Source organism: Sciurus carolinensis, chromosome 5 (assembly GCF_902686445.1).
Source record: "Sciurus carolinensis chromosome 5, mSciCar1.2, whole genome shotgun sequence".
Taxonomy (NCBI): Eukaryota; Metazoa; Chordata; class Mammalia; order Rodentia; family Sciuridae; genus Sciurus; species Sciurus carolinensis.
The window spans coordinates 142615192-142687280 of record NC_062217.1 but is presented as its reverse complement, the minus strand read 5'-3'; the positions used below and the strand labels follow the sequence as shown (position 1 = coordinate 142687280).

Sequence of the window (72089 nt, the reverse complement as noted above, 5' to 3'; positions counted from 1 at the left end):
GGGTTATATGGTGGTCCAGTCCTAGTATTTGAGGAACCTTCATAATGATTTCCATAGTTATTGTACTTATTTTCAACCCCACCAACAGTGTAAAAGTATTATTTTTTCCTCTATATCATCTCCAGCATTAATTACTGCTTGTGTTCTTGATGACTACCATTCTAATTTGAGACAGATGAAATCTCAGTGTTGTTTTCATTTGGATTTCCCTACTTACTAATACTGTTGACTAATTTTTCATATACTTGTTGACAATTTTTATTCCTTTTGAGAGTGTGTGTTCTGTTCATTTGTTCACTTATTAGTTGGGTTATTTGTGGGTTTTGGTGTTAAGGTCTTTGAGTTCTTTGTGGGTTCTGGATATTAATCCTCTGCCACAAGAGTAGTTAGCAAAATTTTCTCTCCAATTCTGTAGGTTGTCTCTTCATATTCTGAAATATTTCCTTTTATGCTATCCCATTTATTAAATTTTTATATTATTTCTTGAGTTTTAGAAGTCTTATTGTTGAAGTCAATGCCTATTCTTATTAGTTAATAGTTGACTTTCCGTTACTCTCCAGCAATTTCAGTGTTTCTGATCTAATTCTTAGGTCTATGGTCCATTTTGACTTGACCCATGAGGTGAATGAAAGAGAAGAATCTAGTTTCATTCATTGACATACGAATATCCAGTTTTCTCAGCACACTTGTTAAAACAAAACAAAACAAAATGCTTTTTTATCTAATGTATGTGTCTGGCACCTTTGTCAAGGAATCGCTGTATCCACTTGGGGTTATCTTTATTTATTTATTTATTTTTCTTAGTCTACATGACAGAACCATGCAGTTATTTTTGCCAGAGCACTGTAGTATAATTTGAGCTTAGGTACTATGATGCCTCTGGTATTGCTCTTATTGCTCCATATTGCTTAAGCTATTTTGGGTCTTTTATTTGTCCAAATGAATTTTAGGACCTTTTCATCCATTTCAGTGAAGAATGGCATAGTTATCTTGTTTGGGATTTCATTCAATCCATAGCTTGCTTTGGTAATATGGTCATTTGATAATATTAATTCTGCCTATTTCAGAACATGGGGAGTCTTCCTTTCTTCTAAATTCTTCTTCACTTTCTTATTCAGTTCTATTGTTTTAATTATAGAGATTTTTCTCCTCCTTAGTTAGATTCATTCCAAGGATATTTGAATTTGAATTTTTTGTTTGTTTGTTTTTAGGCTGTTCTGAATGAAATTGTATTCCTGATTTGTTTTTCAGTGGACTCATTATTGATGTACATAAAAGGTATTGATTTTTATATTTTGATTTTTACTCTGTTACTTTTCTGAACTTGTTTTCTGAAAATCCTGAAAATCATCTGTGGAAGTTTTTTGGGTCTTTCAAATACAGAATCTTGTCATTTGCAAACAGTGGTAATTTGGCTTCTTTCTTTCCTATTTGTATCACATTTGTTTCCTTCTCTTGCCTAATTGCTCTGACTAAAATATCAAATACTTTTTTGAGTTAAAGTAGTGACAATAGACATCAATGTCATTTTCCTGAATGCACAGAAAAAAGGCTTTCAGTTCTTTCCTACTCTCTATATTTTGACTTGGTGTTTGTTATATACAACACTTAAGATGTTTAGGAAAGTTCTTTCTAGCCTTGCTTTCTTTGGCATTTTGAGCATGAATAGGTGCTAGATTTTGCCTCAGACTTCTTGATGCATCTATTGAGATTACCATGTCCTTAATTCTTTTTATGTGATTAATTATGTTTATTGATTTGTGGATTTGGAACCATCTATACAGGCACCCTTGGAATGAAACAATCTTGATCATCATGTACAATTTTTTTTGTTTGTACTTTTTAGATGTACAATCTTACTGTGCTTACAAACATGATCTTCCAACACTTTTAAGAATTTTTGACATTATGTTCATCACGGTTATTGGTTTCTAGTTTTCTTTCCAGGCGATGTCCTAATCTGTTTTGATGTTCAGGGTGACTGGCTTCATGAAATGAATTGGGAGGTACCCCTTGGCACATGCACACTTTGTATTTCATGGAATAATATGAAATAAAGCTGCACAAGTTCTTACTTAAAGATCTGATTGAATTCACCTGGGAACATATTTGGTCCTGGCTTTTTGTTTTTTTGGGGTTTTTTCTTTTGGAAGTCTTTTTATCACTGCTTCAGTCTTATTGTTTACAATTGCTATGATTAAGTTTTCTATGACCTCTTGGTTCAAGTTTTGTAGGGAGTATCTAGATAAATTTGCCCATTTCTTCTAGATTTTTCTTATTTGTTGGAATAGTAGGTGTTTTTGTTTTTGTTTGTGTTTTGTTGTTGTTGATGTTGTTTTGATACAAGGGATTGAACTCAGGAGGCACTTGGTCACATTCCCCAGCCCTATTTTTTTATTTTATTTAGAGACAGGGTCTCACCCAGTTGCTTAGCACATGACTTTTACAGAGACTGACTTTGAATTCTATCCTTTTACCTCAGCTTCTGAGCCTCTGGGTTTACAGTTATAGGAGTTTTCAAGGTAGTCCATAATAATTCTCTGGATTTCAGAGATGTCTCCAGTAACTCCTTTTTTCATTTCTAATTTTATTAATTTGTGTCTTTTCTGTTTTGCTCTGTTTGGCTAATTTTTATCAGTCTTGTTTAATCTTTTCAAAGAAAGAAGTCTTTGTTTTATTGATCTCTTGTACTTTTTAATTCTCTCATTGATTTCAGCTTGCATCTTATTTCATGTTTTCTACACTGTTTGGGATTGTGTTGTTCTGAATTGTCTAAGCCCTGGAAATACATTCTTATGTTATTTGGGATCTTTCTGATTTTTTAATGTATTCATTCAGAGTTTATAAAATCTTGTCTTAGAACTGCCTTCCTAGTGTTTCGGAGATTCTGGTATGTTGCATCTCTAATATTTTTTGAATCTAGGAATTTTAAATTTCTCTCCTAATTCTCTCAATGTTCTACTCATCATTCAAAAGTGTATCATATAATTAGGTAATAATTATATACTCTCTAGGTCCTTATGTAGTTTCTATGGTTATTTTCTTGCTGCTGATTTCTAATTTCTTTCCATTATGACCTGATAGGATGGACGCAAGGGATTATAGGGACTCAGAAGAATATTTTCTAAGACTTAGTACTTTGTGTCTTAAAATATGGTCAATTTAGAGAGAGATCCATGGTCAACTGAGAAATTGAATTTAGCTGCTGTTAGGTGAAATATTCTATACATGTCTGCTAAGCCCACTTAATTAATAATACTTTTAGGTCTGAAGAGTCCTTAGTGATTTTATGTCTAGATGATGTATTTCATGGGGAGGTAGGTATGTTGAAATTACCCAGTATTGTAATGTGGCCTATTTGAATCTTTAAGTTGAGTTTTATCTGCCTTGTGTAATTAGATCCACTTATATTTGGGGTATAAATGCTATCCCATTACCATATTATTACTACCTTTTTGTGAATTATTTCCTATTACTATGACTTCACTGTTTTTTCCCTCCTCTTGAAGCCAGTTTTGTTTATTTTTAGAATAGCTACTCCTGCTCATTTGGATCTCTATTTTCATGAAATATCTTTTTCCATCCATTCATTTTTAACCTATGTATGTCTTTGCATATAAGATGAAACTTTTGAAAGTAGTATATAGTTGGGTCCTATTTTTAAATCCATTCTGCCAGTCTATGACTTTGAATGTAAGAGTTGAGACCATTTACACTCATCACTTTTAGTCAGCTTTTTTGTTTCTGTGATCAAAAGTCCTGACAAAAACAAGATAGAAGAGGAAATGCTTATGTTGGCTCAAGGTTTTAGAGGGTCATTCCATGGTTGGTTGACTGAATAGCTCAGGTGTTACATGTGGCAGACCATCTTGGCAGAAGAGCATAGTGGAGGAAACCAGCTCAGAACATGGAAACCAGAAAGGAAAGCTCTGCTCACCAAGGACAAATATAAATCCCAAAGGAACTCCCAATGACCTACTTCTCCAGCCACACCTAACTGGCCTACAGTTACTGTCCAGTTAATCCATACTCAATTCCTATAGCTTTTCTTGGCAGATGTTTCATGTTACTAGCATTTCTTAAGCACAGGGGTTTCCACAATAGCTTCAGCTTCCTGCTCATGTTTTCATGCATTGCCCTTTCAGGGGCTGTCTACACAGAATCTGACCTTGTCCACTTTACCTGGCCTCCCAGATCTCCTTTGAAATCAGGGTGAAAGCCTCCATGTTCCCCTAATTCTCCCATCTTGCATTATTGCAGTACCAGCACCACTTGGTTGACGCCAAGATTTTCCACCATCTGGAGCAATAACCAGGCCTCCAGGGACCATGGCTGCAGCAGTCCCTCTGCCTGCATCACTCTGCACATAGAAATAACTTCCTAGCCCCTTGTGAAGGCAGGGTACTCCCAAGGTGGCTTCTCAAAGAATTTTTACTTTAAAAATTTTTGAAAGTAAATTTTTGAAAAATTTTTGAAAATTCTTTCAAAAGAATATTTACTTTAAACCTGAGATGGGTATGACATTGCCAGTTCCTTTGAGGTCCTCAAGGCATCTTTCCTACTTTTAAAAGTACTTAGCACCTATTCTATAATCTTTTTAACAACCACAAATTCTATAGCTCTAGGTTTTTTTTTTTTTTTTTTTTTTTTGGACGTTTCAGGCTAAACTACAATTTTTCAAATCTTTTTGTTTTTATTTCTGCTTTTGATTAGCACAGAAAACTTGGCTAAAAGTCACTCACAATATGAATGACACAGCAGGCTGTATATTGCCTTGAAATTTCTTCTGCCAGATTAATTGGTTCCTTTTTTTTTTTTTTTTTTTTTTCTTTTTTCCTGCAGTGCTAGGGATTGAACCCAGGGCTTTGTGCTTGCGAGGCAAGCACTCTACCAACTGAAATATGTCCCGAGTCCCCAATTTCTCTTTTAGCAAAGTTTTTGTTGTTGTGCCCATAGACCTGGCAAGAACAGCAAAGAGGAGGAAATGTTTATTTTGGCTCATGGTTTCAGAAGTTCAGTCTATGGTTAGTTGACCACAGCTCTGGGCCCGAGGTGACGGGAAACATTATGGCAGAAGGGCATAGTGGAGGAAAGCAGTTCAGGACATGATAATCAGGAAACAGAGAGAGAACTCCACTCACCAAGGACAAAATGTAAACCCAAAGGCTCGCCCCCTAGTGACCGACTTCATCCAGCCACACCCTACTTGCAAACCTTTACTGCCCACGAAAACCATATCAATGGGTTTATTTAGAGATTAGTCTACAAATCTCATAATCTAGTCATTTTGTCTCTGAGAATTCTTGCCCTTTCTCACATGTAAACTTTTGTGGAGGACACCTCATTTTAAAACCATAACAGTTATTAAGAAAGGCATTTAATAGTTGCTTTCATTTTGATTTGTTTTCAATGTTTAAATGCTTCCTGTTTCTCATTTGCTGGTCTCATCTTTTCATAAGATTTATTTACTGTATTTAAAATTTATTTTTAACTTCTGTGTATAGCATTTCTTTTATTTATTCATTTATTTACTATTTATTTGGTAGTGATGACTTATTATCGATGAATTCTTTTAGTTTCTTCTCACCTGGAAAATTTTTTATTCCTCTTCAATTACGAAGGTTAGTTTTGCCTGATATGGTCATCTGGATTGGGAATTATTTTCTTTCAAGACTTGGAATACACCATTCCAATTCCTCCTCTTAGAGTCTCAGTTAAGAAATCAGAAGTAATTCTGCCTGGAATACTTCTAAATATGACATAATATTATCTCTTGAGACTTTTAAAATTCTTCTTTCCAGTAAGATAGGTGTTTAAGTGTGATGTGTCCTGGAGAGGTTCTTTTTTGATCTTGTTTGTTTGGAGTTCTGAATGTGTCCTATCCGGAGCCCCTCTCACTCCATAGGTGTGGAATATTCTTTTTCCAAATCCCTCTCTTTTTTGAAATGTTTTTTCGCTTTTCATATTTTCTCTCCTCCTTCATCACTGACCTTTGTCTGGTTCATTGTTCATTTTAATCATTAAATTTTTAATTCTTTGACACTTCATCTGCATCTAAATCTGTGGATTCAGTTATTGCTAAGTTACATATTGCCGTAGATGTCCTCTTGGCCTCTTTGCTCACGTTATCATTGAGATGTATTCCTCTTCCTGTTTTATACTAGGGCCCATTGTAAATAGGTATCTTCTAATAAGACCTTATACATTAGCTTCGGCACATCCAATTAGCATTTAAAATTTGTAATTCAACTATCGGGTACCCCTTTGAAAGGAGAGAGTAACCACTCATACAGTGGTAATCAAGGAGCAAACCATAAATAACATAATGATTAGAGAAGTTATTATTACTAATCACCACCACTCTATTAACCAAAGAATATTGGTTTATAATAGGTTGAGAAGAATAAGTATTGATAGTAGTATAATAAATTTTATTGGAAATAGGGATAAAGTGAGTAAATTAAAAATGAAGTAAAATGAAAAAGGAAAAGTGAAAGAAAGAGTGTGATGCAGGAAATGAAGATTTAAGTTAAAATGAGGTTAATATAAAGGATGAAAGACTGGAGAAAGAAATGGATAGCAAAGGAAAGAAAATATAAATTGAGATGATTCAATTAATTGACAAAATATATAAAATTAGAAATAATTCTCACAAAATACCAAATTTAGGCAGACACTAGGAAACAGTATAAAGAAGTTGATGCAGTATCTACCTTAATGAAATTTTTCTTTTCCTTTCTCAGGGTTTTGAAATAGAGGCTTTTTCCCCCCGCAAGTGTTCAGTTTCAGAATCTCCTAAGAGTAAGATTGTTTTTCCCCATTCTGCTTTACTGACCTCTATGTGCCCAAATTTATCACAGTGTAGACACTCACCAGTCAAATGAATAAAGCCTAAGAGGCTAATTGGTCTTCGTTATTCTAAAAGCAAGTGTAAAAAGAACCAGTAAAAAAGTGTAAAGCAAAGAAAGTAGGAAAAAGAGAAAAAAAATAGTGCAATATGAAACACTAAGTTAAATTGCAGGAATTTGTAGTTTAACACTTAAGAAGTTCAAACTGATTTTTTTAGGCTGTCATGGTTTTCCTATTGTAACTATTTCCACTGAGGATGATGGATATATAAATATATATCCATGTATATGTATATACATACATATAAATATGCATGTATTTACACATACATATATATAACTATGTCCATGTGTGAACATACCACAATGAGTCCTGCATGTATGCTTAATTTGGTAGATTTTGTGCTCCACACCCACCCTTCTTTCTCCCTCTTGATCCCCTTCCTCTACTTGACATGTAAGCAAAAACATTGAACTTTTGCATTTCTCAGTCTGGACATTTTTTACCTTGATGTTCTCCAGCTTCATCCATTGACCAGCAAGTGAAATAATTTCATTCTTCTTTATGATAGAATAAAACTTTATTGTGTATATTTATCACCTTTTTTTTTAATCCACTTTTCCATTGAGGGCCATTGAGACTGTTTCCATCACTTAGTAATTGTGAACTGCACTGCTATAAACACAGGTGAGCATGGATCACTACAGTGTAGTAATTTTAGTTCTTTTGGGGTAAATGCCAAAGAGTGAAAGAGCTGGGTCATGTGATTTTTCCATTCCTGGTATTTGCAGATCTCTGCACTGCTTTCAAAGTGGTTGTACCAATTTTCAGTCCCACCAAGAATGTATGAGTGTACCTTTTTCCTAATATCCTCCAAAGCAATTATTGTTCTTTGTATTCTTGATGGTTGACATACTAACAGGGTGGTGATATTTCAGTATAACTTTGATTTGCATTTCCTTGATGACCAGGAATGATGAACTTTTTTTATATATTTGTGAATTTACATTTCTTCTTTTGAGAAATGTCTGTTTATTTATTTGTTCATTTCCTGATTGTGTTATGTTTGTTTGGTGTTAAGGATTTTTTTTTAGATCTTTATAAAATCTGAATATTAATCCACTGTCAGAACAATACCTAAAATAGATTTTCTCCAAAACTGTAGGCTCTTCATGCTCTTGTTTTCTTCGCTATGTAGAAAATTTGAAGCCATCCCACTTATTGATTCTTGGTGTTGTTTCTTGAGCTTTACATATCTTATTCAGGAAGTTGGTACGTGTGCCAATGTTAGAATCCTGACCCTGTATTCTTCCAGGAGTTAAAGAGTTCTTGATATAATGCCTATGTCATGGATTCACTTTGAGTTTAATTTGTGGAGAGTGAAACACAGCAATCAAGTTCCATTCTTCTGCATATGAATATCCAGTGTTCTCAGCATCCCTTTTTTAAAATAGCATTTTTTCCAACATAAGTTTTTGGCGGCTTGGTCAAGTGCCAGATGACTGCATCTGCATGAATTTGTCTGTGTTTTTTATTCTGTATGATTGGTTTTCATGTTTCTTTCTCTGCCAGTATTATGCTTTTTTCATTACTATCACTCTACACTATAGTTTTAAGTCAGATATTGTGATGCTTACAGAATTATTCTAATCACTCAATATGCTTAGGATATTCTGGGTCTTTTATTTCTCCATATAATTTTTTTTCCTTCCCCCTCTCCCACCCCTCTTTTCCCACTATAGAGTCTCTCCTATCTCCAGTCCTGCCCCCCTCCCACCCCCCATTAAGTGTCATCATTCACTTATCAGTGAGATAATTCATGCTTTGGTTTTTTGAGATTGGTTTAACTCACTTAGCATGATATTCTCCAGTTTCATCCATTTGCGTGCAAATGCCATGATTTTATTATTCTTTATAGCTGAGTAATATTCCATTGTATATATATACCACAGTTTCTTTATGCATTCATCATTGAAGGACATCTAGGTTGCTTCCACAGTCTGGCTATTGTGAATTGAGCAGCTATGAACATTGATGTGGCTGTATCTCTGTAGTATGCTGATTTTAAGTCCTTTGGGTATAGTCCAAGGAGTGGGATAGCTGGGTCAAATGGTGGGTCATTCCAAGTTTTCTAAGGAATCTCCACACTGCTTTCCAGAGTGGCTGCACTAATTTGCAACCCCACCAGCAATATATGAGTGTACATTTTTCCCCACATCCTCTCCAACACCTATTGTTGCTTGTGTTCTTGATAATCGCCATTCAAATTGGGGTGAGATGGAATCTTAGTGTAGTTTTGATTTTCATTTCTCTTATTACTAAAGATGTTGACCATTTTTTCATATATCTGTTGATTGTTTGTAGATCTTCTGTGAAGTGTCTGTTCATTTCCTTAGCCCATTTGTCGATTGGGTTATATGTATTCTTTGTGTAGAGTTATTTGAGTTCTTTATAGATTCTGGAAATTAGTGCTGTATCTGAAGTATGAGTGACAAAGATTTTCTCCCACTTTTTAGGCTCTCTCATTGCATTGCTGATAGTTTCTTTTGCTGAGAGAAAGCTATTTAGTTTGAATCTATCCCAGTGGTTGATACTTGCTTTTATTTCTTGTGCTATGGGAGTCCTGTTAAGGAAGTCTGATCCTAAGCCAATAAGGTGAAGATTTGCACCTACTTTTTCTTCTATAAGATGCAGGGTCTCTGGTCTGATTTCAAGGTCCTTGATCCACTGTGAGTTGATTTTTCTGCAGGGTGAGAGATAGGAGTTTAGTTTCATTCTGTTGCATGTGTATTTCCAGTTTCCCCAGCACCGTTTGTTGAAGAGGCTATCATTTCTCCATTCCATATTTTTGGCATCTTTGTCTAGTATGAGAAAATTGTATTTATTTGGGTTTGTGTCCGTGTTCTCTATTCTGTACCATTGATTGACCTGTCTATTTTGGTGCCAATACCATGCCGTTTTTGTTACTATTGCTTTGTAGTATAGTTGAAGTTCTGGTATCGTGATACCCCCTGTTTCATTCTTCCTGCTAAGGATTGCTTTAGCTATTCTGGGTTTCTTATTCTTCCAGATCAATTTCATGATTGTTTGATCTATTTCTGTAAGGTACATCTTTGGAATTTTAATTGTAATTGCATTGAATCAGTATAGCACTTTTGGTAGTATGGCCATTTAGACAATATTAATTCTGCCTATCCAAGAACATGGGAGATCTTTCCATCTTCTAATGTCTTCCTCAATTTCTTTCTTCAATGTTTTGTAGTTTTGTAGTTTTCTTTGTAGAGATCTTTTACCTCTTTGGTTAGATTGATTCCCAAGTATTTATTACTAATATTACAGTTCAAAACCCTAGAAAAAGAAGAACAGAATAACAGCAAAAGTGGTACAAGACAGGAAATAATTAAAATCAGAGCTGAAATCAATGAAATTGAAACAAAAGAAACAATTCAAAAAATTGACAGAAGAAAAAGTTGGTTCTTTGAAAAAGTAAACAAAATAGGCCAACCCTTAGCCACACTAACAAAGAGAAGGAGAGAGAAAACTCACATTACTAAAATTCTTGATGAAAAAGGAAATACCACGATAGACACCACTGAGATACAGAACGTAATGAGACACTACTTTGAAAATCTGTATTCCAACAAAATAGAAACTACTGAAGACATTGACAAATTTCTGGAGACTTATGCTCTTCCCAATCTGAACCAGGAGAACATACACAATTTAAACAGATCAGTATCAAGCAATGAATTAGCAGAAGTCATTAAAAATCTACCATCCAAGAAAATCCCAGGACCAGACGGATTCTCAGCCGAGTTCTACAAGACCTTCAAAGAAGAACTCATTCCAATACTTCTCAAAGTATTCCAGGAAATACAAAAGGAGGGTACCCTACCAAACTCATTCTATGAAGCTAATATCACCCTCATACCCAAACCAGGCAAAGACACATCAAGGAAAGAAAATTTTAGACCAATATATGTGATGAATATAGATGCAAAGATCCTTAACAAAATATTGGCAAACCATTTCCAAAAACATATTAAGAAAACCATGCACCATGATCAAGTGAGGTTCATCCCTGGAGTGCAAGGATGGTTTAACATCCGTAATGTCAATAGACTTAAGGATAAGAATCATATGGTTATTTCAATTGACGCAGAAAAAGTGTTTGACAAAATCCAACAACACTTCATGCTCCAAACACTAGAAAAAAAGTAGGGATAATAGGAACATACCTGAACATTGTAAAGGCTATTTATGCTAAGTGCATGGCCAACATCATTCTTAATGGAGAAAAACTGAAACCATTCCCTTTAAAAATGGGAACAAGACAGGAATGTCCTCTTTCAACACTTCTATTCAACATTGTCCTCGAAACTTTAGCCAGAGCAATTAGACAGACTAAAGAAATTAAAGGGATACGAATAGGAAAAGAGGAACTGAAGATGTCACTATTTGCTGATGACATGATTCTATATTTAGAGGATACAAAAACCTCCTCCAGAAAACTTCTAGACCTCATCAATGAATTCAGCAAAATAGCAGGCTATAAAATCAACACGCATAAATCTAAAGCATTTTTATATGCAAGCGATGAAACATCTGAAAGGGAAAGGAGGAAAACAACTCCATTTGCAATAGTCTCCATATAAATTTTAAGACTGATTTCCCTAATTCTGTGAAGAATGTAATGTGTATCTTGATCAGGATTGCATTAAACTGTAGGCCATTTTTGGTAATATCATCATTTTAATAATATTTATTCTGTGTGTCCAAAAACATGGGTGGTTTTTCCATCTTCCATGGTTGTCTTCATTTTCTTTCTTTAGCATTTTATGATTTTCAGTGTAGGGATCTGCACTTACTTGGTTAGATTTATTCTTAGTCATTTTGAGGTTATGAGGCTATATTGAATAGAATTTTTTTCTGAATTCTTTCTCAGAAGATTTATTTTTTAGAATACAGAATATCTACTGATTTTTGTATATTGATCTTGTATCCTGGTATAGTCATGATTTTTAAAATCAATTCTACCAGTCTTGTTTTGTTTTGTTCCATTTTGTTTTGGTTAGGGGGGTGGGTACTTATGAGATTAGGATCATGTCATCTGACTTCTGTTCACAATGTGACTGTGTTGGACAATGATGTCTCCTTTTGTTAAACTTGGTAGGACAGATTCATGTGTCTCATGGAAGGGAAGCTTCCCCTTCCCCACTGAGCCAGCACTCACTGGAGGCTACTCTTACCTGTTGCTTTTATTAATTCCTTTCTGCTGCAGAACCTGATGTTTCTGGTATTCACCTGTCTGCTAGTTCTATGAAAATCTCTCACAGTCTTTCTATCTGAGTTTATTCTGTAGAACTGATATTTTAATTCATTATCAAGAAACTGCCTCAATATTGTGGGTTCCTCTGGTCTTCCATTTTCCTTATTTTCAGTACTTGCATTTTAACTATACTAAATGCTTTACTCCATGTTGTGGAATATGCTCCTATTTGGGTCTTCTTTGAAATTCATATTATTGAACATCCTCTCGTCCACCTGGATATGACATAAGCAGTGAAAAATGAATTGTCCTTTGGATTGGTTATGAAATTTATGTGTTAGGGTTATTCTATGTTTTCTTATCTCCCATATTCATTATTTAAAATTAACCCTTGTTGGTCACCCAAGCAGGACCCGAAGCCAAAATTCCATTAGGGTGAGTAAGTACCGTGCTTTCATGGGCCTCTCCTTTATGAAGCAAATTGCCATAAAGGACAAATAAGTGAAATACTTTATACATTACAGTGGTTGGAATAAAAATTGGGATGAATGGGTTCCAGAGAGCAGAGTACTCAAGTACGTGGACACCAACTGCAGAAACAGGGAGAACTCCAAAAAGCCAATCAGGAGCAGTATGCAGAGGGGAAGATGAGAGGGGCTGCTCCAGGAAAGAAGACATCGGGTCTGCAACAGAAAAACATTGAAGTGAAAACAAAAAAGAACAAACAGAAATCACCTGGAAATGGAGATGGTGGCAGTACCAGTGAGACACCTCAGTCTCCCCTGAAGAAAAGGGCCCAGGTAGATCCTACAGTTGAAAATGAAGAAACATTTATCAACAGAGTTGAAGTTAAAGTAAAGATTCCTGAAGAACTAAAACCATGATTTGTTGATGACTGGGACTTAATTACCAGACAAAAACAACGGTTTTATCTTCCTGCCAAGAAGAATGTGGATTCTATTCTAGAAGATTATGCAAATTACAAGAAATCTCCAGGAAACACAGATAATAAGGAGTATGCCATTAATGAAGTTGTGGCAGGAATAAAAGAGTACTTCAAATTAATGTTGGGCACTCAACTGCTCTACAAATTTGAGAGACCACAGTAGAGGAAACAAAATACAAAAACAAATACCCCCACCCAACCCAACCAACCAACCAACAAACAAACAAACCCAAAACAACAAAACTAAAAAAATCAACAAAATGGAACATGTTTTTAGATCCATGTCTGCTATAAATTTATTTAACTTTATTTATTAACTTACATAGAAAGTTACTAGAGGATATGCTCCATCCGAATATTTGAAATCAAGGCAGAAGCAGTGACAAGCCCCAGGAATCAGTAGACCTATGTATAAGGAGAGGAGTTTAAGGAAAGGTCCTTCCCCAGGTCTAGGAAACAACCAATTGTCCATAGTAAGTAGATAAATCAGGTGTAATGAAAGATAAGAAAAATAGAAGAGATAATTAGAAGTTTAAAATTTAGAATATTATTACTAGGAGTTTGAAACACCAACCTAAGAATTTGTATACAATATAAAACAAGCAACTAGAAAATTAGGAACTGGTATAAGGTGTTCAAATGTAGGTTAAACAGATGCAATGAATGAAACATACACTTACAGAGTAAACATTAGGTATGTGGTCATAATCGTGTAAACAGAGTACATTGATACAATCAAAAATTGTGATCCAAATATATAGCAGTAGACAGGATAAGTATGTGAGGGATGTGTGTGCATATTTCTTTGAGTTTGTATTTTAGACGGAGAGAGATCAATCTTAATCTTCCTTACCTGGAAGTCATTAGAAATTTTCTACAATTGTATAAATCAAAAAACCAAAATAGAGCATTATTTAGAAATATGAGTAATTCATAAGACTTCTGGAATGATTCTAAAGGCTACTTTTAAGGAATGAGAGATTGAAAAGTGTACCACTAAAAACCACACACACACACTCATACACAAAGACCACACACATACGAACACAGACTTGCATGTATAAAAACCCAGTAGAAGTTAATTTTATAATGTCATATTATTTCAGTATAAATAATGTTTATTACTGTTTTTCTTTCTGCAATGATAATTCTTTAATTTTGTGTTAACATGATATTTTAAAACATTTGTCATTTCTAATTATATTTGATACATATGCTGGTATGTTAGGCTTATATAAGTTTACACATATATTTTAATACCTAGATTATAGGAGAGTCATAAGTGGATATGACTCACAATATATGTATGTATTTATATATGTCTATCAATATTTGTTGATAAATATTGATAAAAGGATATAGATAGATATAGATAGTATCATGGTGATCTGGTTATATGTCCAAAAGTATTTGTTGCATTTCTAATACCTTTTGGATACACCCACAATGCTTCATAAACCCACAATTATTTTAAGAAATGTATTATTTTTATATTTTCCATTAGTTGTCTACATCTTATGAGATAAAGTCCAGGAAGAGATCGACCTTGTGATTTGCTGACACCAAAGCCCCTGCATGCAGGACAAGAGCAGTATGCCTTATACAGAGGCTGTCCTGCACGAGATCCAGAGATACATAGACTCCTCCCAAGTAGTCTGCCCAGTGCAGTGACCTGTGACATTAAATTCAGAAACTACTTCATCCCCAAGTAAGATTGTTTTTCCCACAGTGAAGTCCCCAAATTAGCAGAATGGGTCCAATCCTCTGCCAACACTAAATGAGAGAAGTACAATACTCATCCATGTAGCACCTTGATGGACTCATGCTGGACCACTCTAGGTCATGAAGCTTCCAACTATTCCTCATATCCAGCAGTGTGAATGTTATATATTTCTTCTACTCCTTTGAGATTGTTTTTTCTACCCTCTCCAAATTTTGGAATCAGATTGTTAATTTCCTAAAACATTCTCCTGGGATATTTTTCAGTATAATATTAAATCTATGAATCAGTTTAGAAAGAATTGACATCTTAACAAGTTGACTGTTTCAGTTAATGAACATCATATATGTTCTTATTATTTTGGGGTTTTCTTTATTTTTTCCAGTAATGTTTTGTTTTCAATGGAGTGGTTTCCACACTTTGTGGAATATTTTTTAATTAAGTGTTTAATATTTTTAAAGCTAATATGTGAGGGATATGAGGGATGTGAGGGATGTGAGTGCACTTTTCTTTGGGGTTTGTATTTTATATGGAGAAGAGATCTATCTTAATCTTCCTTACCAGGAAGAAATTTTCTATAATTGTATAAATCAAGAAACCAAAATAGATCTTTATTTAGAAATATGAATAACTCAGAAGGCATTTTGTTGTTCTAGGCATATCGACATATAGTCACAGTTTTATTTATGATTTTATATCTAGAGTTCTTATTAACTTTATTAATCATTGATAATTTGTGTTTAGATTCATTTGGAATTTCTTATGTACATTACCCTGCTATCTGGTTAGTATTGGTTTTATTTATTATTTTCCAACTCTAGTGACCTTACTTTCTGTTTCTTACATTATTGCATTGGTTGGGAAATTCAGCACAATGTTGAATACAAGTGGTGTGTTGAGCATTCTTTTATTTTGTTTTACTCTAGCAGAAGGTGAAAGTTTTACATCACACTACTGAGGATAATGTTTTATGTACCTTTTGGAAGATATTCTTGATCAGGTGAGGGAAGTTTTCTTTTTTCTTATTTCTGTTTGATGTTTTCTTATTATGTATCATTCTGTTTGCCACTAAGGTACATTTTTATCAAATGGATTCTCTGCATCCATTGATCATGCATTGATGGTGATATAGTTTGGTCTCTTTCTCCACTAAATATGCATATTGTAAGAACTTGATCTTCTGCAACTTGTTAAAGACTTTTTTTCCTCTTCCTACATTTTTTATTGGTGCATTACTCTTGTACATATTAATGAGATTTGTTGTCACATATAAGTGCCTGTACACAATGTAACACTAACTTGGTCAATATCACTCCCCAGCAATTTTATTCATATTTTAATAGATTATTCTCCAATTTTTCTTCTTGAACTTTGTCATATTTCTGTCAATGTAATGCTGGCCTCATAAAATTAAAGAGAGTGTATTTCCTACTTTGTGACTATTTTTATTGCTTTCCTCTCTTCCCACTCTTCTTTTTGTGGCCTCTCAGATTTGTATTTGGAATGCCTAATAATATTTGCCTAAGTACAGTTATATAGAAAAACTACAGTTTCAAATGATATTCATCTTCTTCCAGAAAGAATTCTTCCCTCCCCTACTAGATAGTCAGAATGCCATAACACTTTCTACCCTGACTCAGAGTTATTGACTAACACCATTGAAAATTGACCACAGTCAACCTCTTAGGTTCCACCAGCTGTGAACTGATTTTTATCTCAGCAACTTTCCAATGAGTCTAACTGACATTAAGTTCCTATATTTATTTAGACTTTCAGGTCAGTATGCTCCTAGTTCCTCCATTTCATGTAAAGTAGAAATTATTATTAATGAAATTCACAAATGATAGTACTAAAAGTTGTGTTTTCAAGGTAGAGAAAGAACTATAATTTTACTATGGCTAGAAGTACTATTTTCGTTTTCTGGAGAAGAAGAAATTGAGGAATTTCCTGAGAGGTGTTAGGCATTTACCTGATGATAAGAGATTTCATACTACGGTTAGATGTTCCACTTCATTCTGTTTTCAGTAAAGAAAACAAGCAAGAATCATGTTATGCCTGGTTTTATGTTGAGTATAGAAGACCCACAGCCCAATGTAATGAGCTTTTTTCTGCATGGTACAATCCAATGAAGGAAGTTGCAATGCTGCATAGCATATTCTAATGATCCCCATATAAATTATGAAAAGAAGTTCTGCTCTCAAAGATTGAGTCAGTCAGTGACATGAACATAATTGTCTAAGATAAAGTTGGCAAACTTCTTCTGAAATGAGTCAGATAGTAAATATTTTAGTTTTTTAGGCAATAGATTCTCTCTTGTTACTTCTTGTCTCTGCCATAGTTACACAAAATCTCTCATAGATCATATATAAATGAGTGAAAAAGGTGTGTTCCAATATATATGGACAGTGATTTTTCTAATCTCTGTCATAGAATACATGTATTTTTTTCATTTAAAAATTACTAGATAAAAGAATGTATGTGAACAGATTATAGACTGGATTTGGATGGGTTGTGATTTACTAATTACTAGTCTTAGTTCTGTCCATAGAACTTTCTGAATGATAGAAATGTTCTATATCTCTGCTGCCCAATACAGTGGTTACTTTTAAATTTATTAAAAGTTTTTAATTTGATTTTTTTTCCAATTGAAATTTAAATGTGTAGCATGAGTCTTTGTTTTGGATGGCACATATCTTGGGTTATTTCCAAATAGGATTCAGTATCTTTCATCATTTTGGGATGAGGTGCAGCAAAATATAGTTAGATAGTGGTAATAATTCCTGATGGTCTACAGCATACTCTGATAACTTTAGTTATTATATATATTATCTATCATATAAGTGACTGAAAGAGAGCAGTTCAAAGAAAAAACTAAGGTGATGAAAATGCTACTTACACTGGTTTGATCATTACACCTTGTATACATGCAGTACATTATCAAACCATGAATACATTTTTAAAAAAGACATCTTCCACCACCAAAACCTCTGAAAACAAAAAATGGATTTTGGGGCTGTCTCATTGAGTGGCCAAAACTGAATTGAATTGGAGTGAATCATTGATATTCTTTTTTATTCCACTTTCTATGCATTATTCATTAATTTTTCTAAAAATATCCATGCATTCTATGTTCTTATCCTCCATTACCAAATTGAGAGTATTATAAATATCCACAGTGTATACATCATAAAGCCTTTCTAAAACATTAAACAGTCTGACAATGTAGCAATTTCACCTGTGAGACCAATAGTCACACTAAAGGAATGAATCAAAAAGGTAGAACACAAAAAAACTGCCCTCTCCTGATACACACAAACACACACACACACACACACACACACACACACACACACAATCTTGAAATGATTTATGAAACATTTTGAGAAGGATAGCTTTGTCTGAGACATGGAAGGATTGGTGGTAATTACTGCAGTAAGAGCATTCACCTTTTGTGCTGGGAGTTCTGATTTCTCAGTCAGGGAAATGAAGCATCAGGATCACAGTCACATACATAGGGAAGAGGGTGAAAGAAGTGTCACTTGTGTGAAAGAGTACTTTCCCTTTTTCTATTCTAAATAAATAAGGTACTGCTTTCTCTAACTGTATCCAGAAAAGAAAAATTCAAGCAGCCACTTAGAAATGTTTACCTTATTCTAAAAATTTATCTTATCCAGGGGTCCGGAGGTCTTCAGTGTCAACTCTGGCTCTGAAACTCTTGTCATATTGGGTAGATTTGTGATCCCTTTGAGCCTTGGCTTTCTCATTTGAACACTGTTGATAATACATTATTTATATTATGATGCTGTAAGAATTTGACCAGGTAATATTTGCAAAATAAAAGCTAATACTTGGAGATATCATTTTGCCCACATCATTGATACAGTCAAGGCTGAGAAAACATTTTGTTGGTGAGGATATATATAAATTAGCACTTTTGCATGCTGCTGACAGGATTCTAAACTGGTACAAGCAATGTGAAGAACAATTTGGCAGAATCTTTTAAAATAAAAATGTAAGCTAGGTGGAGTAGCACATACCTATAATTGCAGCAGTTTGGGAAACTGAGGGAGGAGGATTGCAAGTTCAAAGCCAACCTTAATGGCTTAGTGATGCCCTAGCAACTTAACAAGTCTCTGTTACAAATAATAAGAAATAAAAAATAGCTGGGACTGGGGATGTGGTTCAGTGGTTAAGCACGCTCAATTCAATTCAATTCCTGGTGTTTAAAATAGAAAGAAAAAGAAAGAAAGAAAGATACGAAAAGAAAAATAGAAAATGTATATTCTATGATGTGAAAATTCTAATTTTTGGTATATGCCCCATGTGCAAACAGAAATTTCCACTATATTCTCATTTCATAGTTGCTTTTCACCAAGAAATTGTGCAAATTGCCTAAAATTTATCAGCAGTGTAATAATGCATTCATATTATTAAGCATGAATAGTGTGGATATATGTTTCAACAAAGAGCAATATCTGCATTGTTTTATTAGATACAAAATCAAAATGTTGTAGAATACCTTTAATTTGGGTGAACAAAAAGAGCAAAGTAACAAATTGCATAAACCTGCTGCACTCAGGTTTGTTTGCCTTATGTGCGCGTAGAGTAATTATGAAGGATTATATTCCATGGAGAGATATATTACTAATTGATGTTGGCAGATGTGTCTGAAAAGTCCAAACTGGGTTCTGTGCTATCCCGAGTCCCTCTCACTCTGCTTCTTGGAGCAGGCCTTCCCAGTGAGACCTTTTCCACACAGAGCCAACCCCAAGCCCTGAATCCAGAGGCGGTCTCTGGCCCGCAGGGAGCTTCTGGGACCAAGGCATAACAGGGAAAGGCTTTCCCCAAGCAGTCCAGCTCCATCAGGCAGGGACAGGCCCTGTCTATAGCCAGCTTCTAGGAGCAGGACTGCCCAGTGAGAGGATTTCCAAGTAGAACCAGCCCCCAGCCCTGGACCCAGTAGTGGTCTAGGGACAGCTTTCTTCAGAAGCACTGCATAATCATGTTCCTCCAAGACTTCAGGCTACTGAAGGCTGGGAGGCGATATACTGGAAATCTACAGGGACACTATAAGCTAATAGAAGAAATCTGCAATATATCAGAGTCCCACTGATATCTGAAAAATATGAGAAAAAACTGGAAGAAAATGTCCCAAACAAACCTAGATAATATATTAATGAAACCCAATGACAGCACAGCAGAAGAAATGTCAGAAAGGGAGTTCAGAGTGTACATAATTAAAACAATCAGGGAAGCAAATGAGGAGATGAGAGAGCAAATGCAGGCATTGAATGATTGCACCAATCAACAGTTAAAAGAGCAAATATGGGAAGCAAAAGATCATTTCACTGAAGAATTACAGATATTGAAAAAAAAAACACAGAAATCCTTGAAATGAAAGAAACAATAAACCAAGTTAAAAACTCCATAGAAAGCATAACCAATAGGATAGAACACCTAGAAGACAGAACCTCAGACATTGAAGACAAAATATTTAATCTTGAAAACAAAATTTACCAAACAGAAAAGATGGTAAGAAATCATGAACAGAATCTACAAGAATTATGGGATATCATGAAAAGGGCAATTTAATAATTATTGGGACTGAGGAAGGCTTAGAGAAACAAACCAAAGGAATGAACAATCTATTCAATGAAATAATATCTGAAAATTTCCCAAATCTGAAGAATGAAATGGAAAACCAGGTACAAGAGTCTTAGAGGACTCCAAATACACAAAATTACAACAGACCCACACCAAGGCACATTACTATGAAAACACCTAACATACAAAATAAAGACAAAATTTTTAAGTCTGCGAGAGAAAAGTATCAAATTATATTCAGGGAGAAACCAATAAGAATATCAGCAGATTTTTCAATCCAGACCCTAAAAGCTAGAAGGGCCTGGAACAACATTTACCAAGCCCTGAAAGAAAACAGATGCCAACCAAGAATCTTATACCCAGCAAAACTTACTTTCAGATTTGAAAATGAAATAAAGTTCTTCCATGATAAACAAAAGCTAAAAGAATTTACAAAAGACAGCTGGCATTACAGAACATTCTCAGCAAAATATTCCATGAGGAAGAGATAAAAAACAATGATGCAAATCAGCAACAGGAGGAACTACCTAAAGGAATAGCCAAATAATAGAAAACCAAATCATGTCAAAAAACAAAAATGAGTCAAATGACTGGGAATACAAATCATATCATAATAATAACCCTGAATGTTAATGGCCTGAACTCATCAATAAAAAGACATAGACTGGCAGACTAGATTAAAAAGTAAAATCCAACAATATGCAGCCTGCAAAAGACTCATCTCATAGAAAGAGATACCCACAGACTAAAGGTGGAAGGATGGGAAAAAACATACCATGCACACGGACACAGCAAAAAAGCTGGAGTATCCATCCTCATTTCAGATAATGCGGACTTCAAGCCAAAACTAGTTAGAAGGGATAAAGAAGGACATTTCATACTGCTTAAGGGAAGCATAAATCAGCAAGAAATAACAATCATAAATATCTATGTCCCAAACATTGGCTCATCCATGCACGTCAAACAAATCCTTCTCAATTCCAGGAATCAATATGACCACAACACAATAAAACTAGGCAATTTTAACACACCTCTCTCACCACAGGATAGATCTTCCAAACAAAAATTGAATAAAGAAACCATGGATCTCAATAACATAATCAATAATTTAGACTTAACGGACATATATAGAATATATCATCCAGCAAAGAACGAATACATTTCTTCTCAGCAGCACATGGATACTTCTCTAAAATAAAACATATTTTATGCCACAAAATTACTGTTATCAAATACAAGAAGATAGAGATACTACCTTGTACTCTATCAGATCATAATGGATTGAAATTAGAAATAAATGCAGAATAAAAAACAGAAACTTCTCCAATACCTGGAGATTAAATAATATGTTATTATATGATGAATGGATAGCAGAAGACATCAGGAGGGAAATAAAAAATTCTTAGCAGTAAACGAGAACAAGGACATAACGTATCAAAATCTTTGGGACACTATGAAAGCTATACTTAGAGGAAGATTTATTTCATGGAGTGCATTCAACAAAAGAAGAAAAAATCAATAAATAAATGTCCAAACACTATAACTCAAAGCCCTAGAAAAAGAAGAGCAGACCACCACCAAAAGTAGTAGAAGACAGGAAATAGTTAAAATCAGAGCTAAAATCAACGAAATTGAAACAAAAGAAATGATCAAAAAATTAATGAAATAAAGAGTTGGTTCTTTGAAAAAATAAACAAAATTGATAAACCCTTAGCCACACTAACAAAGAGAGAGAGAGAAAAAGCAAATTATTAAAATTCAGAATGAACAAGGAAATATCACTACAGACACGAGTGAAGTACAAAACATAATTAGAAGTTATTTTGAAAATCTATAATCCAACAAAACAGAAAACCTCAAAGACATCAACAAGTTTCTAGAGACATATAAATTATATAAACTTAACCAGGAGGACATACACAACTTAAATAAATCAAATTTAAGCAATGAAATAGAAGAGGTCATCAAAGCCTATCAAAAAGGAAAAGTCCGGGATCAGATGGGTTCTCAGCCAAGTTCTACAAAACCTTTAAAGAAGAGCTCATTCCAATATTCCTCAAAGTATTCCATGAAATAAAAGAGGAGGGAACCCTCCCAAACTCATTCTATAAAGCCAATATCACCATGATACCTATCCACACAGAGACACATCGAGGAAAGAAAATTTCAGACTAATATTCTTAATGAACATCGATGCAAAAATTCTCAACAAAATCTAAGCAAATTGCATACAAAAATATGTTAAAAAGATAGTGAATGATCAAGTGGGTTTTATCCCAGGGATGCAAGGTTGGTTCAACATTCGGAATTCAATAAATGTCATTCACCATAACAACAGACTTAAAGTTAAGAATCACATGATTATTGTGATAGATGTAGAAAAAGCATTTGATAAAACACAGCATCCCTTCATGCTCAAAACACTGGAAAAAATAGGGATAGTGGGAACATTCCTTAACATTGTAAAGGCCATCTATGCTAAGCCCATGGCCAATATCATTCTAAATGGTGAAATGCTGAAAGCGTTCCCCCTAAAAACTGCAACAAGGCAGGGATGACCTCTTTCACCACTTCTATTCTACATCATCCTTGAAACTGTAGCCAGAGCTAATAGAGAAACCAAGGAAATTAAAGGGGTACATATAGGAAAAGAAGAACTCAAACTATCCCTATTTCCTGAGGACATGATTATATATTTAGAGGAACCAGGAAATTCCATCAGAAAACTTTTAGAACTCATAAGTGAATTCAGTAAAGTAGCAGGTTACAAGATCAATGCTCATCAATCCAATGCATTTTTATACATAAGCAATGAATCTTCAGAAAGAGAAGTTAGGAAAACCACACCATTCACAACAGACTCCAAAAAAATAAAACACTTTAAATCAATCTAACAAAAGAGTTGAAAGACCTCTACAATGAGAACAACAGAACACTAAAGAAAGAAATTAAAGAAAATCTTACAAGATGGAAAGATCTCCCATGTTCATGAATAGGCAGAACAAATATTGTCAAAATGGCCATACTACCAAAAGTGCTATACTGATTCATTGCAATTCCAATTAAAATCCCAATGATGTACCTTACAGAAATAGAGCAAGCAATTATGAAATTCATCTGGAAGAATAAGAAACCCAAAATAGCAAAAGCAATCCTTAGCAGGAAGAGTGAAACAGGGGGTATCGTACTACCAGATCTTCAACACTACTACAAAGCAATAGCAACAAAAACAGCAATGGTATTGGTAGCAAAATAGACAGGTAGATCAATGGTACAGAATAGAGGACATGGACACACCCAAATAAATACAATTTTCTCATACTAGACAAAGGTTCCAAAAATATGCAATGGAGAAAAAATAGCCTCTTCAACAAATGGTGCTGGGAAAACTAGAAATCCATATGCAACAGAATGGAATTAAACCTCTATCTCTCACCCTGCACAAAACTCAACTCAAAATGGATCAAGGACCTCAGAGTCAGACCAGAGACTTCATGGTACAGAAGAAAAATTAGGTCCAAATATTCAACATGTCGGCATAGGATCAGACTTCCTTAACAGGACTCCAGTAGCATAAGAAATAAAAGCAAGAATCAACCACTGCGATAGATTCAAACTAAAAAGCTTTCTCTCAGCAAAGAAAATGATCAGTAATGTGAAGAGAGACCTACAGAGTGGGAGAAAATCTTTGCTACTCATCCTTCAGATAGAGCACTAATTTCCAGAATACATAAAAACTCAAAAAACTCTACACAAAGAATACAATAATCCAATCAACAAATGGGCTAAGGAAATGAACAGACACTTCACAGAGAAACTCTACATGCAATCAACAGGTATATGAAAAAATGTTCACCATCTCTAGTAATAAGAGAAATGCAAATCAAACTACACTAAGATTCCATCTCACCTCAATTAGAATGGCGATTATCAGGAACACAAGCAACAATAGGTGTTGGCGAGGATGTAGGGAAAAAGGTACTCTCATACATTGGTGGTGGGGTTGCAAATAAGTGTAGACACCCTGGAAAGCAGTATGGAGATTCAGAAAGCTTAGAATGGAGCTACCATTTGACCCAGCTATCCTACTCCTTGGCCTATACCCAAAGGACTTAAAATCAGCATACTACAGAGATACAGCCATATCAATGCTCATAGCTGCTCAATTCACAATAGCCAGATTGTGGAACCAACCTAGATGTACTTCAATTGATGAATGGATAAAGAAACTGTGGTATATATATATATACAATGGAATATTACCCAGCCATAAAGAATGTTAAAATTGTGGCATTTGCAGGCAAATGGATGAAATTGGAAAATAAAATGCTAAGTGAGATAAGCCAATCTCAAAAAACCAAAGGATGAATGATCTCACTGATTAGCTGATGATGGCACATAATGGGGGGGGGGGGGAGGGGTTAGTGTTAGGGTTAGGTTTAGGGTTAGTGTTAGGGAGCGGGGTAAGAATGGAGGAAGGAAGGACTGTATAGAGGGAAAAGAGGGCTGTGAGGGGTGGGGGGAAGGGAAAAATAACAGAATGAATCAAACAACATTACCCTATGTAAATTTATGATTACAGAAATGGTATGCCTTACTCCATGTACAAACAGAGAAACAACATGTATTCCATTTGTTTAAAAAAAAAATACTAACAACCAAAAACTGAAAGTGTTGAAAGTAGAAAGACAGAAGTGGCTCATCACATTCAGTATCTTCCATAATAGTGAAAACTGATATTTCCTCAGAAACTATGAAAGACATTCATCTGTGGCAATATGGATTCAAAGTGCTGACAGGAAATATGTCAATGAAGACTTTTCTGCCTGCCAACACTATCCATTCACAATATATTGGAAATTAAGACATTTCAAGATAAGACAAAAGGTAAAGTAGTTCATCATGTGTACATCTTTTCTACAAGAAATGTTAAGACAACTCAGCTTTGTAGCTGAAACAACAGGAATCTGACATAATTTTCCTGTGTCATATAGGAATACACCACAGCAAATCCACCGTTTTGTAAATCCAAGAGTATGGATCCTATTTAGAATAAAATACATTCAATGTTCATATAATTATATTAAAATGGATTCTACTCTCATGTATAACTAAAAAGAACCAATAAAAAGAATAAAAGCAAAGAATTGATATAGGAAATAAATCACTGCAAATTTAATAGTCCTGATGAACTGTAGCTCTATGAATCAATTTAAATATCAAGAACATTCTATTTTTTATTTAACCATTTTTAATTTTCATATTATTTCAATGAATTTCATAAAAAGAAATTATAAATATAGGTTATGCATACAAAATGTAGAAAGGTGTAATTTATAACCAAAAGAAGACAAAGACAGAGTAATAAGTTGGATCAGAGCAGAATAAATATATGTGTTTGAAAAACTGAGAATCATTTTAAATTAGATATTTGTAACAGTATTCCCCATGGTAACTACTAAAAAATAACTTCAAAAAATATACAGATAAAAACCAAGAGGGAATCAAAAAGTGCAATATAAACAAAGGTGATCAAATAAAACTTAAGTCAACAGAAGAATGAGGAAAAATGTATAAAAAGGCATACAAAATAAGATAGCATTACAGGAGAACAAAATTATCAACATCATTAAGCTCTTCATTTGAAAAGTATTAGGCACTCCATTAAAAAAAGATATAGAAGTAATAGGCAAAGTAAAAGAGACTCACTCATACCAAACATAATTTTGTTGAAAGTTAAAAAATGAATGATTTCCCATGCAATTAGTAACCAAATAGGGAGATGGTATAGCAATATCAAAAAATCCATATTAATGAAAATGTGTTTAGAGGTCAAATGGTTTTCTTTCTTTTTTTTTAAGTGTATGTGGTTATATATTTTTAATTAATTAATTTATTTATTAATTCATTTTTATTGTAAATAAATGGGATACATCGTGTTTCTCTGTACATAAAGTAGAGGCATACAGTCTTTGTAATCACATGTTTACCCAGGGTAATAGTGTTTAATTCATTCTGTTATTTTTTTTCCTTCCAACCACCCTCCCACCCCTCTTATCCCTCTATATAGTCCCTCATTCCACCATTCTTGCCCCCCCCCACCCCTCATTATGTGTCATCATCCGCTTATCAGCAAGATCATTCTTCCTTTGGTTTTTTGAGATTGGCTTATCTCACTTAGCATGTTGTTCTCCAGTTTCATCCATTTGCCTGCAAATGCCTTCATTTTATTATTCTTTATGGCTGAGTAATATTTATTGTATTTATATACTACAGTTCCTTTATCCATTCATCTAGGGCATCTAGGTTGGTTCCACAATCTGGTTATTGTGAATTGAGCAGCTATGAACATTGATGTGGCTGCATCTTTGTAGTATTCTGCTTTTAAGTCCTTTGGGTATAGGCTGAGGAGTGGGAAAACTGGGTCAAGTGGTGGTTCCACTCCAAGTTTTCTAAGGAATCTCCACACTGCTTTCCAGACCAGCGCACTAATTTGCAGCCTCACCAGCAATGTATGAGTGTATCTTTTTCCCATACATCCTCGCCAATACCTATTGTTGCTAGTATTCTTGATAATCCCATTTTAATTTGAGTGAGATGGAATCTTAGGGTAGTTTTGATTTGCATTTCTCTTATTACTAAAGATGTTGAATATTTTTTCATATGTCTGTTGATTGCTTGTAGATCTTTTTCTGTGAAGTGTCTGTTCATTTCCTTAGCCCATTTGTTGATTGGTTATTTGTATTCTTGCTGTAGTTTTTTGAGTTCTTTATATATTCTGGAAATTTATTCTCTATCTGAAGTATGTGTGGCAAATTTTTTCTCCCACTCTGTAGGTTCTCTCTTCACATTGTTGATAGTTTTCTTTGCTGAGAGAAATCTATTTAGTGTAAATCTATCCCAGTTATTTATTCTTGCTTTTATTTCTTGTGCTACGGGAATCCTGTTAAGGAAGTCTGATCATAAGCCACCATGTTGAAGATTTGAACCTACTTTTTCCTTCTATAAGATGCAGGGTCTCTGGTCTGATTTCAAAGTCCTTGATTCATTTTGAGTTGAGTTTTCTGCAGGGTGAGAGACAGGGTTTTAATTTCATTCTGTTGCATATAGATTTCCAGTTTTCCCAGCACCATTTCTTGAGGAGGCTATCTTTTCTCCACTGCATATTTTTGGCCCATTTGTCTCGTATGAGAAAACTGTATTTATTTGGGTTTGTGTCCATATCCTCTAATCTGACCATTGATCTACCTGTCTGTTTTGGTGCCAATTCAATGCAATTTTGTTTTTATTGCTATGTAGTATAGTTGAAGTTCTGGTATTGTGATACCCCCTGTTTCATTTTTCCTGCTAAGGATTGCTTTAGCTATTCTGGGTTTCTTATTCTTCCAGATGAATTTCATAATTGCTTGCTCTATTTCTGTAAGGTACAAAAATGGCATTTTAATTGGAATTGCAATGAATCAGTATAGCACTTTTGGTAGTATGGCCATTTTGACAATATTAGTTCCGCCTATCCAAGATATGGGAGATCTTTCCATCTTCTAAGGTTTTCTTTAATTTCTTTCTTTAGTGTCCTGTAGTTCACACTGTAGAGGTCTTTCAACTCTTTTGTTAGATTGATTTAAAGTATTTTTTTTTTTTAAGCAATTGTGAATGGTGTGGTTTTCCTAACTTCTCTTTCTGAAGATTCATCGCTTATGTATAAAAATGCATTGGATTGATGAGCATTGATCTTGTAACCTGCTACTTTACTGAATTCACTTATGAGTTATAAAAGTTTTCTGGTGGAATTTCCTTGTTCCTCTAAATAAATCATGATCTCAAGAAATAGGGATAGTTTGAGTTCTTCTTTTCCTATACGTACCTCTTTAATTTCCTTGGTCTGTCTATTAGCTCTGGCTAGAATTTCAAGGACGATGTAGAATAGAAGTGGTGAAAGAGGTCATCCCTGCCTTGTTCCATTTTTTAGGGGGAATGCTTTCAGGTTTTCACCATTTAGAATGATATTGGCCATGGGCTTAGCATAGATGGTCTTTACAATGTTAAGGAATGTTCTCACTATTTCTATTTTTTCCAGTGTTTTGAGCATGAAGGGATGCTGTATTTTATTGAATGCTTTTTCTGCATCTATCGCAATAATCATGTGAGTTGTCGGGGTACCGCGGACCCCACCCTAGTCTGGCACTGAGCCGGGGCGGCCCAGTTTGCAACATCAAGGACCCCACCCTAGTCTGGCACTGAGCCGGGGCGGCCCAGTTTGCAACATCGAGGACCCCACCCTAGTCTGGCACTGAGCCGGGGCCCCTGGTTTGCAACAAACAGCTAACATTGCTTAAGGAAGTTGGCCCGGCACTAAGCCAGTGCCAGAATGTACTGCTCTGATTGGACAAGGTGACTCATGCTCGCTGCGTGCCCTCTTGTTGCCCTTATTGTATTACATTGTTATCATGCTCTCCCCACATGCTCTGTAACCTGATTGGCTCATGATTCATATATAATGGCCATGACTTCCTTGTAAAGGAGGGAGGAGAAAGGAGGAGAGAGGAGAAAGGAGAAAGAGAAAGAAGAGGAACAATAAAGAGCTCTTACGAACAACCAGTGTGTCGTGTCTCTCTCTGCGGGCAGAAGGGAACGGGACGGTGAGTCTTAACTTTAAGTCTGTTGATATGGTGAATGACATTTATTGAATTCCGAATGTTGAACCAACCTTGCATCCCTGGGATGAAACCCACATGATCATGGTTCACTATCTTTTTAATATATTTTTGTATGCAATTTGCTCAGATTTTGTTGAGAATTTCTGTGTCGATGTTCATTAAGAATATTGGTCTGAAATTTACTTTCCTCGATGTGTCTCTGTCTGGTTTAGGTATCAGGGTGATATTGGCTACATAGAATGAGTTTGGGAGGGTTCACTCCTCTTCTATTTCATGGAATATTCTGAGAAGTATTGGAATGAGCTCTTCTTTAAAGGTTTTGTAGAACTTGGCTGAGAACCCATCTGGTCCCAAACTTTTCTTTGTTGGTAGCCTTTTGATGACCTCTTCTATTTCATTACTTGAAATTGATCTTTTTATATTGTGTATGTCCTCCTAGTTCAGTTTAGGTAATTCATATGTCTCTAGAAACCTGTTGATGTCTTCGAGATTTTCTATTTTGTTGGAGTATACATTTTCAAAATAACTTCTAATTATGTTTTGTATTTCAATAGTGTCTGTTGTGATATTTTCCTTGTTCATTCCAAATTTTAGTAATTTGGGCTTTCTCTCTCCTCTTTGTTAGTGTGGCAAAGGGTTTATCAATTTTGTTTTTTCAAAGAACCAACTATTTTCTCAATTTTTTGATCATTTCTTTTGTTTCAATTTTGTTGATTTCAGCTCTGATTTTAACTATTTCCTGTCTTCTACTACTTTTGGTGTTGCTCTGTTCTTTTTCTAGGGCTTTGAGCTGTAGTGTTAGGTTGTTTATTTATTGATTTTTTTCTTCTTTTACTGAATGCACTCCATGAAATAAATCTTCCTCTAAGAACTGCTTTCATGTGTCCCAGAGATTTTGATATGATGTTTCTTGTTTCTCATTTACCTCTAAGAATTTTTTAAATTTCCCTCCTGATGTCTTCTGTTATCCATTCATCATACAATAGCATAGTATTTAATCTCCAGGTGATGGAGTAGTTTCTGATTTTTACTCTGTTGTTGTTTTTTTTTTTTTTTTCTAATTTCAATCCATTATGATCTATTAGAATACAAGGTAGTGTCTCTATCTTCTTGTACTTGCTAACATTAGCTTTGTGGCATAAAATAAGGTCTATTTTAGAGAAGGATCCATGTGCTGCTGAGAAGAAGGTGTATCCGCTCTTTTTTGTATTGTATATTCTATAAATTTTCATTAAGTCTAAATTAATGATTGTGTTATTGAAATCTATGGTTTCTTTGTTCAATTTTTGTTTGGAGGATCTGTCCAGTGGTGAGAGACATGTGTTAAAATCACCTAGTATTATTGTGTTGTGGTCAATTTGATTTCTGAAATTGAGAAGGATTTGTTTGATGAGACACTTTTTGGGGCATAGATATTTATGATTGTTATTTCTTGCTGATTTATGTTTCCCTTAAGCAGTATGAAATGTCCTTCTTTATCCCTTCTGACTAACATTGGCTTGAAGTCCACATTATCTGATATGAGGATGCATACTCTGGCTTTTCTGCTGTGTCCATGTGCATGGTATATTTTTTCCCATCCTTTCATCTTTAGTCTGTTTATCTCTTTTTATGAGATGAGTCTCTTGGAGGCAGCAAATTGTTGGATCTTTGGATCTTTCTTTTTAATCCAATCTGCCAGTCTATGTCTTTTTATGCATGAGTTCAGATGAGTTCAGGCTTTTAACATTCAGGGTTATTATTGAGATATGATTTGTATTCCCTGTCATGTGGCTCATTTTTCTTTTTTTATCTTTTTTTTTTTTTTGGCATAATTGGTTTCTCCTTTATTTGGCTGTTCTTTTAGGATACTTCCTCCATTTGCTGATTTACTTCATTGTTTTTCATCTCTTCTTCATGGAATATTTTGTTGAGAATGTTCTCTAATTCCAGCTTTATTTTTGTAAATTGTTTTAGCTTTTGTTTATCATGGAGGAATTTTTTTTCATCATCAAATCTGAACGTATTTTTGCTGGGTATAAGATTCTTGGTTGGCATCCATTTTCTTTCAGGGCTTGATATATGTTGTTCCAGGCCCTTCTACTTTTAGGGTCCGGATTGAAAAATCTGCTGATATCCGTATTGATTTCCTCCTGAACGTAATTTGATTCTTTTCTCTCGTAGCCTTTAAAATTCTGTCTTTATTTTGTATGTTAGGTGTTTTCATAATAACGTGCCTTGGTGTGGGTCTGTTGTAATTTTGTGTATTTGGAGTCCTGTAAGCCTCTTGTACTTGATTTTCCATTTCATTCTTCAGATTTGGGAAATTTTCAGATATTATTTCATTGAATAGATTGTTCATTCTTTCATTTGTTTCTCTGTGCCTTCCTCAATCCCAATAGCTCCCATATTTGCCCTTTTCATGATATCCCATAATTCTTGTAGATTCTGTTCGTGATTTCTTACCATCTTTTCTGTTTGGTCAATTTTGTTTTCAAGATTAAATATTTTGTCTTCAATGTCTGAAGTTCTGTCTTCCAGATGTCCTATCCTATTGGTTATGCATTCTATGGAGTTTTTAACTTGGTTTATTGTTTCCTTCATTTCAAGGATTTCTGTTTGTTATTTTTCAATACCTCTAACACTTTATTGAAATGATCTTTTGCTTCCTGTATTTGCTCTTTTAACTGTCGATTGGTGCGATCATTCAATGCCTGCATTTGTTCTTTCATCTCATCATTCAATGACTGCATTTGCTCTTTCATCTTCTTGTTTGCTTCCCTGATCATTTTAATTATGTACATTCTGAACTCCCTTTCTGACATTTCTTCTGCCATGCTGTCATTGGATTTTATTGCTATACCATCTAGGTTTGTTTGGGACATTTTCTTCCCTTGTTTTCTCATATTGCTCATGTATCTTCCCCTCTAGTAGTGAAACTATGGGATATTGCAGATATCCTCTATTGACTAATATTGTCTCTGTAGATTTCCAATAACTCATCTCTTAGTCTACAGTAGCCTGAATCTTAGAGGAACTTGATAATGCAGTGCTCCACTAGGAAGCTGCCCCCTTAGGGATGGTGGACTTCAGGTGGGGTATATTCCCTGTCAGTGGACAGAGGCACCTCCACTTGTTGACTGATGGTCAATCAAAGGTGAACTAGACTGCAGACTGGGGCATGTCTGATGTGGACCTGCGTCTCTGATTCTACTGCCCTTGTAAGAAAGCCTCACACAGCAGGGAAAGACTTACGCAGTGGGGAATTTTTGCTGGGAAGCTCTCCTCCGAGAAGTTCTTCAGTCCAGACCTACCATCTGGACTGAGAAACTCTCTTCTGCGATGTTCCCAGGGGTTCTGACCTACCACCTAGGCTGGGGAGCCTGGTCCTGGGAGGAATTCCTTTGCTGGCCCTCCTCTGTTATATTCCCTGGGGACCGGAGTTACCACCTGGGCCTCAAACCCTCACTCTGTGTGGAAGCCTCTTGCTGTGTGGCCCTCCTCTGCAATGCTCCTGGTTGACGGGGTACTCGGCTCCAGCAGGGGAGCCTCACTGGGCTGCTCTACCCCACGAAGTTCCCTGCATTTTGGGACTACTGTCCCATGCGTGGAGCCCAACCAGTGGGAGAGATTCACCCGGTGACTCTGAGTTGCTCCCAAGTATCAATACCTCCTCTTCTTGACTCCTTGTTCTTGTCAAAGGTTCTCTAATCTCCTGTAGGTGTCTCAGGAAGGGAGCTGCCCTTCCAATGATGATAGCCACATCATCAGGTATCATTCAAAATGCCTTCACCAGTCTATAAAGAAGCCTCTGGCTAGCTCCGTGATGCAGGCGGGCTGGCTCGTCTGCCGGCTTGCTCCGTGATGGCAACAGACCTCGTCCTGGTGGTGGTCCTGTGGGGTCGCTCAGTGATGATGCCAATATTGGTGCAGGGGTCAGTGATGGCCTCTGTCTTTGGCCTGGTGGCTGGTAGGGTTAGCTGCCTGCTGCCTAGCTCCACAAAGCAGGCGGGTTAGGTGCCTACCTCGTACTTCTGCGATGCAGGCAGCCTGACTCACCTGCCAGCTCCCTCCATGACTGCGACCCACCAGTGAAGGAGTTCTCAAATGGTTTTCTGATATGCAGATGCTAACACATAATAAGGTGTGGGTGGGGAATAGAAGTTCATTGGATTAGACAAAGGAGAATGAAGGGAAGAGAGGGAATGGGAATAGGAAAAACAGTAGAGTGAATCAGATATAACCTTCCTATGTTCATTTATGAATACACAGTCAGTGTATCTCCAAATCATATACAACCACAGGAATGGGATCCGCATTATAATAAGTTATACTCCATGTGTATATAATGTCAAAATGTTCTCAACCCTCATGAATATCTAAAAAGTACAAATTTAATAAAAAAAAACATTTTATTAGAAATGAGAATATTTTATATTAGAAAAAAGGTGAATGTATCTACTACATACATTTTAATTGTATATGTAACAATCAAGAGAACCTGAAATTGTAACAAAGTAAGCATTGAAAATTGAACAGAAAAATAGTTGTAAAATAGAAGTGGGACATTCCAACACTCAACTTTAAATAAGAGATTAAGCACCTGGACAAATGTCAAAATTTAAATAGTACCAGTTATCAACTATAACTAACACTTAACAGGACACTTTTCTTAGCAATTATACAATACACATTCAACTCAGGTACACAGAGAATTTTCTCCAGGATAGACCATATGTAGATGATGCATAATCCTCAAGTATTTAAAATATTAAAATCATGTATCTTCTCTCATCACAGTGGAATGATGTTAAAAACCAACAACACAGGGAAATGTGAATGTTAAGGAACATACTCTTGGACAACCAGTAAGTTAAAGAAGAAATCACTAGGAAAACTAGAAAAAGGGAAGATGAGTGAAAATAAAACACAACATTAAAAAAAAATGGTATATAATTCAGTTCACAGGAGAACAATGAAAGTAGTGAATCTATATTTAAAAATTAGGAGGTGCAAATAATAACACCAAATTGCTGAAAAACCTAAAAATTACAACTGCTTTCTACAAAGATAATGTTGTAGTCATTAAGGGAACATGGTAATGGGAGTGTACCAGTTTCTGTCATATTGGAGGGGAATTGAAGGTTTTTCAAGAATATGGCCATTCAAGCAATTCAGGTTTGAAGAATGCCTCAAACTTGATTCAATGAAAATTAAAACTTTTAAAAAATAAAAAGTAAAGAAAGAACAGCTGAATTTTCAGTGATATCAGCTCTGTTACACAATATAGCAATTTATTTGTGTGGAGCAATGGACTTCAGGACGTTAACTTGATCTTCTGCACAGTAACTACTGGTGTCAGCCTACACCCTGGTGAGGATGGCCTTGTAGTCAATGAGCAGTGCCTGGGACCAGGCATTGCACAATTTAAACTTGTTGGGCTTGCTATAGTTTATCATGTGACAGGGACTAAAACAATTTCTCATTTTTGTGTCTCACTCACCTCTTCTCATCTATAAAACATGGAGATTAGGTGAGGGAAGTCTACTTTTTCTCAAGTTCCATGATTACTTTATAAATTCATCTGTTTCTCCTCTATCAGGGAGCAGACAAAATAACCTGTATGATTTCTGTCCTGCATGATGACAAAGAGTTTCCCAATCTAGAGAAGTTTACCCTGCCCTCTTTCTGGATGAAAGTGACAACTTTAAGGAGAGTGACTGTTTCATGGCTTTCTCAGCAGGCAAGCAAGCTCTGTTTTCATTTCTACATAAGTGGTCAAGAGATGAGAATGAGCTTTGCATGGAGGCTACTCTGAGCTATACACACAGCCTTTTCTTGAAGGTCTGAGGCACTATTTCCAATGTCCAGGTTGGTAGTTATTTTCCTCAGTGACTTTGAGCCTCCACCCACTAATTCTGCTTCCTGAACCTGCAGAGATTCTTAGGAGCTCCTAGAAGTCCAATTCTAACAAGACTCTTCTCTTTGAACCTGAAAAGCCAGTTCAATCAATAGCATTACCAAGCATCTTATGTGTAGCAATCCCAAACTCACATCCAGGGATACAAATGTGAAAGAGAACCAGAGCTTCCCTCTAAGACAGAGGAAGATGAATTAACAGTCAATGAAACTGCAGTGTGGCCAGTGCTATGCTAGAGGCTACCATGGGTGTCCAGAGAGGGGAACTCCTGACCGGCCTTTTTGAGGCACTGAAGAGCAGTCAGAGGGTAAAGGAACATTTTTTAAGGAAGTGACATTTAACTATTTTCTCTTACTTTTTAACAGTCCTTTAAAGAAACAGGTGGCACACACTCAATAATGTTAGTTGAAAAGTTTAACGAGGAGGCTGGTGTTTGATAAGTTCTGTATTTGTTAAGTGGCCATGGAAAGCTGAGGTTGGGAGCCATCTTGAGGAGGCCACACTGCAGCTTTCTGTTGCAGGAGCCTGGAAGATCATGGCAACATTGCCATAGTGCTCCCATGAGTGCCTATGAGTGGTCTACAGTTAACTTTGTAGAGAGTGAAGCAGACACAAGAAATTTTACCAGGGAGATTTAAGTCAGAAATACAAAGGGGAATCCAACTCATTTTCCCTTTGAATCTGGCTGCTCACATGACCAGCTGCAGAGAGATGGTGAACTGAACAGGAGGGTTTGTGCACACTCAGGGACTCAGTTGGGAAGTCTGTGTTTATGGGCAGCAAAGTTTGTGGATTCACTTCTCTCCTACAGGAGCAGATTTCTTGGGAGCCCCCAAACTTTTAGAGTCCCAATATAAATCACCATTTTCCAGGTCCTAAGGGTGTGTTGGTCTCCTCTCCAGAGCCCATATCACCCAACAAAACCACAGAGGCCTTATTAGACTTGAGCCACAACTTTGGAATTCCCTTCATTTTATTCTGCAGCAGCTCCACCCTGGGAGTTTCTCAATCTTGTCTGTGTAGACAAAACTTCAACCTACAGTACTGGCCATTCCATCCTACCTTGTACTAGTGAGAAGGGAAGCTGAGAGTTACAACAGCTTCAGGTTTATGCCACTCCAATTGACAGATCAGTGAGCAACACAAAAAGGGGAAGGGGTTAGCAACTTCCAATCCTTTCACTTTCTTTCCCTCTGTCCCTAGTTGGTCTGGAAGCCTAGACCCCATCTCTCCTCCTATGGCCAACCTTAACATGCTCTGAGATTTTCACTTTGACCACCCTCTTGGAACTTCTGAGCCTGAATCCAGCTTCTCCTTTGTCTTGTTTTTCTCTCTTGTTTGCAAGAACACTCCCCTCGCGGTTGGGGGAATATGCTGGGGATATGTAAAATGATTAACTTTAGATTTCCACTTGACTGGATTAAGTGATACACAAGAGCATAATTTCTGGGTATGTCTGTGAGGGTATTTCCAAAAGAGCAACACTCAGGCAATACTCATGAGCATAGACTTGGACTGAGTCATACCACGGGTTTACCTTGTTCTCTAGACTGCAGAGAACCTAGCATGAGATTTTTTTTCTCCACAACCATGTGAGTCAATTTCTATAAAAAATTCCTTATCACCAGTTTATCATCTATCTCTCACTTTGATAAGTTCTCTCTCTCTCTCTCTCTCTCTCTCTCTCTCTCTCTCTCTCTCTCCCTGAAGATTCCTAAACTAATACAGGAAATCAATTTGCTGATCTTTCCTTATCAAATAGTTGAAAGTTGACTGGGCCTAGAATTCTAGATTTTAAATAGTTTCTCTTAAAATCCTAGAAACAGCCAGGTGGGGCGGTGAACGGCAGTAATCCCAGCATCTCAGGAGATGTGGGGATGTGGCTCAGTGTTTAAGCTCCCGTGGAATAATCTCCTGTATCCAAAATAAAATAAAATAAAATAAAATCTCAACATCTGTCTCTAGTACATTCTAGTCTACTGAAGAAATTGTATTCCTTCCTGAATATTGATCCTTGGTATGAAGTCTATTTTTTTTCCTTTGAAATCTGAAAATATTTTCTCTTTCCATTAAATATAACAAATATATCATTACATCATTACGTACCAATAAAACTTTAAAACAAAAAGACCCTTAAAGTATTAACAACACCTGATTAGGAAAGTTTAGTTTTATAGCCAGATGGCCCTGGGGTTCCCCTCCTTGTTCTGACATGTGAACACAAACACAATACTTAGCGAAGCCTTGTCTGAATTATCTCAGTAGTAATAGGATATAATCATAATGTCATAGTCTTAATAATGACCTCACACCCCAAAGCATCTACATCTTAATCCTTCAAACTTGTGAACCCATGAATTTGGTTTGATTATATAAAAGAAAAATGAGAAGCTATGAGGAGGTAGCAGATGTGGACACTGAGGTTGAATTGATGTGACAAAGGACTCAGAAGCCAAGGGATGCAGGCAGTTTCTACAAGATGAAAAAATTAGGGAAATGGATCTCCCCTAGAGGCTCAAAAATGAACTGTACTGGTTGACAGAATCAACTTAGCCCAGGGGAGATAATATTGGATCTCAAACTCCAGAACTCTAAGATAGTTAATGTGTGCTGTTTTCAGTCACTATATCTGAGGCACTTGTTGAGGCAGTAATGGTGACTCATACAAATACTATCTATCTCACAGAATTATGAGAAAGAGTAAGTAAAAGGAAAAGAGGAAATGGTTAAAGCAGGAAAGGGGAATCAGAAGTTTTATGATGGGGAAGATGGTGGTGAAGGGAAAATTATAAATTTTGGTAAGATAATTAGAGTAGCAATATTGAGAAATTGTTCTGTCAGGGTATAATTCTGCCTGTTGTTCCACACTTCTGTCAACACCTCATTAATATGTTGCCCTTTTCCAATGAAGATTGTTAAAAATAGAAACAATGTAGATTTCATGTGCATTTTAATTTTTAATCTACTCCACATCTTTTTTAGTTGAGAAGTAGTGATCATATGTATTTATGGGGCACATTGTGGTATAAGTATTCATGGAACAATGATTGATCACGATAATTAACATAGTCATTATCTCAAAATTTGTCCTTTATTATGGGTAGGATGTGTAATATCTCCCCCTTTTAAGTATCTTGAAATATGCAACAAATCATTATTAATAATAGGGACCATGTTCTACACTATATCATTAAAACTAATTCCTACTGTCTACCCTAAACTCTGAACCTTTAACTAGCTTCTCTTCTTTCTCCATCCACTCACACCCTCACCCGGTCTCAATTTCTAGTAACCATTACTTATCACTAACCTAAGAGTTTGACATGTTTATATTATTCAAAAATTGAAACCATGTGACTTTATCTAGCTGTGCATGACTTATTGCACTTCTCATAATGTCCCCCAAATTCTTCCTGGTTTAAAGTGATGGTATAGTGAAAAGCCACTAATGTTTTAAAATACAGAGTGGCTAATGCAAGTGTTGGAGTAAGGGAACAGGAAGCATGCCTTTGTGAAAACTGAGTACACATTCTACAGTGGGGTTCCATGTTCACTGGAATTCAAAGGAATAGGGTGGTGAAAAGCAGGTCAGAGGAGACAACTGACAGGGAAGGAAGTGGAGCATGCCCCGAAGAGGAGATTCCAGATGACACCACAGCAGCAGCCAAAAAGACTGCTCTTTTCAGACAGGAATGAAGCAGATCTGGTATGCAGGTGGCACAGAGACAAGCCCCCTGGAAACTGGGGTGGTATCAAGATCCTTTGGGTCCACCACAGATTTCAGGTGAAAGTTCTGTAAGATGGTGGTCAGGAATAAGAACAGTTCCATGCGGGCCAGACCTTCTCCTACACAAGCCCGTTTTCCTGAAAAATGGAAAAAAAAAAAAAAAAAAAACAAGTGAGAGAGGATAAATTCTCCTTGCACAGTATATTTCTGACTGGTACAAGAAAAACACAGTCACTATTCACCAATTATTGGAGGGATGGATGGATGGATGGATGGATGGATGGACGGACCAGGAATAAATATAAGGAGGTATGGTAGATGAATAGTAGCGTTACCTAGTTCTTGTGAGATACTGCGTTGGATTCTCAGCATCATGTAAAAGTAAATGAATTAAATGGATGAAAAATTAAATCTATTGTGTCCATCTACAACTAAAAAATTTTTAAATGAGTAAATATAAAGGACAGCTGATTAGATAGAATGGACACACCTGTTATCCACCAAATAATTTAGTAGCACTGTTCATTCCATCAATATTTATTGAACATCAGCTCTATTCCAAGAAATAAATTAACCATACCCACATTAAAACCGTTGTTATGACATTTCATGTTTCCATCAATCTTTTCCCAGAAACACACACTGATTACTTGTGTTCTCTGTTCCCAGTCTGATTTCCATGGTCTCTACTCCCATTCATCTGATCCAATGAGTATCATCATCCTTAAACATAGAATGCAGTTTCAAGCTTTATCTCATTCTCTTCCTTTTGCCCAGGTGCACTTCATAATTCTCTCAGATCGTAGATCAAATGTTTTTTTCTTTAACACTGTTTGTGATTCCACCAGGCTCTAGAGTCTTATCCTCTTTGTTCTTACTCAGCAGTGAAGCTTTTATTATTTAAATCATTACTCATGATTTGTCTAACCTTCTGAAATAGGAGTTCCATTAAGGTGGGGCTAATCTTCGTTATATGAGTATCTATAGTGCAAAACCTAAAAGCAAGCCTGAGGAGCCATAGAATAAATTTGGGCCATGATATGCCAGAGATTCAGCACATACTTCAGGTTTGAGGTCCCTGTGTCCCAACAATCAGGACGTAGGGACATAAGGGTGCTCTGATGTACTTAAAGTATAATCTGCCCCACTCACAAGGATTGCTGACCGTCATTCACCAGTCAGAAGGCTCTGGCATCCTTAACCAGAAGCAAATATCCTACTCCTATGGTCGATGGTCTCTAAAAATGCCCTGCCTCTCTTCATTTCTTTTTCTTTGCCTCTTATAAGGGTGCTCTAGTGTCCTTTCTTCTATTTGAATGTCACTCAATCCATTTTATGCCTCACTATGTGGTATGAGAGAACAGGCAGGAGGCATTTTCTCCCTCTGCCATCATGAACAGCCAATCTTTTCTTCTATCTCCCACAAGACTAGTCATATTGGATTACAACAATCACTTTATCAATCTGTTTGATTAATTGGGACACTTTTGCTGCCCTATTCTGTGCTGGGGATACTTACCATAGAGGCACCATATGGAAGGTACTCACCAAAGTTATGGAATTAGATACTTGTCACAGTGAAGATGAGGACAGTAGAGGTGAATTTCATCTTCTGAGAAGTGTTCGGGAGCACGGTCTTGCATTTTGAGACATGACTCAATGTACCCTTTCTTTAGCTTTCTTACTTTGAAAGAACTAGGTCAATTCACCCCAAGCCCCAGGAAGCAGACTGATGTTGTAGCCTGATCTTGGACAGTGCATGGGCACTGGGAGTGTTGCTCTTGACCACGTGCAAAGAACATTTCTACCAGCTCCAAAGTGAACATTATACAGGTTTAACTGATCCCATGAAGGTGTCTGGTCCACTAAAGACCCAGTGGAAATAAATTTCTATTACCTGTTGAGAAAGGCATGAAGTAGTCACTCTTCTTGAATTTGCCATTCTTATCCAGGAAATGGTCTGGGTCAAATTTCTCTGGGTTGGGGAATTCTTTGCTGTCACACAGCACAGATGTCAGGGATGTTATTATGGTTGTTCCCTGCAATGAACAGACACAGATAAACCGAGTTGTAAAGAAGTCATAGAGCTATAGAAAATGTTGAATATGCTTAGTCCAAACATTATGATCTACAGATAAGAAGTCCTTTTCCAAAGAAGAGCAGTGATATTTTCAGTTAGCCAACCAAATGATAAAATACAACTGTGAGGCCAGTGACTAGGACATTGTTATAATGCCCCCAGTAGCATTTGACATAGGGAGTGCTTGAGTACTTGAGCTCCAAACTTTCTTTTCTCCTCATCATGTTTGGATGCTGATGTCTGCTCCTAATCAATGCTCTATTTTATCACGTCAGTTTTCACACATCTTTATAGGATTCTGCTTTAAAAATGGGTCTGTGGCTTTTTAAATATCCAGGAAATTTTATAAGACCTTTCTAAGATAATAAAAAGTACAGCAAAACCAACATAATGTATTTAACATTATCACAAAATTTGAGTTTTCTTACAACTGTGGAGATCTCTCATTTTTTTAGATGAATCCTGTACCCCAAATGCAAAATGGATAATAAATTTTGAAAAAACAATAATTTTCTAAAATTTGTTGACAATCATAAAAAAGGCCATAGTTTTTAAAACATTTCATATTTCTTTAAAATCAATATGTGAAAATGTTTATTTTTCTACATTTTATTCATACTTTACAATTATACATCATACTGTGATTTTTTGTTTTACATTCATATTTGCACATAATATAATACTATAATTTGGTCAGTATCATTTCCTTGTTCTTCCCCTTTTCTTTCACTCCAAACTCCCCCTGGTCCCTTTGTTTTCTCCACTGATTTTTATACAGTTTTAATGAAACTTCCCATTGATTTCTTTTTCCTTATTTCCCCCTAATTTCTATATATAACAGTAAGCATGCATCCCTTGGCTTTCTGACTTTGACTTATTTTGCTTAACATAATGGTCTCAACTTCCATCTCTTTTCCTGAAAATGACATAATTTCATTTTCATGGTTTAATAAAACCCCATTCTGCATATGTACCATATTTCTTTATTCTTTCATCTCTTGATGGATATCCAACCTGGTTCATGTATTGACTGTTGTGAACATTGCTGCTATTAACATGGATATGCATGTATCACTTTAGTATGCTGACTTTATGTACTTAGAATAGATGGAGGGGTGTATTCAATTATGCAGTGGATCCTGGGATTACAAATGTTTCTTGAGGTTGGAAAGATAGATATAATTGCAAAAATTGTACGAATTCAACACTTTTCATAGAGAAACAAGTAGACTGGGCATGGTGGCATGTGCTTATAGCCCTAGATGCGAAGGAGACTAAGGCCTAATGATTGCTTGAAGCCAGGATTTTGGAGCCAAACTATGAAACATAGAGAATTCTTATCTCAAGAAAAGAAAGGAAAAGAAATGAAACAATTACATGATCATTTACTCCAAAACACAAATATTTAACTTGAAATCAATCACCAATTTAATTGTAGGAGCTAAAACTATTATTATTCTTGGAAACATGTAATAGCCAATTGTGCAATTTGAGCTGTCAAATAATTTTACTTATGAAATAAAGGGCAAATTAAAAGAGAAAAACTTGATTCTGTCAGTTTAACATTAAGTTAAAAAATTATGCAAAATTATTGGTCTTAGGTAATTACTTAAAAGAAATGAAAATATAATCAACCTCACATTTCTACACAAATGTACATATTGCTTATATTTAAAAAACAAAAAGCCAGAAACAACCACAATTATCCAACTCCTTATGAGTGAATAAAAAATTCAAGGTATTCTTTGTAATGGAATACTATTTAGTAATAAAAGGGAATGAACTACTAATACATGTAAATGAAAACAAATCCAAAATGTATTTTTCTACACTAAAAAAAAAAAAAAAAAACAGAAACATGAAAATATAAGGGAGAGCAGTAAGGTACAGGAAGGAGATTAGGAGGAGGATGAGGGGAGGACACTGGAAGATACTGGGGAATGAAATTGACCAAATTATTTTATGTGCAAGTATCAATTGGCCACAATGAAACATATTATTCTGTACAATTAATATATGCCAATAAAAAGTTTTAAAAATTTGGATCAATAAGAAGATTATTGGAGAAAGAATCAATGAAGGTAAAACAGCCAGAGATAAATGATTTGATTATGTGGTGTTCTATGTCATATTCTCTTGTATGACTTTCTTGATAAATCAGGACCATAGGTTCAGAAATCAGTACAGAAATTTGGATGAAAATGATATGCCCTAGTGTTCACCAGGGCCTAGACATGAGGAAGTATGATTTTCTGTCATTGGAGGATGAAGAATCTTCATGGACTGATGGAAATACTCTATCCATAGACAAAGTATCTCTCTGTGATTCTTAGGCTGCTTTCAAACTTGTGGGCACAAGCCATCCTCCTTCTTCAACCTCCTGAGTAGCATGGCCTATCATGCCCAGCAATATTTTATATTTTAATTTTTCTGTGGCTGCAGCAGTGCATATATTTGTCCCAACTCATTGGACTGTATACATAAGAGATTCAGAGGGAGGTTGGGAATGTAGCTTAGTGGTAGAGTGCTTGTATAGCATGCACAAGACCCTGGGTTTGATCACATCCAGGGCAAAAAAAGAAAGTGAGGGAATTTATTTTACATTGAATCACTTAGAACTCCACCAAAAATAGAACAAGGTTGAGTAATATTCCATTGAATTTTTATGCCTCATTTTCTTTATCCATTCTTCTGTTGAAGAGCACCCAAAATACATTCTACTGTCATGTATAACTTAAAAGCACAAATAAATAGAAATATAGAATAAGGAACTGTACCAAAATGAATACATGGTGAAAATTAAGTTTTCCTTTCACTTTACCACAGAAAACAATTTGGACTCTTCAGAAACCATTGTTGCAACCAATCAGTGATATGTTCCTTCGTAATTGTTCTATGGATGTAAGGCAAATAAACCTGTATTCAACAGTTTTATGCAACTTCTTGTGTTGCTCCTTTTTCCACCCAAATTAAAAGTATTCTGTTGCATTTTTATTTTGTATTAACAGAAAAATTCAGGTACTGCCTTATGTTACACATACAGTCACATTTTACATGCTGAATTGTATGACTGTCCTATTACACTGCTGACAATTTTAGACAATTTGCAAAATTTCTTAGTGAGAAATAACTGTAATGAACACATATTGGACATTCCTGTTTGCACTTAGAGTATATACCAAAAATTAGATTTTCTACATCATAGAATATACATTTTATATATATGTTTATATATTATATATATATATTTTTTTTTCTTTAGACCAAGTATTGAACTGAGGGTACTTAACAATTGAACAACATTCGCAGCCACATCTCTTTTTATTTTTTATTATTTGAGATAGAGTCTTGCTAAGTTCCTAGGGCATCACTAATCTGTTGAGGCTGGCTTTGAACTTGCAATCCTTTGGCCTCAGTCTCCTGAACTGCTGCAATTATAGGTATGTGCCACTGAGACTGCGTTATATTTTTACTTACATAGATACTGCCAAATTGTTCTTCAAAATGGATGTACCAGTTTAGAATTCGGCCAACAACACATGAAACTGCTCATTGATACATACATATCTTCATCAACATTATGCTTTCTCAGCTTTTGCATTAGAGATTTGGATGAAAATGATATCCCCTAGTTGTAGCTTTTATTTTGCAGATGTTAACTGGTCAACTCTCACAGAATCAGAAGGAAGCAAATAATGTATTATCAACAATGTGCAAATGAGAAAGCCAAGGCTCAAAGGGATCACAAATCTACCCAAGATAATAGTTAAAAGTTTCAGAGCCAGAGTTGATACTGAGGTCCTCCTGACCTTGGATAAGATAAATTCTTAGATCAAGGTGACTTGCACTTCTAAGTAGCTGCCTGATATCCATTTTCTGGATACAGTTGACAGAAGGCAGTATCTGATTTGTTCAGAAGACAAAGGGGAAATACTCTTTCACACAAGTGACATTTCTTTCATCTGCTGCCCTGTATATGCCCTGTATATGCCCTGATTCTGCATTTCCCTGACTCAGAAATCAAAATCCCCCAACACAAAAAAGACATGTTCTTACTGCAGTAATTATCATTGACCTTTCCATGTCTCAGAGGAAACCATCCTTCTCAAAATATTTCATCAGTCATTTCAAGATCGTGTGTGTGTGTGTGTGTGTGTGTGTGTGTGGAGGGGGCAGTTTTATTGTAAGCTACCTGTCCGATTCAGTCCTCAAGTAAGAACCTCTGTCTTAGAGGTGCAATTGCTCCATTGTCACACTGTTTAACATTTTAGAAAGGCATCATGGTACATGAAATGTGGATATTCATGATACTTCCAATGGCATAAAGTAGGATAATGTCCTAGAATTAAATACAAGAATATTTTTAGCAAACTAAATACTTTATATTTCTTAGAAAATGGAATTTAAAAAGAATATCAATGATTTACTGCAATTCTATTAGTTTTGGTCACTCCATGAGACAGCACCAAAATGCATTTTTGTGTGATCTAGGTTTTTAGGTCTGGAGGATTTCTTTTTCAATTATGTACTTATTTACCGTGTGAAGAAGTACTGTATTGATGTAAAGATCGAATCAGGATAAGTAGCATTTTCATCATGTTATTTTTCTTTTCTTGCATTTGAACTGCTCTCCTCATTATTTGCAAGATACAAAATCAATGGCTGTACGGTAAAGTTATCTTAGTGTGCTATAGAATACTAGGATGTATTGCCTCTATCTAACAAAATTTTGTTGTCCTTCATCCAAAAATGATGAAAGATACTGAATCCTATTTGGAAAATCCTGAGATAAGTGCTGTCCTACACAAAGACCTCAAGCCACACATTTAAGTTTAATTAGTGAACAATTAAGTTAAATAAAAAATTAAACAAATTTAAAGTAAACTAACATTGGGCAGCAGATATATAGAACATTTCTATGATTCATAAAATTCTGTGGAAAGGGCTCAGACCAAGAATTAGAAAATCACAACCCATCCCAATTCATTCTCTCACCTGTTCATATACAGCAAATTTTAAAAATTAAATGGTCATTCTATTTTATGAGTTCTAGGCTTCTGGAATATGAAGCAACAGGAAGTCAAGCATGGTGAGGCTTGCCTGTACTTCCAGTGACTTGGAAGGTTGAGATATGATGATCCCTAATTCTGGACCAGCCTGAGCAACTTAATGAGAACCTAACCAACTTAGTAAGGCCCTGTATCAAAATAAAAAATTAAAATGGCCAGGTTTAGGTCACTGGTAAAGCACCACTGGGTTCAATCCTCAATACCAAAAAGAAAAAGGAAGAAATAAAACAAAGATGAATTAGAACCTTTAAATCACATTTAATACTAATATTTAGATTCAAATATTCTTTTGATAAAATCGTATGAATTGCTAAAAAATAAATTATTCTTTATATGATAAATCTTGTTTTTACTTTTAAATTTTTTGAATTTTAATTCATTGTACACAAATGGGATCAACTATCATTTCTCTTTTTGTACACAAAGTAGAGTCATACCATTTGTGTAATCATACAGTAATGATGTTTGTTTCATTCTATTATTTTCCTTTCCCCAAACCATCTCCACCCTCATAATCCTGTATACAATCCATCCTTCTTCCATTATTGTCTCCCTCCCACACCCCATTTTTTATCATCATCCATGTAACAGAGAAATCATTCAGCCTTTCGGTATTTGGGATTATCTTATTTCACTTAGCAGATATTCTCCATCTCCATTCATTAACCTGCACAGGCCATAATTTTATTCTTCTTTTTCATTAAATAATATTCTATTGTGTGTATGTACCACAGTTTCTTTATCCATCCATCTATTGAAGGGCATCTAGGTTGGAGCTACAATCTACCTTCTGTGAATTGAGCTTCTATGAATATTGATGTAGCTGTGTCACTGCACTACACTGATTTTAAGTCCTTTGGGTATAGGCCAAGGGGTGGGATAGCTGGGTCAAATGGTGGTTCCATTCCAAATTTTCTAAGGAATCTCCATACTGCTTCTAGAGTGGCTGCACCAATTTGCAACCCCAAAAGCAATGTATGACTGTACCTTTTCCCCACATCCTTGCCAACACATATTGTTGCTTGTATTCTTGATAATAAACATTCTAATTGGGATGAGGTAAAATCTTAGGGTAGTTTTAATTTGCATTTCTCTTATTACTAGAGATACTAAACATTTTTTTCATATATCTGTTGACTGCTTGTAGATCTTCTTCTGTGAAGTGTCTTCTCATTTCCTTAGCCCATTTATTGACTGGGTTATTTGTATTCTTGGTGTAAAGTTTCTTGATTACTTTATAGATTCTGGTGGTTAGTGCTCTATCTGAAGTATGTGTGCCAAAGATATTCTCCCATTCTTTAGGCTCTCTCTTCACATTGTTGATTGTTTCCTTTACTGAGAAAAAGTTTTTAAGTTTGAATCTATCCCAATATTGATTCCTGCTTTTATTTCTTATGCTTTGGGAATCAGTTAAGGAATTCAGGCCCTCAGCTGACATGATGAAGATTTGGACCTGCTTTTCTTTCTATTAAGTTCAGGGTTTCTGATTAAAAAACAATTAAACACATGCTTAATGCACCACTTCTACTCAACACTCTCTGGCAATCCCAGACAGTGCAATAGCATAAGAAACAGAAATTAAGGTCACTAGGAATGGAAAATAATAAATAAAACAAATACTAACAAGATAGCAGGATAAGGTACATAAGAAATCCCAAATGGATCTAAACACAAATTATTAGCAATGATTTAAAAAGTTACTAGGAATTATAGATATAAAGTCATTAAAATAGAACTAGCAACATATCCAAATGCCTGAAACATCACATTGGGAAAGACATTATTCAAACTGTAAAATTTATATTAGCTTTCAACATTAATTAACTAATTTAAATCTTTCGGGGCTGTGGATATAGCTCAGTTGGTGGAGTGCTTACCTTGTGTGCAGGAGATACTGGATTCAGTCTCCAGCACCAAAAAAAATTATATAATAATACAAAAAATTTTTAAAAAATACTTCTGAAAGTATGAAATCACTCCACTGGAAATAAAACATTATCAGAAAAAAATAAAACACAAAAAGAATGAGAACATATTCAATATTGTTAACTGAAATATTCAACACGTTAAGATGTCAATTCTTTCCAAGTTGATCTATAGATTTAATATTATGCTGAAAAATATCCCAGGAGAGTGTTTTTGGAAATTAACAAAATGATTTCAAAATTCAATTGGAAATGGAAAGAGCTGAGAGTAGAAAAAACAATCTTGAAGGAGCAGAACAAGTATGGAAAATTCACAATGCTGGATATCTGGAACAATTATGGAACTTCATGACCTAGTCTGTTCAGCACTGAGGTCATCAAGGTGCTTCATTGGATGAGTTTTGTACTTCTCTCCCTTGGGTTGGCAGAGGATTGGGACCATAATATTAATTTGTGGACTTCAATGTGAGACAAACAATCTTACCTTAGGGATGAAGTAGTTTCTGAATTTAGTGTCACAGTTCACTGCATGGGGCAGACTGGTTGGGCCGAGGTCAATGTATCTCTGGATCTCATGCAGAACAGCCTCTGTATAAGGCATACTGCTCTTGTCCTGCATGCAGGGGCTGCGGTGTCTGCCAATCACACGGTCAATCTCTTCCTGGACTTTTTCTGATAAGACATAAATAAGACTAATGGAAAAGAGAAAAATAGTATATTTCTTAAAATAATTCAGAGTTATGTGAAGCATCATGGGTGTATCCAAACGTTATTAGAAATATGACTTATGTGCAATAAGTACTTCTGGACATTAAAAAGATCACCATGATGCTATATTATCTATTTATATCTATTTATCAAGATCTATCAACAAATAATGATACACATACATAAATACATGTGTTCACATAAATATATGATTCATATACATTTATGACTCTCCTACACATTAGATATTAAAACATACCTACAAATTTATATGTTTAACTTTCTAGCATATATCAAATATAAATATTAATGATAAAATGTTTCAAAATATCAGGTTATCTCATAATTCATTAATTATCATTGCCAAAAGCAAAACAGGTATAAACATTCATTTTATGCCAAAATAAAACATGATTATAAAATTAAATTCTACAAATAGATCTATTTGTATGCATGTATGTGTGTGTTTTTGTGTTTTTGTAGAAGTGTTTGTGGTTTTCACTGGAACACTGTTCAATTTCTCATTCCTCATATGTAGTCTTTTTGAATCATTCAAGAAGCTTCTTCTAAAATGTTTATATTTCTAAATAATATTCTATCTTGGTTTCTTGATTTATCCAATTTTAGAAAATTTCTAATGACAGAATGGTAAGAAAGATTAAGATCTGTCTCTACTCCTTGCAAAATACATACCATGAATAAATATGCACGCCCACACCCCTCACATACTTTCCCTCTGTCTCCAATTTATTTATATCACCATTTTTGATTATACTAATATATTTTATTTACACCATTATAACCTCATAAACAGTGTTCACTGGTAAGGTAACTATATTTATGTTTTGTTAATTGCATATGCTTAACTTATATTTCAACAACTTATTCCAAATTCTACTTTTCCAGTTTCTTATTTTATATTCTATCCAAATTGTTATATTGTTTCAAACTCTTAGTAATAATTTTCTAAATGTTTAAACCTCAGACTCTCTTATTTTCCTGATCTTCCATCACATCAGCTGTGTCTACTTAATATGGACAATTGGTTCTTTCCTAGACCTGCTGCTCAGAAGCCTCACTTCAGCTCCCATCTTTATACCTAAGGTCCTCTCATTCCTGGAACCTGTGACTGCTTCTGCCTTGATTTTAAATATTTGGATGGAGCATATGCTATAATATATTCCTGTGAGAGTGAAAAAGAGGAATAAATTTTGAAGCAAACATGGATCTAAAAACATGTTTCCTTTCTTTTTGTTGATTTTTTGTTTCGGTGTTCTTTTGGGTTTGTTGGTTGGTGGGTTGGTTGGTTTGGGTGGGGGTTTTTATTTTTGTAGTTTGTTTCCTCCTGTTTGTCCTGGGGATTGACCCAGAGGCTCTCTACCTCTGAGCCACCACCACAGCACTTTTGTTTTTTTTGAGACAGGCTGGCCTGGCTAGCCTTGAATTTGCCTAAATTTCCTATTTCGACCTCCAAATAGCTGGGATTATAAGCTTGTACCAACACAACTGGCTCTTATATTTTTCATTAACACCCAAAACAGCAGTTGCAGTTTAGAACTCTGATGTCCTTCTGATTCATAATTCCTTATACAAGACAGAATTTAATTCTGAAATTTTATGTGATTTTTAACTTTACGTTGATGTTCTAAAATTGATTGCACAAACTCTTACCTTCAGTTCCCCTAGAGAGTAAACCTCTCTTCCAATGAGAGGAAAACAACTGCTCACAGGAGTTGTAGCAGGTCATTCACAAGGTTTACTAAGGCTTCAATGGTAAATTCAGTCTGTGGATTGTCCTTTTCCTGAGCATAGAGGGGCTCCTAATAATGCCTCAATTTTCCCCTAACTTGATTGACATGGGGTGCTTCTAAATCTTGAACTTCATGGATACTTTTTGGTACTCAGACTGATTTTTCCACACTAATGAAACTTCTTCTGACATACAGGCTACAGTTTGATCCTCGCTGTAGAGTTCTGTCCCTTCTTTCTGCCTCTGTGTTTCAGAAATTTGTTGAAGTTTTGTTGGTTGTTTCCTTTACTCCTCTTCTCCCACATTAACAGGAGTAATTCTCATTTGTATTTATTGTATAATAGTTTTGATGGAGTTCTGAAACTAGAAAAGATGGTGTTTTGGTTCTATTCTGCTATGCATTACTGGCACTCTTTAAAGGTACATTTCTAAATAGAGTTGTTGGTGAAATATAAACATAATAAAAACATACTTCTGGAATAATAAAATTCCTTTAGGCATATCTTCAAAGTAGCAACACTTAAAAAAAGGTTACTTTTCTAACCTTTTAGAAAATTTTCAGACACTAGTAATACAACTGCAACCACATTCAATTTCTAAAGTTTCTATTTACACTGCCATAAAGAATTTTTATTCTCCCTGTCTAGCACTAGAGCATGTTTTCAGAATAAGGAAAGATTTCCACAGAAATCTTGCAAGAACACACCTAATATTCCAAGTGACTTTTCCTTGGAAAGACCAATGTGCAGTCTTAGGCCAACTCATGCTGGCTGTTGCATGCTGCAAATCACTTCCCAGTGGAATCCAGACATGAACAGAGCTCCACTGCTTTGCTACTGCCCATGCTGTCTTTCACTTCTCTGTGACTGTCCCCTAACTGTACCATGTTTTCTTTTTTATATCCCTTCACTAAATTTGGACAAATATAACTAGAAGCACAAAAACTTCAATATGGACACTTATATAAGAGAAATAGATGAGGACACTAGCAGAGTCTTCCCATATTTCTGTTGTGAAATTCACCCTGGTCACCATCAGCAGTCATACCTGTGACCTCTGGGTTCTTCAACAGGTGAAGGAGTCCATATCTCAGAGTGGTGCTTATTGTCTCTGTCCCAGCTCCAAACAGATCATTCACAAGGTTTACTAAGGCTTCAATGGTAAATTCAGTCTGTGGATTGTCCTTTTCCTAGGAATAATTCGATGCACTTATTTCACAATTAATTTAGCATTTAATTATAATAATTTCAAAAGAAATCAGTTGGTTATAAACATAAACCAACATAAAACCCAAAGAATACAATTTTATAAAAAGAGTCTGTGTGGTATGCCAAACTACAAATTAATTGTCCAAATGTCCATTTCTTACCCTCTTACCCCTTGTTGCCTAAAGATTCTGTTCCCCATTCTTTTTTGCAAATAGGAAGGACATGCAAAGTATTTCTCTTCCCTTCATTCTACGTAAAATATAGACACATAATGTAGTAAAGACAAAAACATATTTCAGATTGCAACATTTAAGCATGAAGATAAAAACTAGTATATTAAGTACAATGTTTTAGTTCATTTCCTGTTGGTACAATGGACTACCAGAAACTGGGTGATTTATAAAGAATAGAGGTTTATTTTGTCCCAGCAACCTGTCAACACTGCTACTTTGTGAACCAACTTTCATTATGAGTTTTGAGGGAGACTATTTAAATGCAGCTATAAGATATTGTGAACGAAAATGGAAGGTACCTGAGTCTCCAATGTTTCTGGGCTATTGTACTAACCCTAGTATAGCCCACCACAAAACTTCCTTGCATGTAAGATGAATAAATTCACTATCCTAAGCACTGGAAAATGAGTATTCTCTAACTTCTAGATAAAGATAATGATGATTGATAGCAAGAGGTAAATTGGTAAATTAGGGCTATATCATGGAAGGTAAAATACAAATCAAGAATATCCACATTTCTTCTTCTGATGATTCACTTGGGCTCAAGATTTCCCACACATTCATTAAGAATTGGAAAATGTACAAAAGCTAATATGGCAGCACAGTATAAAACAACCAAAAAGGGAATGAATTACAAAACCGAATGTACTCCAGAGGTGAGGTGTCAGGTAACTTGGCTTAGGAAAAAATTACAAGAGTGAATTCCCCCTGATATTGACCCTGCTCTTAAGATAAAAATTGAACAAGTCAGGACAAACATGAAGACAGAGAGTTTAGGTATTAACTGTTCATTTAGAATTAAGCAGAGCATAGGAATGATGCATATTCTGAGGTTAAGGGACTGACTCAATAGAGCTCCAATACCTTCCAAATTGAGAAATAGAAAGTACCTGATAAGAGCAACAAATTTTGATTGAGGATTGAGTGTATTATTTGACACAAACATGACATCAGCAAGGATTAATTTTAAATATTGACTAACAGAAACTTGAAAACCTAGAATAACCCTAAAACTTGAATTATATATAAAATATAAAATTTTATAAATACACTATAGGCAAAATTCATTTTCTGCAGCTTATAAAATATCCAGGTGGGCTATAGGATGTTCAATAATATATAATCAACATTTAGAGAGTCAGCTATCTCAATAGGCATATTTTCTGGACAAGTTCACATAGACTTTACCTAGTTTTCTGAGATCAAAATTTCCAAGAAGACCCAAATAGGAGCACGTTCCATGGCATGGAGTAAAACATTCAGTATAGTTAAGATCAAACTACTGAAAATAAGTAAAATAGAAGACCAGAGGAATCCACAATATTGTAGTAGTTCCCTTAGCATCAATGAAAACATCAGTTCTACACAGAAAATCTCAGGCAGGAAGATTGTGGGAAATTTTCATAGAGCTAGCAGACAGGTGAATATCAAAAATGTCATGTTCTCCAGAAAAAGAGAATGAATAAAAGCAACAGACAGGTGCAGCTTTCAGTGAGTGGTGGCTCAGTGGGTAAGGGAAGCTCCCCTCCATGAGACAAAGGAATCTCTCTCACCAAGTTTAAGAAAAGTAGACATCATTGTTTAACACAGTCACATCTGAGCAGAAAACAAACTCAGATGACATGATCTTATACTTAGAAGTACATCCCATCCAAAAATAACATAAAATAAAACAACAAAAACAAAGTCACCAAAAAAAAAAAAAAAAAAAAAAAACAAGACATGTAGAAGTGACTTTTTAATAACCATGAATTTAGCAGGATACAAGATCAACATGCAAAAATCAATGGATTTCCTGTACTTTAATAATAAATCTTCTGAGAAAGAATTCAGGAAACAATTCCATTCAAAATAACCTCAAAAACTCAAACTGAGTTAAGTCTAAATCTAACCAAGGAAGTGCAGATGTCTACACTGAAAATCTTAGAATGCTGAAGAAAGTAATTGAAGAGAACCATAGAAGATGGAAAATCTATCCATATTTTTGGACAGGCAGAATTTATATTATTTAAATGGTGATATTATAAAAAATGAGATATAGGTTTAATGTAATATTGATCAAGATACAAATGGTATTCTTCACAGAACTAGGAAAATCAATCCCAAAATTAACAAGACTCAGAACATCCAAAGCAATAATGAGCAATAAGAATAATTCTGGAAGCAACACAATATATACTACAAATTATACTACAGAGTGTTAGTAATAAAAATAGCATAGTATGGCAAAAAAGAAGGCATAAAATCCAACAATACAGAGACAAATCCACATAGACACAGTCATCTGGTACTTGACAAAACTGCCAAAATACATGTTCGAGAAAAGATACATTTTTAACCACAGATGCTGAGAAAACTGGTTATTTATGTAGAAGATTAAAACTCAGTTATTGTCACTAACCCTCGACAAAAGTAAACTCAAACTGGATCAATGAGAGAGGCATTAGATCAGCAACTACAACAGCTAATAAGGTCAGTATTTTAACATACTGGCACAGGCACCAATTTCCTGAATAAGATATCTAAAGCTCAAGTAATAAAACCAAGAATCAATCAATGAGATGTTTTCAAATTAAAAAGATTCATCACAGCAAAAATACAAACAAACAAACAAACAAAAAAATCAAGAGCATGAAAAGCCTAGAGATTTGGAGAATGTCTGTTCCAGGTGCTCTTATGACAGGGGATTACTATCTAGAATTTAAAAGTACCCTTAACACCAAACAGATAACACAATCAGGAATTGGGCAAATAAACTAAACAGATATTCCTCAAAAGAAGAAATGTAAATGACCTACAAATATATAATAAAAATGCTCAGCATCCCTGGTGATGGAGAAATGCAACTCAAAGTTATACTGAAATATCATCACACTCCAGTTAGTATGTCAACAATCAAGAATACCCATTTTATAGCAGTACAATTCACAATTACCAAGTTATAGAACCAACCTAGATGTCTTCAATACACAAATTGGTAATAAATATTGATAAATATACACAATAAAATTTCATTCTACCATGAAAAAGAGTGAAATTGTGTCACTTGTTAGTTAATGAGTGAAACTTGAGGACATCATGCTAAAAAATATCCTGACTCATAAAGTCAGAAGATCCATGTTTTGCTTATAAGTAGACTGTAGAGAGATAAAAGAAGTAGAAGGGAAAATAATAGAGTAAGAGAATCCAGAGGAAGAAAAGAGGGGAGGACATGAATGAATTACTGGAGCACAAAATCTACCAAATTATACTATGTTCAATTTTGAACCATACTACAATGTTCATGTATATGCAGGATTCAATGTAGTATGTTCACAGGTGTGTGTATGTGTGTGTGTGTGTGTGTGTGTGTGTATACACACACACAAACATTTACACATAGCTCATCAACAGCAAGCTAAGCTAGAATTAGAAATCCCCAGTATCCCCCAGTGGAGACAGTTAAAGTAGAGAAACCAGGATGTCTGAAAATAAATAAATAAATAAAAATTGTTTGAACTTCTAAAGTGTCAAACTAGAAATCCCTGAAGTTTACCTTTTTTTTCAAACTGCAGTATGTTTCCCCCTTTTGTCACTTATATATAATACTGGGTATTGGTACACTGGTTTTTAGACTACACACGACCAATAGCCACTTATGCTCTACTATTCACTGGGTTGGTGAGGGCCCAAGCTGTGACTCAGTCTGGGCACAGAGAGGATGTAAAATAGAATGGACAAGATGATCTTCATCTCAGAAGATTTTGGAAAAAAAACATTGGAGGAAAGGTCTCTATTTCAAAAACCTGAGAAAGAAAAATTACTTTTTCAATAGGACTGATATTGCCTCGACTACTTGGTAAAAACTGTTTCCTACTGTCTGCCCAAATTTTGTGTTTTGTCAGAATTATCTCTCATTTTATGTATTTTGTCAATTAATTCAATCATTTCTTAATATACCTTTTCTTCTCTTTGGGTGCATTTCCTACCCATGTAATTCATCCTTTATATTTAAAACACTTTAACTTGTGTCTCCATATCTTGCACCACATTCTTCTTTTTTCTTTATATATTCTACTTCTTTATTTGTTATTTGCACATTTTATTCCTTTTTCAATAAAATTTAATGCACTATTAAATCTTAATTTCCCTGCTTATTGCAAATCAATCCTCTTTGGTCAATAGAGGTATATTGGTCAGTAATAATAACTTTTTTTTTTTTTTTTGCAGTGCCAGGGATTGAATCCAGGACCTTGTGCTTGCAAGGCAAGCACTCTACTGACTGAGTTATCTCCCTGGCCTTAGTAGTAATAACTTCTGTGAACATTAAGTTGATATTCGGTTTGCTCTTAAATTATCATTGCATAAGTAGCTACTCTCTCCTTTCAAAGTGGTAGCAATGATTGAATTAAAATTTATAACATGCTAATTTGACATGTTGAAACTAAGTCAGAGTCACATTATTGAGATGTAAGTACTTACAAAGGGACTTCACTTAAAAGAGGAAGAGGAATCCATCTCAACAGACCCACAAAACAGGACCCAATATAACATAAGTAAACAGGTCAACAGGACATCTACAAAATATATATAATTTACCAGTAGCTGAATCTACAAATGTAGACTCAGATGAAGTGTCAAAGAATTAAAAAATTTTAATGGTTAAAATGATCAATGAGCTAAAGGAAGATATAAGAAAGGTGAGAGAAAATATAAGAAATGAAAGAGTATTCCAAAGAGCAGATAGAGATTTTGAAAAAAGAATATACAGATATCCTGAGAAAAAATAAAGTAAGTAAATCTAATATTCAGTTAACAATCTCACCAGTAAATTAGACCACATAGAAGACAGGATTTCAGAGTTTCAAGACAAGGTGTATGAACTTTAAAACTCAGACAGCAATAAATAAAAGAAATAAAAATCATGATCACAAGTTAAAGAAATCTGGGACAACTCTAAGAGACCAATCTAAAGAATCATTGGAATTAAAGAGAGAACTAAAATTAAATCTAAAGGAATGAATAACCTTTTCAGCAAGATATTTCAAAGAAATTTCCATACTTATGGATTGTGAGGGGCTCCAGATAGGACACATTCAGAACCCCAAATAAGCAAGATCAAAAAAGAATCTCTCCAGGACACATCACACATTCAACACCTGTCATACAGGAAACAAGAATTTTAACAGTTTTAAACATAATATTATGTCACATTGAGAGGTATTCTAGGCAGAATTACTCCTGATTTCTCAACTGAGAATGTAAAAGACAGAAGGAATTGAAATGGTGTCTTCCAAGCCATGATAGAAAATAATTGCTAATCAGGATTACCATATCAGGCAAAATTAGCTTTCAGAATTGAAGAGAAAGAGTAAAACTTTCAAAATGAGAAGAAACTACAAGAATCCATGATGATTTGGGGGGCCGGTTGAGGAATGCTTTGATTTAGAGTTGAGGGATTCCCCAAAAGATCATATATGAGACAATGAAAGAATTTTCAAAGATGGAATGATTAGAAATGAGAGGTATAAAACCATCAGTTCATTAGTCACTGATGTGGGTTCACTGGGCAGGACCTGTGGGCAGGTAAGGTAAGGCTGAAGGAAGGAGGTCACTGGAGTGCGCCATTGGGATTTATATTTTGTCCTTGGTGAGCAGAGGTATCTAGGCCTCCTGCTTGCCATGCCCTGAGCTGGTTTCCTCCACTATGCTCTTCTGCCAAGATGTTCTGGCTTATCGTGAGCCCAGAGCTATTGAGTCATCCAACCATGGGTTGTCCCTCTGAAACCATGAGTCAAAATAAGCATTTCATCTTCTATGTTGTTTTTGTCAGATCTTTTGATCCCAGAAACAAAAAAGCTGACTAGAAAGATGAGTGTAAATAAACTCTCACATTAATAGACATAGAATGGCTGATTGGATTCAAAAAACAGACCCAACTATATACTGTTTTCAAGAGACTCATCTTAAAGGCAATGACATATGTAGGCTAAAAGAGAAAGACTGGAAATATGTTACATGAAAGTGGAGAAAAAAATAACAGGCAAGTCATACCTCTAGAAAATAATTTGCTGAAAAGGTAAGGATAGTGTTTATACCTCAAATATCAGTGCACCTAATGACATAAAGCAGACACTACTCAACTTAAAGATCCAAATAGGGCACAATTCAACAATATTGAGTAATTTCAACACACCTCACTCCCCATGAGATAGGTCATTCACACATAAAATCACTAAAGACCCTTCAGACATAAAAATATTATATATTAAATGGACTAGCAGATATTCATATAATAATTTATTAAACAACAGCTAAATTCAATTTTTTCTTAGCTGCTAATGGAGCTATCTCCAATTGGCCCATATTATAGGAAACAGTAGTAAGCCTTAGCAAATATTTTTCTTAAATTCCTATAATTACTTCCATCTAAAATATCAGGTTATCATGGAATGAAATTAGTAAGAGAACAACCACAGAAATTACATATGGACATGGAGATTCAATAATGCAATCTTAAATGATGAATTCATCATTGAGAGAATGATGGGACTAATTTAAAATTCCTAGACTCAAAATATAATAGAGATGAAATGTACAAGAATCTCAGAAACTCTAGGAAATTAGTTCTAAGATGAGAGCTTTATAAACTATGAATTAATACATTTAATATCAGAAAGATCCTAAATAACCTCATAGTGCATCTCCAGGCTGTAGAAAATTAAAATACAATCCCAAATGCTGAATAAAGAGAAAATAATGAAGATGCAATATGAAATTAATAAGAAATTTAAAAACTACAAAGAAACTAAGAAACAAAACTTGATTCTTTGAAAAGAATAACAAGACTGAGAAATGTTAGCCAAAATAAGCAAAACAGAGAAGACAGGAAGTACTAAAATTAGAAATAAAAATGTGCAATGACAGAGAAATCTCTGAAATCCAGAGGATTATTATGGACTACATTGAAATATCATATTCTAATAAATTAGAAGATCTAGAAGAAATGGACAAGTTTATACCCAGATATGAACTACAACAATTGAAACAACAAGATAAAAAAACTCAATCACACCAGTTGTATACAATGAGATTGAAGCAGTGACATAATGCCCTCCAGAGAAGAAAAACCCAAGACCAGATGGGTTCTCCGATGAGCTCTACCAGACCTTTAAAGAATTAGTGCAGCTCTTTCTCACAATATTGCATGAAATAAAAAGTGGGGGGGTAGGGGGATAACTCCCACTTCATTTTGTAAAACCCACACCACCATGATTCCCAAAACAGATAAAGACACAACATGGAAAGAAAACTAGGATCCAATAACCCTGATGAACATAAGCGCCAAAATTTTTAATAAAATTTTGGCATATCATAATTGAAACCACAATAAGATTGCTGAATGTTTTCCATGGGAAGTGGAGAATGATATATAATGGGGGTGGGGGGGATGGTGAATGAGAGACAAATGGGGGAACTTAAAACATGTAGAAGGAAATGAGAGGGAGGGGTATGAACGATGGTGGAATGAGGCGGACATCGATGTCCTATGAACATGTATGATTAGGTGAATGGTGTGGATCTACAATGTGTACAACCACAGAAAGAAAATGATGTACCCCATTTGTGTACAATGAATCAAAATGTAGTCTGTAAAAAACTTAAAAGCTAAATAAAAAAATAATAATTAAAAAATAGAGTTGCAAAAATAAAAAAAATGAAAAAAAATAGTAATAAAATGGCTAATTTACACAAGCAGGAAATGGGACAATTTTAAGGACCTATGAAAACATTTTAGTGCCTTTTAAATAAAATCAGAAGAAAAAAATGAAAATAGGGCAACATGGATCATATTTATCTTTATGCAAATAATGTCATAAATGCCCATATGGGAAAAATAAATAAATTTAAAAATTTTTTTAAAAAGAACAATAGCAAAAATTGTAAATTATGACCAAGTTTGTTTCAATCCAGGGATGCAAGAATGGTTCAACACCTACAAATCCATGAACATAATTCAATACATAAAATAAATTAAGGAATAATAAACACAAGATAATCTCAATAGTGCAGAAAAACACTGTGGCAAAATCTAGCACCTATTCATGTTACAAATGCAGAAGAAAGGAAGGATAGAAAGAACTTCCCTAAATATCATGAGTGCAGTATATAACAAACTATAATTCAACATATAGTGAATGTTAAATGAATGACAATATTTTTTCCTATACTCAGGAAAAAGACAAGATGTCCATTGTCCCTACTTCTACTCAATAAAGTATTTGATATTGTAGACAAGCAATTTGGCAAGAGAAAGAAATAAGTGTGATATAAATAGGAAAGAAAGAAATCCAATTATCACTCTTTGCAAATGATATGATTCTGTATTTGAAAGACCAAAAGAAATTCACCAGAACAAAAATAAATCCATTAAAATACAAATCAGAAATATAATTCCATTCACAATAACCTAGAAACAAAGAAACCCAAATCCAATACCCTAGGAATGAATCTAAATAAAGAGGAGAAAAATTTCTATGATTAAAATTATACATTGAGGAAAGAAAATGAAGAAGACCTTAGAAGAAGGAAGACTTCCCATATTCTTAAATAGACAGAATTAACATTATCAAAATGACCATATTACCACAGCAATCTATAGATTCAGTGAAATTCCAATCAAGATAACAATGCCATTCTTCACGGAACTAGAAGAAAAGGTCCTAACTTCACTAAGAAAAATAAGAGACCCAGAATAGCTTAAGCAATATGGATAGATAAGAAAAATGCTACAGAAATCACAATACCTAATATCAAATTTTGCTATAGTGCTCTGGAAACAGAAACTACATTGTTCTGTCATGTAGACTAATGGAAAACAAATCATCAAGAGAAACCCACATGGATACAGTGATCCAATCCTTGACAAAGGTGCCAAACGAATACATTAGAGAAAAGGCAGCTTTATTTTGTTTAACAAGTGGTGCTGAGAAAACTAGATATCCATATGTAAATGAATGATACTAATTCCTCTCTTTCATCCTGCTCATAGGCCAACTCAAAGTATAACAAAGACCTAGAAATTAGATCAGAAACACTGCAAATCCTGGAATAAAACAGAAAGGGAACACTCTAACTCATAGGTGTAGGCATTGACTTCTAAAATAAGACTCCTAAAATGCAATAAAGTAAAAAATTAATAAATGTGATGGCATCAAATTACAAAACTTCTGTACAACAAAGAAAATAGAAAAGAATGTGAAGAGACAAACTACAGAATGGAGAAAAAAATGTTTGCCAGCTATTCACTCTGAAGAATATTAATATCCAAAATATGTAAAAAACTTGAAAAATTTAACACCAAAAAACACAAATAAACCAACTTATAATTGAACAAATAAATACACACTTCTCAAAAGAGGAAATAAAAATGGTGAACAAGTATGTAAAAAATTATGTGGCAATTTTAACAATTAGGGAAATTCAAATTGAAATGACACTGAGATTTCATCTCACTCCAATTAGAATTTCAGTCATCAGGAACACAATAATAATAAATGGGGATATGATGTGGAGGGGAAAGCAACACTTTCACACAATTGGTAGTATAGTAAGTTAGAATAATCACTATGAAAATCACTATGGAGATTCTTCAAAAGGGTAGAATTGGAACAACAAAATGGCCAAGCTATCCAACTCCTTGGTATCCATCAAAAAGAATCACTCACATACTCTAGGAATACATGCATGCCCATTTATAGCAGTACAGTTCACAACTGCCAAGTTATGAAACTCACCTAATTATCCTTCAACAGATAGATGGGTAAAGATAATGTGATAGGTACACACAATGAAGTTTTACTCAGTCTTAAAGAAAGAAATGTCATTTCCAAGGAAACAGATGGAACTGAAGAACATAATGCTAAGTGAGATAAGTCAGACTCAGAAAGTCAAGGGTCCCATGTTTTCTGTCCTATCCGGCATCTAGACAGAAAATGAAAGGTAAAGGGACCTCATGAAAATGGAAAAAAGACCAGAACAGTAGAAAAAGGGAATGGGGAAGGGAGAAAAAGAAGAAAATGGGAAGTATGGGGGAAAGAAACTGACAAATTTGTGCTATATATTATATGAATCTAGTACAATAAATCCGAATCTTATAATAATTACAATGGATCAATAAAAATTATTTTAAAAAGACGACAGTATGGGAGTAATGACCCCAAAATGGTGGAGTAGAAAGTTCCCGGTGTCAGTCCTTCCAGAGAAAAACTATTGACCTAGTATGAACTTTCTGAAGCAACTCTTTTGGAACTCTGGTATCTAGTTGGAAATGATAGCATCCAGGGAAATAGTTGATAAAGTTCTCAAAATTCTCAGTGTCTCACATACCAGTTACTATTCCCCACAGAGCAGCACCCACTGCAGGCAGCTGTGAGGACAGATTCTACAGTCCTGTTGCGTCTTGGTGCTAGAATGGAAACAGGGATTGTTGCTACAAATATCCCACTTGTATGCCTTGGTCACTTGATCTTGAACAAGGAGAAGCCATTACACAGACTGGCCATTAGGTACTTTCCCTTTCTCCCAAACATTTCAATTTGCATTTCATGGCTCCAATTTTATATTTTCTAAGTTGTTTATGAATATTTCCTTTTCACCTCAGGTGTCAATATTGTCTTTCATCAGGTAGATTTTTAATGTCTCTAGAACAGTGTTCATGTATTCTAGATATTTAATGATTCAATTTTATTTCTTCAATGATAATTCATATAGATCTTTAAAGACAAGATATGCATAAAGAGTTTGTCAGGAATGTCTTTCCTGACCATGTGACTAACCCTAGTAACCATAGAATTAATCAATGAAACACAAAATGTAGAACCAATCAGATAACAGAGTTGTGGTTCACATTCTACCTCTTCCATTTTGATCAGGAAGCAGTCAGTGAGGTCTCGAGGACTGTTCATATCCAGGGATTCTTGGTGTTCTTTTATTTTCTCCAAAAAATACTCTTTCATATCACCAATATTCTTAAAAAATGTTTTATGACTCCCCGGAAAATAATCCATGAGAACAGGAAAATTGTTGCAGACCTACAAATTAAAAATATATTTTAGTTAGAAACAGGTAAGATGAACAAGCATATTATCCCTAGTCTATTGTAGAAACTATAGCTTTAAGAAAAACTAAAATATCCTTTTTATATATATCCAGGAGTGGTAAAACTGGTCAAAGTGTGGTACCATTCCAAGTTTTCTGAGGTATCTCCATACTGCTTTCCACAGTGAAGGTAACAATTTGCAGTCCCACCAACATCTTATGAGTGTACCCTTTTCCCCATAGCCTCCCCAACATCCACTGTGACTTGTATTCCTGAATATTTCCATTCTGTCTGGTTTGAGATTAAATCATGGTGTAGTTTTGATTTGCATTTCTCTAATTGCTAGAGATGTTGAACTTTTTTCATATATTTGTTGAACATACATATTCCTTCGTTGGATAAGTGTCCATTTAGTTCTTTTTACCATTTATTGATTGAATTATTTAATGTTTTGGTTTTTTTACTTCCTTGTATATCCTGTAGATGAACATTATGTCTGAGTCACATGTGGCAAAGATTTTCTTCCATTCTGTAGCACTTTCTTCATGTTCTTGATGGTTGCGTTTGCTGTAAGACTTTAGTTTGAGACCATTCCATTTATTGGTTCTTGATTTACTTCTTGCCCTTCAGGAGTTTTATTGAGAAAGTCAGTTCATAAGCCAACATGATAGAGAAAGGTCTCCATTTTCTTCTAGTGCGTGCAGGGCTCTGGTTTAAAGCCTGGGTCTTTGATCCACGTTGAGTTTGCTTTTGTGCAGGTGAGAGAAAGGGTTTCAATTTCATTCTACTACATATACATTTGCAGTTTCCCCTAAACTGTTTGTTAAGAGGCTATCTTTTCTCCAATATATATTGTTGGAAACCTTGTCAAGTATCAGATAACTCTATTTCTGCCAGGTAAAGTGGTGAAATTTCTAAGTGGTGATTGGAGTGCAGCCTTGTCAGTGATGAGTCCCCAACAGGGTCCTGAATATCCACTGAGTGCCATGACCTTGCTCAAATGCAATCACCAAATTTCTTTATAAAGATTAGGCTCTGGGGTTGCTGGGGAAAGCATTGGTCAGAGACCCAAAGGGTTTACATGTCACCTCTAATGAGGGCATTCGTTTTCCTATGCATAAATGACTCAGTCATCTTTTCCTGATACTTCATGATGCCCAACTCTGGGCTACACTTTGGTGTCTGGACTCACTTCACTACTTGGGCCATTTTAGTCAGAATAAAGACCATATGCGTTTTCTTAGGAAGAAGGGATAGGATTTTTCTCACCTGGATCCATGGGGAGCTCAGAATCTCCTGGTTTTCAAGTAATTTCCGTATAAATTTGAGAAAATTCTGATCTTTATAATCAAAACGACTATGGAAGATAATGGAGCAGATCACATTGCAGGGAGCATAGCCCATGATAAAGGTGGGATCACAGGGTGAGGCTAAAGAAATGGAAACATTAAAAGTTAACATTAAAATATACATAAAAATGTGTTTCTCTTTGAGATAGCAGGGAAAGGTAATTGTAGGACCTCTAAGCAATATCTATCAAGAAATTTCTTTGAGATAAAAAATATTCAGCATGCTAAAAGTCATTATCACTTTTACATGAATCTCGAATTGATTTTTACCTTCTAGCCAGTTGAGTAGTGTTTTTTTTAGTGCTCTATTCAAATCCACTGCCTTTTTAAGCCATTCTAACACACACTATCCCTTATTTTTTTTAAATATTTTAAAAGATCACTTTAAAAACACCTGATAATACCATTTCAGTGCAGAATCGTAGTTGTCATCAAACCACTATACATATATATATATATGTTAAGTGACCACTGAAAGATTCCTCTGTGAATTTTTTTGTTTCATTTTGGAATTGGCTAATGAACTCAGATGTATTCAACCACAGAGGCACATCCCTGGCCCTAGTTTGCATTTTATTTAGAGACAGGGACTCACTGAGTTCATTAGCAACTCCCTGTTGCTGTGTCTGGCTTTGAACTGGACCCTTCTGCCTCAGTCCCCTGGTCCACTGTGATTACAGTTGTGGGAAACAGCCCTGAGCTGAAAGATTCATGTGTAAAACAGGAATAAAAGCTAAATGGAGTAACTATGTACAAATTTCTATATCTATGGAACAAATGAAAACATTCATGTTTTATGAGGAAAAATGGCAAGATAAATAATGATATGCACTTATGAAAATAAAAGTGAGAAATTTTTATTTTATAGTAAAGTCTCGATAAAAAAGTTAAACTTCATGAACAGATCTCTTTAATTCTTCATTAGAGAGAGAAAGACAGAGAGAGAGATAGACACAGAAGGAAATTTTGCCAACTTAGAAAATAGAAACCATCATTTTCAAATGGCTCAAAATTTAATCTACTTAGTAATGTTTCCCGCTTGTGAACTTCAGAACATTTTTCTGAACCATATAGTTACTCTCAGATTAATATAGTTTAGTTGATTTTAATGCTAGTCATCATTTTAGTCAATACTGTCCTTTTATAGGGAAAGAAATTATAGTAGGGCAAAGTTCTATTTTTGGGACTCTATAAAAAGGAAATTACAATTAGGAGATCAATTACTTTCATTTGAAAATAAAAGTCTTCAAATTCACCACTATAGATTTAAGGTTTACTTAATAAAAATGATTAAAAATGGAAGTGAAAGACCTCTACAATGAAAATTACAAAAAACTGATAAAAGAAGTTGAAGAAGACACACACACACACACACACACACACACACACACACACACAAAGATGGAAAAACCTCCCATAGTCATTAACTGGAGCATTTGGATCCTACTATCCAAATCAATTTGCAGGCTCCATTGAATTCCCATGATAATACCAAAGATATTTATCACAGAACTAGAAAAAAATCCTGCAATTCATATTTAAGCACAAAAACCAAAGACAAACATAAGCTGGAGGCAAGACAATGCCCGAGATCAAGCTATAATATAGGGCCAGAGTAAGCAAAATATCATGGCACTGGCATAAAAACAGGCACATAAACAATGAAAAACAGAGGAGATTCTGGGGAGTGGGGCAGGGAAGACATGCATCTACACTCGAATGATTCTTATAAAAGTTACCAAAAGTTATGGTGGAAAATGAGACACTCCTCAATAAATGAACCATGAAGATGACTGCAACTTAACCCATATCTCTCACCTCATACGACATTCAACTCAGAATGGCTCAGAGACATTACTATAAGACTTGAAACCCTAAAAGAACTAGAAGAAAACATAGGGGAAACACATGGAGATGGATACAATTGATGATATTTTTGTATAGGACCCTAAAAGCAAAAGTAGGCAAGTAAAGTACATCAAACTGAAAAGTTCTTACACAACAGTCAAGACACTGAAGAGACATCCTACAGAATGGGAGATAATTGCCAATTAATCATCTCATAAAAGATTAAAATAGACAAAATAATAAGGAATAAAAAAAAAACAATGGGCCTCAAGTAATACAATAAAAAATGAGTAAATGATCTTAATAGGCACTTCTCAAAAGAAGAAATGAACTGTCCAATAAATTCATTTTTAAAATGCTCAATATCATTAGACATCAGGGAAATACAAATCAAAACTACTATGAGATATCATTTTGCCCCGGTTAGAATGACTATCATCAAAACACAGAAACAAAAAAAAAAGAAACCCAACTTAAAACCACAACCACAACAACAAATAACAATATTGGAGAGGTGTTCAGAAAAAGGACACCTTATACCTGTTGGTGGGAATGTTTCATTAGAAAGTCATTATGGAAAACATTAAGGAGTTTCCTCAAACATAAACAGATCTTCCATAGGATCCAGATGTCCTGATTCTGGTGCACAGATGAAAGAAAGAAAATCAACATACCATATAGATTCCTGAATGTTTAGGATAATTATGACACTATTCATAATTGCTAGGCCATCATACAAATTTATGTGGTTATCAACAGATGAGTGGATAAAAACAATATGTTATACAGACACAAGGTATTTGCATTCAGTCATAAAGAAGAATGAAATCTTGTCATTTGCTACCAGGAAGAAAAAACTGGGGGAACTGGTGCTAAGTAAGAGGTCAGAAACAGAAAGTCAAGTATTGCATGATCTCTCTCAGGTGTGGAAGGTAAAATGAATGTGCACCTGAGGGTAGAAAGTGATTACTGGAGATGGGGAAGGGTGTGTGGTGGTGGTGATGAGAGTAGAGTGATGAAGAGAATGGATTTTAACAGTATTTCCTGCACACGTGTGGGAATACCACAGTGATATTCATTAATGTGAACTGATTAGATGTTAATAAAACTACAATAAAATAATTTTAAAATAAATGATAAAATGATGCAAAGGAAGTATAGAGCATTGGGTCAGAACAAGTTTTTGAAGTTATCTACTCTTCCACCAGGCACTCTAGGTGTTCCAGGATTCTGAGAATTCACAACAAAGATTTATTTTAGCTATGGAGTTGAAGGGTAATTAGAGAAGACTGCGAATTTCTTTATGTATATCATTCACTGAAAAAGTCTGATTTTTAGTCTTCCCTTTCTCATTGAATGGGAAGAGAAATTTAAATACAGCAATCTGGTTCCAACCTGAAAATCAGAGACATTGAAAAATACTTCATGGGTCAGTAGAGAAGACATGGAGAGGTATGTGATTACCATAAGCATGATTCATGAGACTTTCCAGGATATATGCAAATCAATAGAAAACCTAGATAAGAATAATAATGAGGCACTGGCCTTGGAAAATCCTGAGAGTCATGAGACAGCAAAAGCAACTCTACAACCACAATCCAATTAGCTGAAAGCACACCTCACTTGCTTCAGCTCCACAGGGTCTAAGGCTGATGTTTCCACTGTGTCCAATGGACAGTGGTGAAAGCTGTGGAATGGGAATCTCACAAATGTGCCCTGGGGAAACCCTGCTCTTTAACTCTTTAAGGGAATGGACCTCTAAACCTTCTGTCTTCATGATGCAATGATTTGGAAACAGAAACAGCTGGTCAGAGGAGGATTATATGACCTTTACACACATCATGATGCCCACTCATGCCTGTGCACAGGCAGCACAGATCCACAGACTCTGATTCTCTGCTTTAAATCATCCCTCCTCCACATGAGGACTGACAGCACCCATGATTAAGGTCTGGCTCTTGCTGAAATGTGTCTGCTAGACACAGAAGAGAGCAGTCTGTTAAGGACAGTGATATGATGAGCCACTCACACTTGGTTTTCCTCAACTCCTCCACAAGGCAGCGGGCTTCTTCTTGAATGCGGTCCTCAATGCTCCTCTTCCCCATCCCAAAATTCCGCAGAGTCATGAGTGAGAAGCGCCTTATCTCTCTCCATCTGCTTCCATTAGCGAAAGCAATTCCTAAATGAGGGAGAGCAGAATCTAGGAGGGATACCCCAGGCAAGGTAGAGGAAGCTCAGGAGTGGCAGCCACAGAGATGGTCAAGCTCAACATGGCTTTCTCTTTTCCTTTCTCCTCGTCACCGTGACTATTGCTCTCCCATTTCACATGCACACACACTTACCAAATCCTTTATTAACTCTTTCAGTCACTGGGAAACTGCCTCTTCCAGAAAATACCTCTCCATGATCAATCAAGGCTTCCTTCACAGCTTCATATCCATGCAACACCACAGTGGGCTTCGTACCCAAATACAAAGTGAACACAGGCCCATAGACTTTTGACACCTGAAAATGCGAAAGAAAATGCAAATATTAGCTGAATGAGATCAGCATTTGATCTACATATTTGGCTGATTCAGACTGTCATTCAGATCTTTCTCATTATATTTGTTACATTTCATTGTGCCACAAGAATCTTCAAATATTTATGAATATTTTCTACAAATAAGATGACAATCATAGCTGTCAGTTATGGATGGTCTATGATGAGCCATGCCTGGCTCAGGCAATTGATATCTATACTATAATTAATCCTCACATCAATGTATTTTGGGGGCTTATTTGTCCTGTTTTACATGCAATGGATATGAAGTCAGAAAGTTACAAACTCATTTGCAGTATACTATGTCTACTTAATGGCAGACTCCCAAATTTGAACCTTTATTTTGTCAACTTCAGACATTTGAATAATTTATCAGTCTCATTTTTTATAGGGCTCATCTTGACCTAATTCTAAAAGCATGGAATAATGTGTTCTACTTCAGTCCCCAGTTCTTCCCTTTTCCCTCCCTTCTCCCTTATGCTTTTCCCTTTCCTCTACTCTACTGATATTTCTTTTATTATTTTGGGGTTTTTTTCTGATTAGAGCCTTGTGAATATACACAAAGGTAGATTCATTGTAGTATATTCTTATACATACATAGGAATTTTGGTTAGAATCATTCCATGGTTCATCTATTTTCCCATCCCTTCTCTCTCTCCTCAATCCTTTTTTCCGGCTCCACTAATTTCTTCTATTTTTGTTGAACCCCCACATTAATTCTTGCCTCTTATTTTGGTCTAGCTTCTGCATCTTGGAGAAAACATTAAATAATTGACTCTCTGGATAGGTCCTATTTCTTTCAGCATGAGGATCTCCAGTTTCATCCATTTCCCACCTTGGCCATTTTTAATAAGGTTATTTATATTAATTTTTCAGTTTAATTTTGTTTTGATTTTGATTTCTTTATGTCCTTATACATTTTTGGATACTATTTCCTTCACTTCTATAGGGGTCTTTCTTTTTGTACATTCTTTCCTTGGTGTGAAATATTTATAGCATGAGTTAGTCACACTTTTGTATTTGTTTTTTATATGGGTTTTTGGTGTAAAATAAAATAAAAACATGTTAAAATAACACTATAGAAAAATAAAAAGAAGCATATCAGAGACTGTGGAGTGTAGCCCCAAGAGGGAGGGATGAGGCAAATTTGATTTGTCATCATTCAGGTATAGATTGGAAACATAAGTCCTAGCACTATGTCGTGAAGTTGGACGATGACAGATAATGTACTGCTCATTTTGAAACAGGTAGAACAAAGGATTTGGAAGATTTTCATCACTAATGAATGATAAATGTTTGAAGGGAAATTGATTTTAACCTTGCTTGAGCATTACACAAAGTACACAGGTATCAAAACATGAAATGGTGCCACATAAACATGTATGACTCCTGGGAGTCAATTAAAAAGGAAATGTACACAAAGCATGGTTAGAACAAGGTTAGGGAACATCTTCCCCATGTTTTTCTCCAGTACTTTTATGGTTTCAGGGCTTCCATTTCTCTTGAATCTATTTGGAATTGATTTTTGTGTGTAGTGTTAAAAATGAGTCTAATTTCATCTGTTTTTTGCAAGTGAATGTACAGTTTTCCAAATGCTATTCAGTGAAGAGACTTTCCTTCCCCCACTGTGTATTTCTGGCCCTTTGGTGAATAAATAGTCAATGTATATGAGTAGGGGTATTTCCTGGACTCTCCATGGGATCCATGGGTGTATGTGTCTGCTTTATGTCTGCATGGTCATGTTTCATTTACTATAGCTTTGTACAGTGTTTGAAGCCTCAGATTTCTTGCATAAGGTACTGTTTGCTATTCAGAATCTTTTGAGGTTCTATGCAAATTTTAAGAATTGGAAAATTTCTTTGAAGGATACCATTGTATTTTTCATAGGGATTGCACTGAATCTGCACATAAGTAGTGTCAAAAAATATTCTTCCAGTCTGTGAACATGAAATATTTTCCATGTATTTCTGTCTGCTACAAATTCTTTCTCTGATTTTTTTTATATTTCAGCATGCAGATTTTTCACCTCCTTGTTTAAATTTATTTCTAAATATTTTATTCTTTCTTGTGATATAAAAGAAATACTTTCCTGATTATCTATTTATTACTAAAAATGCTGCTGAATTTTGTATGTCATTTGTGTATCCTGTTTATTTAGAATTCATTTATTAGTTCTAATTGTTTTCAGATGAAGTTTAGAGTTTTCCATAACAGACAGTATTTTGCTTCATTCTTTTTGGTTTGTATGTCTTTTAATTTTCTTTCTTGCTTAATTGTTCTGGCTGGACTTGAGTTCTATGCTGAGTAAGGGTGGCAGACTGGGCATTCTTGACTTTTCACTAATTTTTAAGAAAGCTTTCAACTTTCACCTTGGAACATAATGTTAAATATTGTGTAGTCACCCATAGCGATTAGTGTTCTGTGAAAATTTCCTTCTGTGTCATGTGTTTTTGAAAGTTTCATCATGAAAGACTTTGAAATATGTCATATGTTTTTCTTGCATCTATCAAAATGCTCCTGTGATTCTTGTCCTTCATTTCATTAACCTGATGAGTCACAATTATTGATTTATGCATGTGAATCATCCTTGGATGTCTGGGATGAATCCTGCATGATCATGGTGGGTGATCACTGTAAAGCGCTGGAGCACAGAAAGATGTAGGTAAAATAGAAGTGTTCTTTCTAGCCTTGGAGAAGTTATTTTTGGTCTTTTGCATCGTGGTGTTGCTGTGATGGACTGCTGAGTCTACTGGAGCTTTTGTCATTTGTAGATATTTCTCCTATTGTTGTTCTTGTGAAAAAGGAGATGAAGACTGCAATATCATACTTCACATCTTACCACAGTCTATCTCATAGGTATTTCTTAACCTGAAGATAGTTGTCTTCTTCAGAGAAATTTAATTTTGATGGCTATAAAAATACCTACAAGTCATGCAGCAGATCACTTTGTTAATGAACTAATTACACTGTAAGTATAATTAATCTTTAGGCAGGAAGTAACAGCAAATGACCAAAACTAAACCCCAACTACTAACTTCCAATTTAGAACTCTGCGCCATTCCCATTACAGGAATTTAGAATTCATCACCACTCCTCAGTGGATCCCACCTACACTGGAAGAATGGAAAATGAGAGCTACTACAACAATGGAGCTCCTAGTCACAGTGTCTGGCTGCTGACTAAGTTATGAATGTAAAAATATTTGGCTTAACAAAGACCAAACTTCAACTCTAGGATTGCAAAACAACAACAACAAAAAAAAAAGAATGTGAAGAATGAAAACCTATCCCTATTAACAATTCAGACCACCTTGGTGGAAAAAACCTTTTATTTTCATTTAATATTTTTCATTTTTTTCCACCTCAAGCTCACCTAATTTATATACATTCTTTCCTTTATTTTTAAAAAATAAAGGACTCACAACATTAACTCAAAAAAAACACAAATAACCCAATCAATAAATGAGCCAAAGAACTGAACAAGTACTTCACAGAAGAAATAAGAATGGTCAACAAGAATATGAAGAAACGATGAACCTCTCTACCAATTAGAGAAATGCTAATTACAACTACACTGATATTTCATCTCACTCATGTCAGAATGGCAATTAGCAAGAATACAAGTAA

General features: G+C 35.1%; 1 protein-coding gene and 1 pseudogene across 1 annotated transcript; one reads left to right on the top strand and one right to left on the bottom strand.

The window, feature by feature from the left end:
* Window positions 1–12635: 12635 nt before the first annotated feature.
* Window positions 12636–13227, top strand: LOC124985775 (mortality factor 4-like protein 1; annotated as a pseudogene).
* A 20264-nt stretch (window positions 13228–33491) lies between these two features.
* On the bottom strand, window positions 33492–68435 carry LOC124985913 (cytochrome P450 2C18-like; the record flags this gene model as incomplete). The annotated part of the gene is made up of 8 exons (XM_047554549.1): window positions 33492–38808; window positions 40569–40710; window positions 48230–48417; window positions 51251–51392; window positions 62540–62716; window positions 63994–64154; window positions 67951–68100; window positions 68264–68435. Coding segments are annotated over 8 exons (1314 nt in total), but the record flags the coding sequence as incomplete, so codon positions are not given.
* Window positions 68436–72089: the final 3654 nt, after the last annotated feature.